General features: G+C 33.1%; 5 protein-coding genes and 2 non-coding genes across 7 annotated transcripts in view; 2 read left to right on the top strand and 5 right to left on the bottom strand.

Moving 5' to 3' along the window:
- Positions 1-3,975: 3,975 nt before the first annotated feature.
- LOC130809558 (small nucleolar RNA R71) lies at positions 3,976-4,083 on the bottom strand. The gene has a single exon (XR_009040860.1). It is a non-coding gene; the product is annotated as a small nucleolar RNA R71 (small nucleolar RNA).
- A 14,506-nt stretch (positions 4,084-18,589) lies between these two features.
- Positions 18,590-35,564, top strand: LOC130807849 (protein disulfide isomerase-like 5-4). The gene is made up of 15 exons (XM_057673212.1): positions 18,590-18,844; positions 21,570-21,660; positions 22,330-22,424; positions 25,658-25,715; positions 26,848-27,032; positions 28,029-28,086; positions 29,392-29,432; positions 29,595-29,669; positions 31,250-31,306; positions 32,977-33,043; positions 33,186-33,332; positions 33,583-33,807; positions 34,474-34,626; positions 34,925-35,002; positions 35,088-35,564. The coding sequence occupies exons 1-15, from the start codon at positions 18,804-18,806 to the stop codon at positions 35,163-35,165; spliced, it is 1,449 nt and encodes a 482-aa protein (XP_057529195.1). The 5' UTR covers positions 18,590-18,803; the 3' UTR covers positions 35,166-35,564.
- Positions 35,565-36,432: 868 nt separating this feature from the next.
- Positions 36,433-36,505, bottom strand: TRNAK-CUU (transfer RNA lysine (anticodon CUU)). Its single transcript has one exon. It is a non-coding gene; the product is annotated as a tRNA-Lys (tRNA).
- Positions 36,506-44,309: 7,804 nt separating this feature from the next.
- On the bottom strand, positions 44,310-47,669 carry LOC130808261 (probable WRKY transcription factor 31). Its single transcript, XM_057673743.1, has 6 exons — positions 47,572-47,669; positions 46,564-46,644; positions 46,012-46,183; positions 45,582-45,695; positions 44,455-44,962; positions 44,310-44,320 (listed from the first exon to the last, which is right to left on the bottom strand). The coding sequence occupies exons 1-6, from the start codon at positions 47,667-47,669 to the stop codon at positions 44,310-44,312; spliced, it is 984 nt and encodes a 327-aa protein (XP_057529726.1).
- Positions 47,670-51,788: 4,119 nt separating this feature from the next.
- Positions 51,789-54,334, top strand: LOC130808262 (uncharacterized). Its single transcript, XM_057673744.1, has 5 exons — positions 51,789-52,380; positions 52,573-53,026; positions 53,091-53,505; positions 53,597-53,995; positions 54,221-54,334. Exons 1-5 carry the CDS (start codon positions 51,789-51,791, stop codon positions 54,332-54,334), a joined length of 1,974 nt encoding a protein of 657 aa, XP_057529727.1.
- Positions 54,335-64,633: 10,299 nt separating this feature from the next.
- Positions 64,634-68,743, bottom strand: LOC130808263 (WRKY transcription factor 42-like). Its single transcript, XM_057673745.1, has 6 exons — positions 68,564-68,743; positions 67,335-67,448; positions 67,106-67,176; positions 66,127-66,271; positions 65,756-65,878; positions 64,634-65,164 (listed from the first exon to the last, which is right to left on the bottom strand). The coding sequence occupies exons 1-6, from the start codon at positions 68,741-68,743 to the stop codon at positions 64,634-64,636; spliced, it is 1,164 nt and encodes a 387-aa protein (XP_057529728.1).
- A 1,474-nt stretch (positions 68,744-70,217) lies between these two features.
- Positions 70,218-72,089, bottom strand: part of LOC130807234 (transcription factor DUO1-like) — a 2,521-nt gene continuing 649 nt past the window's right edge. The window contains exons 1-3 of the mRNA XM_057672376.1: positions 72,008-72,089; positions 71,271-71,499; positions 70,218-70,833 (exon numbers count right to left, since the gene is read on the bottom strand). The exon at positions 72,008-72,089 is cut by the window's right edge and continues 649 nt beyond it. Coding sequence (XP_057528359.1) covers positions 70,357-70,833; positions 71,271-71,499; positions 72,008-72,089 — 788 coding nt within the window. The 3' untranslated portion in view covers positions 70,218-70,356. The remainder of the gene's footprint in view (positions 70,834-71,270; positions 71,500-72,007) is intronic.

Consider the following 72,089-nt stretch of genomic DNA (forward strand, 5'->3'; position numbering starts at 1 on the left):
AGGGGGAAGAAGGCAAACCGGTGACTGGAAATAACTCAGTCACAAAGACTGGGAACAACACAGAGCAAGAAGGGGAAGAGAGAGAAACAGCCGCACCAAAAAAGGAAGGAAGTGAAAACCCTCCTAACCCACTCACTAACCCTATCCCACCCATTTATACTCCCTCCTCTCACAAACATTCCGGCCCATTCCCCAAGCTCATACCATTTACTAACCTAAATCACCCAATACCCACTAGTCTCCTTAGCCACAAAATAAATTCCCAATGGATATTTGATTGCGGGGCAACGGACACAATGACCTTTGACCCTCGATCTTTTGTCTACTCATCCCACAAATCGAAACCCATATTCAAACCGCAAATGGGGAGTATGTACCTGTTGACCAAGCTGGGCCGGTCAATGTTTTATCTTCTCTTCACCTTAAAATTTTTTTGTTAATTCCTAGCTTGTTACACAAATTATTATCTATAAGCCAGTTAACCAAAGAAATGAACTGTAGTGTGCTTCTTACCTCTAATGATTGTATTGTGCAGGATGCTCGGACAAGGACGATTGTTGGGCGCGGTATTAAACGAGATGGATTATACTATGTTGATGAGGCGAGTCACAATGGTAGTGCAATGCTTGCTCACGGATCTTCTGCTCACCGATTATGGACTTGGCATCGCCGTTTAGGTCACCTCTCTCTAGGTTATCTTAAACGACTTTTTCCTTCTCGTCATACTTGTACTGTGCCCCTAGATTGTGAAACTTGTGTACTGGCCAAGAGCCATAAACATTCTTATTCTCCTAGTAACACTCAAGCAAATAAACCTTTTGATTTAGTACACTCTGATGTATGGGGCCTGGCTCCTGATGTTAATTCTCATGGTTTTACCTATTTTGTGCTATTTGTTGATGATTGTACTCGGATGTGTTGGGTTTATTTTTTAAAGCCTAAAATCCTTCGATCTGACAATGGTGGTGAATATGTTTCCCTTGCTATGAAACAATTTTTGCTTGATCATGGGTTAGTTCACCAAACATCTTGCCTTGACACTCCTCAACAAAATGGGATTGCTGAATGGAAAAACTGTACCCTTCTTGAAATATCAAGAGCTCTTATGTTTGAAGCTCACATGCCTGCTCGTTTTTGGCCTGAAGCTATTGCTACTGCCACCTACCTAACTAATCGTCTTCCTACTAAATCTCTCCACTTCCAAACACCTCTTACCACTCTTAATACCTTTACCACCATACCACCATCTCACTCTTTACCTCCTCGCATCTTTGTATGTGTCGTGTATGTTCACCTTCCTTCTAGGATACGAACCAAATTTGAATCCCGGGCAATCAAATGTGTGTTTCTTGGGTACGGTGTGACTAAAAAGGGCTATCGTTGTTATGACCCCATTCAGCATAAACTTTATACCACCATGGACTGTGACTTCTTTGAACAGTCCTATTACTATACCCAGCACCGATCTTAGCTGGTTAATTCATCCTGTGGTTGACGGTCGAGATCCCAAAGAACATGTAGGTACTACCACAGACATTGCCATTGAACACATGGTTAACCCATCCCCTCAAACTACTCCAGTCCCAGAGCATCCAGTCGAACAAGAGGTAACAAAAAATCCTTCCTCTATTAATACAGATAATACTGTTGTGCCTAGTGTTGATGTTCCCAGGAGATATGAATTGCCTCCCCGAAGCACAAGAGGAGTGCCCCCCAGGAGATATGATCCAGAATTTGAATCCCCAGAAATCTCGATATCCCATTGATGTGTGTGATTTATATACTATTTTCTACCATGCCCCCATTGCATTTTCATAGCATTTCTCGCGTATTTTGCTCAATTTTCTATTGGTTTTTATGCTTGGTTGGAGCGTTTGTTTCCTATCTATTTTGTAGGTACAAAGCTCTAATTATGCTAGGAATCGACTCTTGGAGCGAGATTTGCAAGTTGGAAGGTCATAAGCTACTCAAATGGTCATTTTTGTGCTGACCAGGTCTCATACCCGGGTGGGTTTCCACATACCCGACCGGGTTTGCACTTGGCACTTAGAAGAATTTGAAGATGCCATTTGGAAGAAAAAGTTGCCACTCGCACCCGGATGGGTTTCCACATACCCGGCCGGGTGAGCCTCTCATACCCGGGTGGGTTTCCACATACCCGGCCGGGTGAGCCTCTTATATCCGGGTGGGTTTCCACATACCCGGCCGGGTGAGCCTCTCATACCCGGGTGAGTTTCCACATACCCGGCCGGGTGAGCCTCTAAACCCGGGTGGGTTTCTAGACACTCGGTCAGGCTTCCATTGAAGATCAAAATGCTCTGCTGCGTACCCGGGCGGGTTTCCTCTTACCCAACCGGGTTTACTCTTGAACTTAGAAAATTTTTGGTCTTGAAGATTTAGTTATGCTTCGCACCCGACCGGGTTTTCACATACCCGGCCGGGTCCTGCAGTTATTTTTGATAGTAACTTCCCATATCCTCCGATCTCTTTTTAGAAGGATATAAATAGCTTTTGAGGGGGAATTTTAGGACGATTTTTTTCCTCTGTTTGGAGGGTTTGGTATTGAAGGGATTTCTCATACTATTTGCCTTGGGGGATTGCTAATCAACACTTCGACATCGTAATTTTAATCATATTGAGGGTATTAATTTCAATTCTAATTTCTTGTTTTTGTTTATTATTGTTATCTTTGAATGCTTGTTTCTCCATTAACTTTGAATTTGATTTTCTCCATGAATTTCATTGTTGAATCTCTTGTTAGTTTTAATATGCTTAGTGAGTAGTTTTATTTCTAGGGTTTGGTGAAACTATGCAAAAGGTCATGATTCTTGTTTGATTTTAGGATTTAAACTTGGTTTGTTTAGGTGATTCAATTGATGGGTCTTAGATTGATTGCATGTTTGGCCAATTTGCAAATTTTATTCGCTCAATTCTATAAGCGAGAGTTGCGAGTTTGAGTGAACGATTTCCTTCTTTGAACAATTAAGCTTTAATCGCGATAGCTTGTTTTATTGTTTGATTGTCGAAGTTGTTTGCGAGAGCAATACCTTCCTTCGCCTATATTCATTCCTATCCCAATTGTTGTTCATGAATCATGATCGATGCATAGTGAATCCTTTTAGCCCTAGGTTTTTAATTATTGAATTTTATTCATTTCTTGTCTTTGCGTTTTACTTAGATAAACAAAAATCCAACTTTTGATCGTTAGTAATAGTGAACTTGGTTCAATTTGTGACTTTATTTGTCCTTCCACAGTGGTTCGACCCTACTTTCCCAACTACACTAGTTAGGTAAAATAGGAATTATTTTTGGTAGTAAAACGACCTATCAAAATTTGGCGCCGTTGCCGGGGAAGGGCAACAATTTTACTTTTTGAATTTAGCGTTTGCTTTTGCTAACCCACTCGAGGAACAACTGTTCTTCGAGCGTATTTACGTTTGTTTTAGTGTTTTTGTGCATGACCAGGAGTACCAACAAGCAACATTTGCTTTTTGATCCTGAAGTTGAGGCAACTGCTCGTAGAATACACGCAAGTGCAAAGAAAAGGAGGGTGGAGGCTCGTAAACAAGCTCAACAGGCCTCTCAATCTCTTGACATGGCGGCTCAGGCTCCCGAGAGAACTCTTAGGCAGTCTACACAGCCCAAGGCTAGCAACATTATCGCGGGGATTAGGATGCCGGCTACTAATGTTGGAAACTTTGACATCAAATCTCATGTTATGAACATGATCACGGGAAATCAGTTCTATGGTCTTGACAATGAAGAACCCGTTGATCATCTGCAGAAATTCCTTCAAGCATGTTCTTTACAAAAGATTACTGGGATGACTGACGACGAGCTCTACTTGTACCTCTTTCGTTTCTCTTTGGCAGGCAAGGCTCAGCGTTGGTATAACTCTCTTCCCAACACCATTACTACTTGGGCGCAATTGTCTGATGCTTTCCTAGTGAAGTATTATCCTGGTTATAAGACTCATGACTACAGAGTTAAGCTCTATAGTTTCTTACAAGATGCGGGGGAGACTTTTCATGATGCGTGGGAGAGATTCAAAGATTACCAATATATGTGCCCTCATCACGGTTTGAGATGGAATTTCTTATGCAATCATTTTATAATGGTCTTGATAATGAGACTAAGAGGATGGTAGATGGTGCGGCTGGCGGCTCTTTCATGAACAAACAAACTTCTGAGGCTATTTCACTCTTGGATACTCTTGCTGAAAATCAATGGAATAGCTCATCTAGGCGCGCAGCTCAAGCACCAAGGAAGGGGAAGCATGAAGTTGAAACTTATTCCCTTCTATCATCGCAAATCTCAGCTTTGAATGCGAAAATTGATGGGATGCGCATGAGTGCTAATACATCTATGCCCGTCAATGCTATGGCTACCTCTAGCCAAGGTGGAGTTGCTTGTGATTATTGCGGTGTGCATGGTCATTCTCTAATGGAGTGTTCTGTTAATCCCAATGGAGCTATGGGAGTGCCAGAGCAAGTCAATGCTTTTCAAGCTCGTCCTCCTTTCAACAACAATAGCTACTATCCTGGAATTCGAAATCATCCTAACTTGTCATATCGCAACAACAATGTGTTAAATCCTCAACAACAACATTTTCCACCACAAGCACCACAACAACAATATGGGCAACATCAGCAATATCAACCCAATCAAGGACCAAAACCTGGTTTCCAAAGGCCTCCTCAAGGCCATCAACAGCAGCAATTTCAGAACCAACAACCCCAATCCGAATTGGGGGAGTTGAAAACCATGATGGCTCAAATGGCCAAACAGCTTGAGCAACTCGGTACTCACAATAAAATGCTTGAAACTCAAGTCGCTCAATTAGCTGCATCTAGCTCCTCTAGACAAGCCGGAGCATTGCCCGGCCAACCTACTCAACCACATGGCAAGGAGACTGCCAATGCAATCACTACAAGGAGCGGGTTGAGTTATGATGAGCCACCCATGCCTCACAATGGAGAGTCAAATTCGAAAGATGTGGGCATTTCTGAAGTGGTTATTGATGAAGCATCTTCTGAGGCAGTGCACGAGAAGGAGAAAGCGAAAGAAGAGGCATTGCGAGTGCCTCCCATCACACTTCCTTTTCCCAACCGCCAAGTGAAGAACAAACTTGACAAGCAGTTCGGTAAGTTCTTGGAGGTGGTTAAGAATTTGCAGGTAACAGTTCCTTTTACTGAATTAATCACACAAGTGCCTGCTTATGCTAAATTCATGAAGGACATATTGACTAGGAAAAGAGCTTTTAGTGAGGTGGAAACAGTTGCTTTTACTGAACAATGTAGTGGTTTGCTACAAAATAAATCCCCTCCAAAACTGAAAGATCCTGGCAGTTTCTCCATCCCTTGTCACATTGGAACACTGTTTATTGATAAAGCTTTATGTGATTTAGGAGCTAGTGTCAGTGTGATGCCTTTTTCTGCTTGTTCTAAACTGAAAATGGGTGATCTAAAAGTTACTAATATTACTTTACAAATGGTTGACCGTTCTGTTAAATATCCTTTGGGTATTTTGGAGGACGTCCCTGTTAGGGTAGGTAAATTTTATATCCCTGTTGATTTTGTTGTTCTTGATATGGAGGAAGATCAACAAATTCCTATTATTTTAGGAAGACCTTTCCTTCATACGGCAGGAGCAGTAATTGATGTGAAAAATGGTAGACTTACACTTTCTGTGGGGGATGACAATGTAACTTTCAACTTGAGTAATGCTTTGAAAAGTGACATGCTTGAGGAAAAATGCTATGTTATTGATGTAGTTGATGTGATTTGTCATGATAACTTGCCCCTAACTCTTATGAAAGATTCTTCGGAGGCCGTTCTTTGTCTTGAATCTTCTACAGGTGATGCTAGCATTTGGAAGACTGAAATTGATGCTATTGAACAAGCTCTTTGTAATGAAGAGCTTAGTCACAACAAGAGCAAGAGAGTGTAGAGATTAGTTCGGCCTATATGCAAAGTTGAGGTAAAGAAGCCCGAACTAAAACCTCTCCCTTCCCATCTTAAGTATGTTTTTCTTGATGAGCAAGAGCTCCATCCTCTTATCGTCAGCACTAGACTCAATGATGCCCAACTTTCCCAACTTTTGGATGTTCTGAAAACTCATAAGAAGGCCATTGGGTATAGTGTTGATGATTTGAAGGGTATTAGTCCCGACTTTTGCATGCATAGGATTCATTTGGAAGAAGATACCAAGCCTTGTATTCAACCACAAAGGCGCTTAAATCCTAACATGCAAGAAGTCAAGAAAAGTGAGGTATTGAAACTACTTGACACATGCAATATTTTTCCTATTGCTGCATCTAAGTGGGTAAGTCCTGTGCAAGTGGTTCCAAAAAAAGGTGGGATGACTGTTGTTAAGAATGATAAAAATGAATTAATTCCCACTAGAACTGTCACTGGTTGGCGCATGTGTATTGATTACAGGAGACTGAAGTTAGCTACTCATAAGGATCATTTCCCTCTCCCATTCATTGATCAGATGCTTGAAAGGATGATGACGATGATGATGGGCAGCAGGATAATGACTTTGACCCAATGGGTTAGTGGGTTCTTGCCCCCCTCTCAAACTCTGTGGACAGTGCTTGATTTGGCTTTGGGGGGGGGAGTCTTGATTGTTGCTTTGGCTTACTCTCTTGTATATATTCTACTGCTTTTAGTGTAGTTATTTTGGTTGGAGTTGGTTGTTTCTCTCCTTTTGCAGGTTCTTTTGCAAGTCGCGCTTTGGATAACGTGATGATTTTCTGTACTTCAACTTGCATTAGGAAGTTAATTGGTGAGATCTTCCCAACTCTTTTCATAATTTAGCTTTGAGTGTTCGTATTGCTTTCTTAGGATTGTTGCATGGTTTGTACCACTCATTAGGAGTGGGAGTTTACATGTGACCAAAAATATTGTATTGCTTTCTTAGTTGTAATGTATTTCTTTCTCCCTCGATGCCCCTTTGGATCTTTTTGACAAAGTATGTTTCCCTGTGCCCTATGGTTGAAATTTTTAACACTTGTGATTGCTGAGACTGGTCATTGTAGACTTTTGGGTTCTTTTTCCGATTCCTTGGTATTATTGAAACTTGTGTTTTTGAGCATTATTATCTATTGTTTGGAACAAGGAAGAGTTTACCTTGTAAGGATTTGGACTTTGATTTCTATCTCACTATTTTCTTCTTGAGTGATTAGTTCTTGGTGTATCACTGATCTCCATCTTGGCTTGGTACTGGTCTTGTTAGCTATGTAATTGCATGATGAGCATGATAGAAGGCCCTCATTTGCTAGAAGCCGTGCAACATTGTTTTCAAAGACATAATTTGCCATTTGATCCTTTATTTTAAGCCCTACATTTTCTTTCATAACTAACCGCATTATAAACCTTTTTGACCCTATTTGATCAACCCAAGTCTAGCTTGGGGGAGCATTTGGTTGGTTAGTGGGCGATATATATTCTGTCATTTGGCTCACATTTACTTGCATGGGGTACTTGAGTTAGGTTGATTGTTTCCTCATTGTTGGAGTGTGCTTCTTTAGTTTGTCATATATCATCATCTTCTTCATTGTTCATATTCATGCAGTAAAAAAAAAAAAAGAGAGAGAGAAACTCTCTTGGTTTGTCATATATTACCACCTTTTCATTATTCATATTCATGCAGTTCAAAAAAAAAAAAAAAAAAGAGAATGGTGTGGCTGTGAGTTTATGAATAAAATGGTTTAGCAATTGGGAGTGGTTTACTATAAAAAATAAATAAATAAATAAAATAAAAATAAAAATAAAAATTTTGTCTCACATCTTTTAATTTGTTGTACTTTTTCGCCTTTACAAGTTGTAAATCTCTAATAATTTGATGATGATATGACGGTGCTTTCCATTAGTTGGGTTGGTTCGGTAGTTATGAGTTGAAGTTATTTGGAGTTGTTTTTAGCCTCATCTTTAGGCTACGTTACTTTTTAGATTATGCTCCCTTAAAATAGACTTCCAGCTCGCATACTTTCAAATTTTATCCTACCTTTGACCCAAACCCCATTACAAGCTCAATAAAGACCTTCTTGATAATCATGCAGTTATATGTGCTTCCTCGATTTAATATCTTGCCAAGATTTGAGAGTTTGTGCCGCATTACGAGTCGACTTTTATAGGTCGAGTGATATTATTTCCCTTTTAAACACATGAGTGTTGTTGAGATGGGAGGGTGCCTTATTAGCATTTTAGGCTACAAAAATTGATTCATATGCACATCTTTTGCATATTTATGGGCGGAGAGCGATCGAGTACATTTTATACTCGCCACAGATAGAGGAGTGTCATCCGTGAGAACTCTTTCCTTGATTCCTCGTTATTCCTTAGTGATAAGGCTTCAATTCGCTTGTATGATATTTTACTCTCGGATAGGTATTGAATTATTTGAATGCTTTGATTGAGAGGATGTGATCACAAGTGTTTTGCGATGTTGCTTTTATAGGGTGAAGCATACTTTTATTCTTAGAACCTTGTCTTGTTTGCTTGAGGACAAGCAAAGGTTCGGCTCGGGGGAGTTTGATGTGTGTGTTTTATATACCATTTTCTACCATGCCCCCATTGCATTTTCATAGCATTTCTCGCGTATTTTGCTCAATTTTCTATTGGTTTTTATGCTTGGTTGGAGCGTTTGTTTCCTATCTATTTTATAGGTACAAAGCTCTAATTATGCTAGGAATCGACTCTTGGAGCGAGATTTGCAAGTTGGAAGGTCATAAGCTACTCAAAGGGTCATTTTTGTGCTGACTAGGTCTCATACCCGAGTGGGTTTCCACATACCCGACCGGGTTTGCACTTGGCACTTAGAAGAATTAGAAGATGCCATTTGGAAGAAAAAGTTGCCACTCGCACCCGGGTGGGTTTCCACATACCTGGCCGGGTGAGCCTCTCATACCCGGGTGGGTTTCCACATACCCGGCCGGGTGAACCTCTAAACCCGAGTGGGTTTCTAGACACTCGGTCAGGCTTCCATTGAAGATCAAAATGCTCTGCTGCGTACCCGGGCGGGTTTCCTCTTACCCAACCGGGTTTACTCTTGAACTTAGAAAATTTTTGGTCTTGAAGATTTAGTTATGCTTCGCACCCGACCGGGTTTTCACATACCCGGCCGGGTCCTGCAGTTATTTTTGATAGTAACTTCCCATATCCTCCGATCTCTTTTTAGAAGGATATAAATAGCTTTTGAGGGGGAATTTTAGGACGATTTTTTTCCTCTGTTTGGAGGGTTTGGTATTGAAGGGATTTCTCATACTATTTGCCTTGGGGGATTGCTAATCAACACTTCGACATTGTAATTTTAATCATATTGAGGGTATTAATTTCAATTCTAATTTCTTGTTTTTGTTTATTATTGTTATCTTTGAATGCTTGTTTCTCCATTAACTTTGAATTTGATTTTCTCCATGAATTTCATTGTTGAATCTCTTGTTAGTTTTAATATGCTTAGTGAGTAGTTTTATTTCTAGGGTTTGGTGAAACTATGCAAAAGGTCATGATTCTTGTTTGATTTTAGGATTTAAACTTGGTTTGTTTAGGTGATTCAATTGATGGGTCTTAGATTGATTGCATGTTTGGCCAATTTGCAAATTTTATTCGCTCAATTCTATAAGCGAGAGTTGCGAGTTTGAGTGAACGATTTCCTTCTTTGAACAATTAAGCTTTAATCGCGATAGCTTGTTTTATTGTTTGATTGTCGAAGTTGTTTGCGAGAGCAATACCTTCCTTCGCCTATATTCATTCCTATCCCAATTGTTGTTCATGAATCATGATCGATGCATAGTGAATCCTTTTAGCCCTAGGTTTTTAATTATTGAATTTTATTCATTTCTTGTCTTTGTGTTCTACTTAGATAAACAAAAATCCAACTTTTGATCGTTAGTAATAGTGAACTTGGTTCAATTTGTGACTTTATTTGTCCTTCCACAGTGGTTCGACCCTACTTTCCCAACTATACTAGTTAGGTGAAATAGGAATTATTTTTGGTAGTAAAACGACCTATCACCCATGCGAAGAGGAAACAATAAACAGTTATCACAGACAGCTATTGCCTTCAACACTGCTCTCTATTCTAGCATCATTCCAAGAACTACTGAGGAAGCCTTATGTGATCAGAAGTGGAAAAAGGCTAAGGACGACGAGATCCAAGCTCTCTAGAAAAATGAAACATAAGAGAAGTGTACGATACCGAACGGAAATAAAATTGTTGGGTGTAAGTGGGTATCCTCTGTGAAGTACCATGCTGACGAAACTATCGAAAGGTATAAAGCACGCCTTGTCGCGAAAGGGTATACTCAAACGTATGGAATAGATTACTCGGAAACTTTCTCTCCTGTAGCCAAAATTGATACTATCCGAGTTCTCTTCTCTATAGCAGCAAATAAGGATTGGCCACTATATCAGTTTGATGTGAAAAATGCCTTTTTGCATGGAAAGATCAAGGAACAGTTTTATATGAAGCCACCACCGGGTTTCTCTGAGGAATATAACCAAGGTGAAGGGTGCAAACTAAAGAAAGCACTATATGGTTTGAAACAATCCCCGAGAGCGTGGTTTGGGAGATTTACTGCAGCTATGAGGAGGTTCGGCTATAGACAAAGTAACTCAGATCATACCTTGTTTCTCAAGAAAAATGGAGAAAAAATCACATGCCTGGTTATTTATGTTGATGATATGGGAATTACAGGGAACAATGCTCAGGAAATTGATAGACTCAAGAAACAATTATTTCAAGAATTTGAGATGAAAGATTTGGGAGAGTTGAAATACTTTCTTGGAATTGAGGTTTTAAGATCCAGGAGAGGAATATTTATCAACCAAAGGAAGTATGTCTTGGATCTCTTATCTAAAGCAGGAATGATAGATTGTAAACCAGCAGAGACCCCGATGATAACTAATCATGGCCTTCAAATTATGGAAGGGGCTGAAATGGCAGATCAAGAACGTGATCGAAGAATGGTGGGAAAACTGATTTATTTGTCTCACACAAGACCTGATATTGCATATGCTGTGGGAGTTGTGAGTAAATTCATGCATCGACCCCAAGCGGATCATATGGCGGCAGTCTTGAGGATCTTGAGGTACTTGAAAGGGACATCTAGCAAGGGAATATTGTATACAAAGAATGAGAGTCTTGATCTTGTTGGCTACATAGATGCAGACTGGGCTGGTGATCGAGATGATAGGAAATCCACTTCAGGATACTTCACCCTTGTAAGGGGTAATCTGGTTACATGGAAGAGTAAGAAATAGAAGCTAGTCGCCCTATCAAGTGCTGAAGCAGAGTTTAGAGGAATAGCAAAGGAGGTCACGGAAATTCTGTGGATCAGGAAGATCTTGAGTGAGCTAAGCTGTCACCAAACACAAGCGAGTCTCCTATACTGTGACAATAAAGCAACAATCAGTATTTCCGAAAATCCAGTTCAGCATGATCGCACGAAACACATGAAAATTGACAGACACTTCATCAAGGAAAAACTGGAAAATAAGATCATCAGTCTTCCTTTTGTTAGATCAAAAGACCAATTAGTTGATATTCTCACAAAGGCTGTTGCATCGGAAGTCTTCAACAATACGTTATGCAAGTTAGGCATCGGTGACCTCACGACCTAACTTGAGGGGGAGTGTAGGAAAGTGAATAATTGCATATATTTAGATTATTCTTAATATTCTATTTTCTCCATTTTTAGTGCATAGAATATTTAGATTATTTAGTTTCCGTTTTTATCAACAAGTATTCATGTATATGTTGAGGATGATTAAGTCTTAATGATATGTAAAAAATTACAAACCCTAAATTTCTGCTGTCTAAATTCTTCATTAACATGGTTAAAAAGCTAGTGCTTTGTTGGGATTCATATATGTATAAGTGTTTAGGCCTTCAATCAGATTATCATATGAAATATATGAGCCACGAATTCAATGGTCACTGACTCACTTGAATAAGCAAAGAGCCTTTCGCAAATTACTTTTGTTGAGACATACTCCCCCTATTTATCTTAATAGTTTTATTTGAGCGGGCATATTTTGCCAATGTAATAGTTTTATTATTAATATTTCTAATTGTGTATGATTAAAAAATATAAAGAGTTGATATTCATGATCTTTGCATTGAAACGAATCAAACAAAATCTCACTAAACTATGTTATAATTTATAAATTAAGAATAAAATACAAGTTAAAAGTGCTTGATCAACAATGTCCGAATTATATGTCTCAAAGAAGACATTAAGCACTATTGAATATGGTAAGACGATCAATGATGATTAAATTTAGTCGACCTTCATTGTGAAACCATGTGTAACATCCAATAGCTAGATTCAATTTTTAAAATATATTTTAAACGAAAATTGTGAACCAAGTTTAATCATAGAAGAGTTAACACTAGATTTATTTTTTAAAAAGTAAATGTAAGGTTAATATAATTTAATAACTAAACAATTTTCTATTACAAGTTTACAACTTAGTAAGTCTTCAAAAATCTACATTAAATCATTTGAGATACTTAAACAACTCAAACTTAAATGTTTAGGCTGAGACTGATATAACTATTTTCTAAGCAAACCTCATTTTATAGTGTCCAAGCGATTATTAACCTGCAAAATAAAATTATAAGAAAGACAAAAAAAAAATTTTAAAATTAGGAAATAGAGTAGTTTCAAGTTCATACTGCAATATCATTTTATATGAAAATAGTTTTAGAAATATAATATTATAAAGTCCATTTAATTAATCTAAATTTGATATTGAGCAATTATTAATTTGAGGGAACGAGAACGCCAGTAACCCAGGGTTGTATCTGTGGTTTTATTTCAATAAGAGGTCGACACTTAGGAATCATGGCTAATAGAGTAGTCTCACGAAAGCCTAGTGTGCACACCTCTCCTTCTTAGATCACAATAAAAAGAAGAATGACCAAACATCGTTTATATAAAGTATCAGAATAGAAAACATGTCAACAATTATACTAATCGACAACCTGTTCAACACTTCTATACTTGGATCGCTACGAGTAAAAGGGCTTCGTTTCCATCATATTCCACTTTAATGATTTAATATATTTAAGTTCATTATTTTTGCAAATTACAACCTCAATATTTACATTTTGCGAATTACAGCCACCAAAGTATCAAAGTTTATAACATGCAGGCCAAAATACAGAATTTCGACCATTATCATAGTCTGAATTTCATGTTAAATAGTCAAAATTATGTGATTTGCCCTGAACGCTATAGACTTTGATACTTTGGTGGTTATAATTCGCAAAAAATAAACATTAAGGCTACAATTCGCAAAAAAAATAAACATTAAGACTGTAATTCGCAAAAGTCCAAAAGTTTAAAGCTGTAATTCGCAAATTATTCTATTAAATAATTAGTTTTTATATCATTGTTAACGAATATTATTGTGAATATTAAATACTACTAATTGCTTTAGTTTAAGAGTTATTAGTTTTATTTAGATTTATTGTTATAACTGTTATTTATCATTGTTGTTAACGGATATTATAGGATAATTAAAAATAAAAACTAAAATTAAATGTCGATTTGTAAATGCATATGTAATACAATATTAATCAATATTATTTTACTGAACTTAAATAAATTACATTAAGCTCATATTAAATAAATGTAAGCTCATTTATTAAATAATATAAGTACTAATAACTTTGGTTTAAGATTGATTAGTTTTATTTTTAAATTTTGCAAGATAAATACATAAAATGTAGGGTCAGTTTAGGTGAGTGTTATTCTTCATCTCATTAAATTGACACTAAAAGAACACTTTCTCCAATTTGACTAAAAGTATCAAGTATTAACAAATTCTACTCCCTATTTTCCCTATATTGCCGCAACACATAATTGCATAAATTTAAAAATAACAAAAATAATTAAGTTATATAGCTATAATTCAATATGAGAGAAAATTCTACTCCTTATACTTCCCTATATTGTCCATAGGCAAAATGTTAAAAAATTACCTAACATAAACCCCATTTTGCAAATAACTACCTTAAATAAAAATTTTTGCAAAAAACTACCTTACATAATACAATTTTTTGCAGAAGACTACCTTATAACGGATTTCGGCGTTTGATCGGTAGATTTAACTGTTGACCAGCACGTGCCAGGCACGTGGTTCCTTTATTATCCTAACTCTTCTTCATTTCACTTCACAGCATTCGAAATTCCTTTTCAATCCTGCCATTTTCAGCCATTCTTTCATTGCTGTAGCTTCTCATTTCGCTCCCATCCACCTCGTAACTTACATAAAGTTTTATGGTATGCCAGGACACAAAATGTGGCCAACAACCACTTTAGCCAAACCACTTCCTCCACCATATCGAAAGATGCCTGGAAGGCCTAACAAGAGGAAAAGAAAGAAGGAAGTTGATGAAGGTAAAGGAGGTAAGAAGGCTGTATGTGCTGTTAAAGAATTCAAGCAACGGAGATGTGGTAATTGCAGTGACCTAGGTCACTACAAAAAGGGATGCAAGAATCCACCTAAACCACCACCAACAAAGACCCAGTCAAAGGGTGGAAGGCCTAAAATGGGATCTTCTTCTACTCAACAATCTACAACGAATGATATGCCTAGCTCCAGTGGTCAACAACAAACGCAAAATGCTGCATCTATTTCATGTCTAATGGATCAAAATAGTCAAATATAGACTTGTACTATGATGAATTGTATTTTAGCAAATGAAAGCTGTGTTCAATTAATTAATTAAGTTGCTGTGTCAAATATAGCAAATGTACTATGTTGAACTAAGAATGTAATGTTGCTGTACCCTGTTTGTTTACTTAAGTTGATTCATTCAATTAGTTAATTAAGTGCAACAGATGCAGATGCTGTGAATACATATGTAATGGATGAACTAGATGTAATCAAAACAGTAATTGAATTGATCATGTACTATGTGTTTGAATCAATTCCTACTGAAGTTGAGTATGTGCAGCAATGTATTATTCAAGTGCTTTGTATGTGCAGCAATATTTTGTAAGTGGAGCAAATCAGAGTTGTGTGGAGTATGCAACAAATAAATGTTTTTGATCATTCTTCATTCTTCATGTGGAGCAAAAGAATTGAACTGATCAGTAATTGTTGTGGTTTGAATCAGTTCAGTAATTGAAGTTGAGTATGCAGCAAATCAGTAATTTAATTGTTTTGAGTATGTGCATTGTGTTGTGCATTGCGTTGTGCAGCATGTACATCAAACACCTGCAAAGACAATACCAAACACAGCACCAAACACAGCAAACATAGGTCCTAAACTTACACAGCACCACATCATGCACAACATCATACACACCAAACACATCATACACAGCAAGCATAAAACAATACCTGCAAAGAAAATTAAATGGAAAAAATAAAAAGTTAATTCATTCATTCATCATCATCATGTTACAATATCCAAATCAATGTTACAATTACGCTTAACTAGGTTCTAAACTTCAATTAGTACCCTTGATTTTTACAAGAAACACCTACAGAAAACAAAACAAAAACCCTAATACAAAGCTTTTAATCTGATTTCCATGCTCCCTCTCATTCATCCATTTCTTCTTAATCATTTTAATTTCTGAAAATGCTTGTTCCTTTTCATGTTCCAAGCAAGAAACCCTTGATGTCAAAATCTTGATTTCGGTTGCCAATGGTCGCTTTTCCTCCACAAGCTTGTTAGTGAGTTTTCTTTGCCAAACAGCCATTTCAGGTTTATCAACCCATTTAAACTTTTTGCAACCCCTCGATTTTGTATCAAGATCATAAAAAACGCAAGTATTAAACCTTCTTCCAGGATTTTCCTTGGTCCATGAAACCCTCCTTGCAAAGGGAACTCCACACCCACATTTTTCAATTGAAGAATTTTTGCTTGAAGAACAAGAAGACATAACTGATTAATTGGAAGAAAACGATGATCTTTGAATGAATTAGGGATTCGAATGCAAGGTGAATGAAAGAAAGACGAAAGAGAAAAATTTAGGGTTTATCGCTGCAAATGGGAGGAAGAAGGAAAGGAATTTCGAATGCTGTGAAGTGAAATAAAGAACAGTTAGGTTAATAAAGGAACCACGTGCCTGGCACGTGCTGGTCAACAGTTAAATCTACCGGTCAAACGCCAAAATCCGTTATAAAGTAGTCTTTTGCCAAAAATTGTATTATGTAAGGTAGTTTTTTGCAAAATTTTTTATTTAAGGTAGTTATTTGCAAAATGGGGTTTATGTTAGGTAGTTTTTTAACATTTTGCCTTGTCCATAATATATAGGATTTAGTGATATGTAATTATTACTATAATCTATAGTGACATTTATGAGAAATGTCACTAGATTTTATGTCGCGAAAATTTTTAATATGATTTTTTATTATGCTGCTAAAGGGTATAATAAATGTCACTAAATTCACTATATATACTATTAGAAATTTAAAGTAGTGACATTTTAATTAAATATGGCTAAATGTATCACACTAATAGCAAATTATGTCGTAGTAAAAGAATTTTGACAATATTATAGGAGTATTTTTTAAACTATTTTCTTCTCTTACAAAACCATTACTTCTTTGTCTCTTGAAATTTCTACTTGAGGGCTTGCACGTTTGCACACAAAACAAAAGAAAATTTAAAAAGCTGAGTGTATACCTCTATATAGGTGAAATTATGTTCTTTAGTGTAGAATAATAGTAATTATTATTATTATTATTATTATTATTATTATTATAAGTTATAATAATATAGGTGAGAGAATTAAATTGTATAGGTTTTATTAGAGTTTTGTAAGTAAAGTTATGTCTAAAAGAGATGATGTAACAAACATATTAGACTGATTCCAATAATACGTATGTCAAAATACAAATAGAGTATCTTTTTAAACTTTATATAACATTAAAAACTTTTTATGTACTCATTTCTATAATCTTTCTTTTTTCATCAATTCAATTTTATTAGGGTATAACAAATTCTCCCTTCTAAATTTTGAAGATTTTTGGTGGACTATAATAATTTTAAAAGGTTTAGTTTCAAAATATCAAAAATAACACAATATTTTCTTAGTCCCATTAGATTTACCACACTATATTTAAAAGAATACTTTATCGAATTTGACTAAATGTATCCACTCAAATACTATTGCTACATACACATAATTGCATAGATGTTAAAACTTCAAAATAGAATAAATAAATTGAATGGATATGATTTAGGTGTTGAACATTTAGAGTATATAGACCTAGATTTGTATATACTACATACTTAGTATAGTAGTGGGACTAAATAAATATATTATAAGTCCAAATTAAATGCCTCAAAGAATTTGATGAATCATTACTTTGATTTATAAGCTTTGCTTGGTGAAACATTACGTTGGTTCGTAAGCTTTGCTTGGTGAAACATTACTTTGATTCATAAGCTTTGCTTGGTGAAACACTTTTGTTTCAAAATGAGGTATTCTTTGATGCATAGTTCTATAAATAGAGGTTGCATGTCTAGGGACATTCCATCCCAATTTCATATGATTTATGATTTCTCTCTTAAGAATACTCTTATTCTTGTTCTTCCTTTCATGAGATAATATTGAGAGAGTAATTAACTCTTAATATCATCAAAGTTCATAATTCACTACAACACTTGTATTTACTATTGCAATTTCCTTGTGCTAGGATTTTGTTGTGTAGATTGTATCTCATTGTGAATTTCATTTATCATCCCAAGCACCTTTGTGGGAGAAATATCACAATAGGAAAGTGCATGAACGCCTTTTACTCATATCAAGTTTCCGATCGACTTCTCTGATTGTCGCAACCTTATCTTCATGGTGTCCATTTGGTGATTTACAAAGCAAGGAGTTCCATTGCCATCCACACAAGGGAAATACAAATCGGTTTGTTTTATTTGTATTTGCATTATATTTCCAATATTAGGGTGACAAAAAATATATGAATAAGAAGATCAAAAGATACCAAAGACATCATCCAATATAGAATTATTATAAAATAAAAAAATTAATTATTAATTAAATTAAAAATATTGACAAATATGTGGATGAAAGGAGGAAAGAAAAAAGTTTGGTCTAAACCACAAATCAAATTGGACTAAATTGTAGTTGTTGTATTTGGTTGATGTACGGCCTAAACGACCTGATCCGATTATTTTCAAAATAATTAGGTTTATGATTTGGTCTTGATTTTTTTATTTTTATACCTGATCAAAAACTGTATTATGATCTAAAAAAGTTAATTTATGATTTGTTAAAATATATCCCTACTTAGATTGAGATGTAGTATTTTTATGATAATATAAACTTGAGTTATGTTGATACAATCAACTAACTACTAATTATTATATTTGGTGATTGTAGCTGCGAAATATTTATTTAATCAATTATAACAAAAAAATCGTAAACCTAATCAGACTAAAATGTAATAAAATGATATAATCTGATTGAATCTAAAGATGTAAAAAGTCCAATATAATTACTCACATTTTAGTGTCAAATCAAATCAAATTCGATCTTGTGCGCTGGGTGACTACTTGTACCTACTCGTGGCTAAGAATCGAGAGAGCTCTAATCCCCCATATGAAACACGCCGGCTACTAAATTGTGCTGTTGAACCCGGGAAGATAATTATAGAGCGAGTGAGAGACAAAAAGACGTGCGTTTGACACTCGTTAATTTCATCACAGAAGAGGACTGAGATCTCCATTTCTCTCTCCGTCTTCTACAGATCCATTTTTCTCTTTTATCTTCTCTCTAAATCCCTCAATTTTTCTGAATTTTTCGTACTAACGCCATGATTTCCTCTAGCAAGCTTAAATCCGTCGATTTTTATCGGTTAGATTTCTTCTCCTACTCCTGCATTTCAATTTTTATTATGATATTTTGTCCTCTGACTATTCTGGATTGTCAATTTGATAAATTTATTGTACGATTACTATTCTAAAACTGTTACCGGATTCAGCATTTTTGCAATGTGTTTGATTTTGATTTTCATCAATCGATTTGGTTCGTGCTTTGGATGTTTAACGATTAGTAGATTAGATGAATTTTATGATTGATATTGTGAAAATGTACTATGATTATTTTAGTACGTACCACATTTTTTTTCATTGTAGAGGAGAATATGAGCTAAATCTTTCGAGTATATGAATCAAAGATATATTGTTTGAATTATTTTGATCATATACAATTGCTCTGTGATACTCCATTTTGTGATCTGATTGGAATTTGACTCTGTGAAATTCACTGGATTTTGACTATTGGATTTATACCACTACCTAATCAATGTATCAATTGACTTTTCATGGATTTTCTGTTTCCTTCAATTAATGTACCTTCTTTTTACTTGTTTGATGAAAAAACAATCTGGTGATTTCATTCTTCATTTACTGATATGACTGAAGCGGCATATGCTTCTTTTGCTTCACTAAATAGCCATCTTATCTAGTCCTTTTAATAATCAATATAATGAAGTATATATGACGGGAAGGATTGATTTTTTCAAGTGATTTGACATTTGGAGGGCTTTTGAATAAGCCAATTAGAGTACTGAAACTATTGTTCTGTAGGTAACTTATGTTACGGAGAGCATAGGGGTTACTGATAATTGCGAATTAGGCTTTGGTGCCTATCACTGATACTTCATATGAAGAAAATGGGTTAATTATGGTTGATAAATATGAACTTTAGGGTTAATTATTTTTCTCCGTACCATGAAGAATGAAAAAGGGAAGAGGAAGAAATAACTATTCCTTAGTGGAGTATCTAAAAAGCTTAAAATGGTGTCCCTGAGGCTATGCAGTGGGCATGAACACCATTTGTTCTAGCATTCTAGGTGTTGTCATTTCAGCGAGAAATTATTAGGAGTTTGAGGCACTTCAGGCTTAAGCACACTAGTGATGGTCACATAAAATTACTTGTCTATTTATGGTTGGTAACATATAGTAAAAATGAAGTAACAGTCGCAATCGCGGTAACGTAAAGGTTATGCGGTAACGGAAGGGATGCAATTATAATAGCGCCTAATTTTCGGTCGAATCATAAGATGTCTCTTGATACTGGCCCAAGACACGGTTTTTTAACACCTTTACAATGCGGTTATTAGTTCGTTTATTTTGAAAACCTTTACAACGTGGGTGATGCGATGCGACCTTATTTTTACTAGTGATGTTCAAAACCAGATTCGGAAATTCATGATCCGGTTCTATTTGAAAAAAATCGGATTATTGGATTTTTTTTAATTTTTATATTTTTTTGTAAAAAAATTATGCTTTTTACATATTATTATTATATTATTATTTAAGCTCATTTCAATTTCATTCTTTAATCAAACTTATTTTTAATGTTGGAAAAAAAATCATTTTGGGAATATGATTGGATTTTTAAAAGTCTAAATTAATTTACAATAGACTAGTTATGCAACTTAATTGTAGTTGAGAATTGTAAATAGTAGTATATTGACTATATTCAATAATCTAAACAAAATTATATATATATATATATATATATATATATATATATATATATATATATATATATATATATATATATATATATATATATATATATATATATATATATATATGGTCAAGTTCCACTGAGAACCAAGCTTATATGAGAACCGTGAGAACCAATCTCTCTGATAAAAATGTGTTACTTTTTCACAGAAAAGGTGTTATTTTTGGACAAAATATGTTACTTTTGTTTTTTAAAAAAATTTGGTACTTATTAGCAAAAATGTGTTACTTACAAATGCAAAGTGACACTTTTTTCAAAAAGTAACACCTTTTTATGTTAAAAGTAACACTTTTCTGTGAGTTTTTTTCAGAATTTTTTTCTTAAAGTAACATTTTTTTGCCTAAAAGTAACACGTTTTCAGTAAAAAATAACGCTTTTTTGTCAGGCAGATTGGTTCTCACAGTTCTCATATATGGATGGTTTCCACTTGAACTTCTTCATATATATATATATATATATATATATATATATATATTATATATATATATATATATATATATATATATATATATATATATATATATATATATATATACAAATTAATAGTTTGGCAAATTATTTGTTTTTGCTTCCCTGTTCTGTATGAATTTTGAGACCTTTTACTTTTTATGTTAGTTTATTTTAGGCTTAAATTTAAAGTGAGAAGAAAAATTACCTGATATGAATTGAGGTTTTGTTTAATTCTGGTGAAGTTGCTCAATTTCTTCATTCATTATTAAATTTTTTTTAATAGCACTGGGGCACCCTTTTACTAGAAATCTCATGGTGTATGTGAAACTGAAAGTTTCTTTGAATATGATAAATCATAAATCATCATAAATCATGGTTAAAATTTCCTAAGGGGAAATATTGACCAGTTTCTTATATATACATTTCAGTTGTATGTAGCTTTTTGCCGTATGGTAGAGATTTGAATACTTCTATATAGATGGATATATTTATTTATTTGTGGCAATAGCCACTCTACTGGCATTCATCTCTGATATTGCGTTGTATTTGGTGCCACCATTTATGCTGTTGTATTATCTTTTGGTTTCTGCAGAAAAATTCCTAGAGATTTGACGGAGGCATCATTGTCAGGTGCAGGATTATCAATTGTCGCTGCTTTCTGCATGATTTTTTTGTTTGGTATGGTAGGTAATTGGTAGTTTATGTCTGGTATTTTCAGCTTATGTAATTTTTGTTTTGTCATGCATACTTACATCTTCTCAGACAATGTCATCCTTTATTCATCCTAATTCTGTTCCCTTTTAACTTTTTTCTATTTACCTTTTTCCTATTTACCCTTTTTGGGGGAGCAGTGCTTGTGGCCTGCAGTGTTGAAATCCTTTTTACTTTTTGAATTGAAGCTTCAGGTCCTAATGTTGTGACTTCATTGTCAAGCTCTCACATGAGCAACTACTAGTCTGAGATTTTATAACTAATAGTTTTGTGGATTGCTTTAGCTTATTTGGGGACTTGAATGATTCTTGAATGAGCTCAGCTTCAAATTTTAATGAACATTTTCCATGATTTTTGTTTGATCAAGACAAGGAGTAAATTGATTAGTGCTTTGAAAGTAACTTATGACTAAGCATCATTTTAATTGACTTCTAGAATATTCTATTTACACTTGAGGCCAATTATTCTTCTGTGGCACTGTAGTTTCTGTTTGCTGCACTTCTGTCGTACATTCTATTTTTTTATTATTGAAAACATTGTAATAGTTATCATTTTCTCTTTTCTAAACTTCTTTGAGGTAAAAAAATTCATATTTGATTGCTGTTTGGTGTATATTTTGAATTAAAGTGCTCTATATTCAGGAGCTTAGCAGTTACTTGTCCCTCAATACCTCAACTGCTGTGGTAGTTGATAAGAGTCCTGATGGGGAGTTCTTGCGCATTGATTTCAATATGAGGTACGATATGGCCGTACTGGTACTAATTAACCAAATTAGTTTGCTTTGCGTTTATTTAGTTCTCTCCTCTATGACCGGCATGTGGCTTAATATTGGAGTGGCAATGACTCCAAATATTTCTGAGGCCAACGCAATTCAGCATTTTAATTTAGTAAAAATATATCAAATTGATGTATTCAAAGCTTTTGGAAATATTGTTTACATATGCATTATACTGGGTACATGTATGTATTTTCATGTCTTGCTGTTATTTGTCATGGTTTCATTTCATTTTGTTAGTGTTTGTGGTGTGAATGACTTTCCCGCAAGAAGGCACTTGAAAGGGAAGACGAGAAAGAAGCGTATGGGTATATGTAAGTTTCATCGGAAGAAAGAAAATGCCCATTTCCCATTGGAAAAATTACCTAGAATAATTCAAGTTTTTACTGATTTCTTAGAACCAAGCTTATATGATAAATGTGAGAACCAATTTGCCTGATAAAAATGTGTTACTTTTTCACAGAAATGGTGTTACTTTTGGACAAAAAAATGTTACTTTTATTTTAAAAAAAAGTTGGTACTTTTTAGCAAAAAAGGTTACTTTTCAGGAAAAAAATATTTTTCAAAAAAATAAACATAATACAAAGTAACACGTTATTTCCGAAAAGTAACACCTTTTATGTAAAAAGTAACACCTTTTTGTGAGTTTTTTTTCAGAATTTTTTTCTTAAAATAACATTTTTTTGCCTAAAAGTATCATCTTTTTTTTATAAAAAAAGTAACACTTTTTTTGCCTAAAAGTAACATTTTTAGATAAATTAAATTGGATAAAAAAAGCAAGCTTTCCTTCAACTTTCATCTTAATTCTTGCATCCAATAACAAAAAAATTTCACAAATCAATTAAGTGATTCAAATCACATCTTCTTCATCTATTCCCAATTGAAAAACTCATCAATAAGCTCCGAATTTAGATTTAACTTGAAATAATGTAAACAAAGAAAGCTTTAAGCAAATATCTAATTGTAATTAAGAGGGTGGTTCATGGGGTGATGGCTGAGTAGAGTTGGCAGCTGAGGTTGGTAAGGGATCTAGGTCACCCGACAGGTTGTCTGGGCTCGCTGGCAGAGAGATGGGCTGAGCTGATGGTTGGCCGTGCGGAGGGAAGGTACGTTGGCAGAGGGACAAACAGCTTTCTGGTTTGGAGCATGCAAGGCATAACAAAGTTAGACCTTGGCTGAGATAGAGTTTGGTGTCGGTATGAGGGAGGGGAGTGGGATGGGTGGGTGGTTTATAATTTTTTGTTTTTTCTAATTTAATTTTAGTTTTTTTTTTGGCCAAACATCTGGTTTTACAATTACAAGTACCAAGTTATCTGGGTGCATCATAAGCCCTAAAGTTTGTATTATTTATGGTTAATCAAAAGGTAGGATTATTGTGGGAAAATCAACGAAAGATTAGATCATTGTAGGTAATTTTTTTTCTCATAGGGACAAAATTTTTTTGTTCTCAGGTTTCAAATTATAATGGATTGCTTATTGATTGCTCACTAAATCTTGTCCTTATTATCTTTTTGAAGCTTTAGATATGGTCAATTGGGAACATTCATTATTATCACAAGGGAAGTTATATACATTTGATCCCCAAACATCAGAGGAAACCTAGGCCAATCACTTAATGACATTCAGGGATAAAAAATGGCTTGTTGCAACTTGTATTAACACAAAGTAAATCATCAAGTTTCCGAGGTGTAATAATTTATTTAATTTAAAACAATCCTTAGTTATAAAAGCACGAGGTGCATCGAAGCCCAAAAGGTTCTAAGAGTCTAAGCGCGTAGTGCAAGGCGAAGGTACGACATTTTTGTAGGTGAGGGACATTGTTTCTCTAAGAAGCTTAAAAATCAATTAAAAAACTTATATAATACTTAAAACAACATGACATTCATATTATAATAGCAAGAAGCAGTTAAACATTCTTTATTATTATTGCAATAAACACTACTTTAGCACATAACTATCATAATGAGAATATGAAGAATACTCAAAAGTTTTTTTCTTCTTCTTCTTCACCCACTTTTTTGCTTTGTGTTCCTTTTATGGATGGAATTATATCTCGAACTTTATGTTTAAGTGATTTTGGGTTTGAAGTTTTATTTCTTTTTCAGAAAAACAAACTTAAGTTAAATACCTAACCATACGAGGAGGTGCACAAGGCGCGAAACGCATTGAGGCGCATACCCTCTTGTAGTGGGCTTTGTCTCTTCGAGTTGAGGCATTTTCAGCGGAGCCTGGGCTTAAGGTGCACTAGTCCCAAAACGAGGCACACTTTTTAAAACTAAATTCAATCTCGATTAGGCCTAAACTTTATAGTTTTTTTTGGCTTTGATTGTAAGGGATTGTAGCAAGATGACTCTCACGTGCTCTTCTGATATAATTGAAGTTAGAGATGATATTTGCTGTCAAGTGCTATTCAAAAAAATTTATTTGTTATCCAAGAGTAAGATTGCTTACATGTGACCTCCAAAACTCAATGGGAGTGGGGATCCACTCATTGGATATCTGAAGTAATGGAATGTTTTAAAAGAAATTTACCTCTTGTATCAGCATAACAGTTAAATCACCCCAAGCTGCTATTTTGATCTGCTCTTTGGCAGACATTACCTAGTGCTATAGGAGTATTTACTAGTAAAATCTGCTTTTTGAAGTTGAATGCACTTTTCTACTTAACAAAAGTACCCTTTATTTTGTGGAGATAGATTGTACCCTTCACGAAGTTATGTATTGGGTGTTGGATGTACTGTAATTTGTGATTTTGTCCATAAATTTTTCTGGTGCATCAAACATGTATTAGAACAAATTTTTCGTCACTTTTGAAAGAGCCTTAAAGAATTCCCTCATTTTAAGCATTCTGGTCAATGACTGTAGTAGTTGTGGATCATGGTCTAAAAAGCAGTTTCTGCTTCATATGTGATGATAACCATTACTTTTCTCTTCACTGTGAATGGTGCATCTTTTTGGAGATTCTCCTATTTATTTCATCACAGTCTCATTGTTTGTGTTAGTCACTTAGTATTAATCGGATAGAGTCTATCAGACTCTCACATCCCATAACATGCTGTTAATTTATCACATCAGCCTCATAACTAATTTAATAACTTAATTAGTCTGGTCTACCCTCATCCAATTATCTTTTCTATTTTGTCTTAAGGTTTTTTTATAGCAATATTAACACGTTTCATGAAATTCATGTGTAGCTTTCCAGCACTTTCTTGTGAATTCGCTTCAGTGGATGTGAGTGATGTATTGGGAACGGTAAGATATTTACTTGTTACTTTATGTTACTAAGATTCTTTATGCAACCATATGAATGCAGCCATGATGTATAATGTTTGTGCAGGGTTTGCCTGTTGCCAATTTTTCTTTTAAATCTATTAACATGTTCATCTTTTGGTGGGAAATGTTCCTTTTTTGTTCAGGATGGACGGTGCCCAAGTTTGTATTGGTTTATAACTAATTTTCTCTATTTTAATTTTTTGTTTTGGAAAAAACCCTTCAATGTAGTTTTATGCCGGTTTCCTCTTGTAAGCAACTCTCTTTGTATATCGGTTATAGTTAGAATATAGAGCAGCAAGTCGACTGTTCATGAAATGTTCACTATTGCTATGAATATTGTAGTAAACCAAAAAAGATCGACTGATGCCATTGCTGTTGGTGCTGCTTATCTGTCTGAGTTAGGAGATGGCTGTTGTGTGATAGATCAATGGTCTGGTGGTTTCCGTCTCCTTGCCAGGGTATGATTTAGATTGACTATATTTGACCTCCCATGTTCCATCATCGATGGAAACCTATTTCAAGGCATTCAAGCAACGTTGATTTACTGGTGGTCTCTATCAATTGCACCAATGCCATTAAGTGGCTCCCACCTTTGGGAGGCGGGGTTGAGAAGACGGATTTACCCAATTTTACCCTTGTTATACCCTTGTTTGTGATAATAAAGAGGTTGTTTTGATTGACCATTGTTAGTAAACATCATCTACAACTTCACATAAACATAAAGTGCACATGATTTAATGAGTCATTTTAATATAGTCCATTGTAATCCAAAACCAAAGAACTATAAATCTTTATTCGTACTCGTATCGAAATAAGGGATGTGATCTTATCTTTAATAAATTCAAATATTGCCGTAAGCCCGAAACTATGCTGTTTTTCTAGGAATGGTTCCCTCTCTTTTCAGGGCCTTCTTGTCCTCTATTTTTAGTTTGTTTTGATTTAGTGGATAGATGCTGTCTCTGGAAACTCTTTTGTGTCCAATTTTTGACTTTTTGTATTCTAATGCGATTGCTTTCTATGTGTTTCTTTTTCTTTGTTTTTTCCTTTTCTCGCTCAACCTTTTTATTGCATTTTTGGATCTTTTGAATTTTCATTTTTTTAATACTTGCAGAACAGGTTGAATATCACAAAAACAATCCGCAAATTTTCGATAGATTCACATTTGAGACCAACTGGTCCTGAATTTCTATCTGGACCCACTACAAATCTCGTTAAGCATGATGATGATGGCGAGGAAGACTATGGTGAAGGTTCTCTTGTCCTAAGTGGGCAAAATTTTGATAGAGTCGCGCAGGAGTGAGTTTCAATCCAAATATTATGAATTTATATTTGTTCTTTTGTTGGTTGTTTTCTCGCTGATTCTTATAGGAATTTGCTTTGTGCGAGGTTTTAAAGTGAGGCAAAGCAAATAAGAGCTTTCTAAGTTCTATGCCTTTTTTGTGTTTGGCTCTAGTCTTCTGTTCCCAATGAGTAGGATTAGCACAAAGACTTCTGTACTGATTATCGCAAAGTTAAAAAAATTGCATTAACATCTACCTTCGTTACATCCTTTTCATTCTACTTTCTGCCCACCTTTCATGAACACCACCTCAATCAAACTCTCCACCCGCCACTCACCGCTACCTACCAGAAAACCGTCTACTTTCTGCAGGTCTCACCATTTTAGGATCCAGCTTGCCAGAGTAGAGATAAGCAGTAGTTTTGGCACTAATCTGCTCGCAGCGGACTGCTGGTAGCTGGAAAAGCCACATTCTTTTACTCCAACCTCTCAATGTTTAAAAAACTAACAGTTACACGGAAGTTTGTGTTTCAATAAATATCATGCTGTTCAATAGTAGAACTAGAAGTAGGTGGGTGGAAATGTTAAATGCTGGCACATGGCAGTGGAGTTGGTTAGGAATTTTGTGGGTTGCTGTTAATTAGGAAGGAGACTGGCCCAGGAATGTACATACGATTGCAGTATTTTGGGGATTGAGAAACACTGGATCGACAATTTTATTCTATTTCCTTAATTTCAACTTTAACTGCTACCGATTGGCTGTTTAGTTCTTCCCCTTATTAACAATGTAATGTAAGGATTGTAGAGGCTTTAATTTCCTTTTTCTTCCTGATCTTTTTGCTTCCTTTCTTTTTACCTTGATGGCTCTTAAAGTCTTATATGATTGATTCTGCATTGGTTTTTGGATTAGTAGTTATATTAAAGGTTTATGTCTAGTATAGTTTTTGTTTGATTAATAGCAATAGCATATAATATAACTTTCATTTGATTGACATCCAGTTTTCCTTTTGCAGGCATGATATTTTGGTCGTCAACTTTTATGCTCCTTGGTGTTACTGGAGCAAAAAACTGGTACACCCTCCATATAACAATAAGTGTCATTAATTAAAACCACCTTTTGTTTTTTTTGTCTCGAAATGGTCATTGTTCTACTATATTAACTTGTGTTAATTTTGCTCTTCCTGAACAAAAAGGCATTACTTAGTTCAAATTCTTTATTATCTTAAAATTGAATCCTTTTCATGAAAGGCACTTCGTTCAATTAATGTTAATTGCCAAGGATGTTATTGTCTGTTTAGATGAATTGACTGACATTGGTGTTTGGGGATTCTGTATAATTTTGTATACTTAATAGATATCATAAACTTTAAAAGCTGAGATATTATAAGTCACGGTCTTGAAAAATTTTGTCTATAATAATATCAATAAGATAGGGTTGGGTCATTAGTGAAACACTTGCTGAAAGATGATGCTACACAGGTTGAGTTCCTAGTTTATTTGTAACTTTCGGATTGAGTTGTAAAGTTACTTTTTGAAAAATATGATGATGAATCGTTAAATCATAGGAAAAATTAATGAGAGATGGTACAAAATAAAAATTAGAAATTAAGAATAAATTTTTAGAATCGAATCGTTAAATCGTAGGATCGTAAAAACGTGTTATGATTCGAATCACTCACTTGTTTTTGGATCGTAAAATCGTAGAATTGTAGATCAGAATCGTGATTTTAATAACAATGGATGGTGTTAAGTGGAGGCTCGAGGCTAGATCTTCAATTTAGCTGCCTCCCCTTAGAAGTCTTCAACTGTAACAAATAAGCAGCCAATACATGTATTACTTAAGACATGGTCCTGACTCCTGTTAGTCAAAGTATACAATTCCAGATTCCTTGTACTGAATTGATTAAGATTGGTAGATGGCCTAAAATTCAAATCTAAAAGAAATTAATTTGAAATTTTTGAGACATGTCAATTTGCTTCCGTGATTCATGCTACTGAAGTGAAAACAATGGTATTGATCCTCTTGGAGCTCTTAATTTTAAATTCATATTTTAGATGTTGGTTACTGACAAACTAATATCATGAGACACTATTATGCCTCTTGATGGACTTTCACCCCATAAATTCCAAGTTTTAATTAGAGTCACTGCTATATACTTTTCAAACCATCTTTCTGTCTTGCCTTTCACCTGTCTCACAGAACTGAAGAATTACTCAACATTTACGTGTTCTAAGTGATCTGAAAAAAAAACCAAGTGGAAGAATTTAAGTTACGCCACTATAGTGTCTGTTGCTTATTAAATCTGCACAATTCTTATGTTATCCTGTATTTCACTTCTTGCATATTCATATTTGAAATGTGCTTTTTTCTTGCAGAGACCTGCATGGGAAAAGACAGCAATGATCATCAGAGAGAGGTAGGCAGTAGGCAGTTGGCAGTAGGCTACATTGATTTGCTTTATCTTGGGGCATGATAACTCATGATTGGTTGATGCCATAGTCCAGAGGAAGTTTTAGTCATTTTTTGATTGGTTATGAATTTAGGTGACTTTGGTCTAATTTTGTCGTTAATGTTTCAGACATGATCCAGAAGCTGATGGCCGTGTTGTTTTGGGGAATGTAGACTGCACTGTTCAAGTTGATTTGTGTAGGAGGTATATTTCTGTATCATTTTTTCTTTTTTGGATATTATTTTGTGTTTTGGTGGTGAATAAAAAGTCAAAATGCTAAAGTTTTTTTCTATATGTGAGAAGATTAGCAAAAGCTATATATACTATTGTTATTTGTCTGATTATAAGATGATTTGTCTAGAGTATCTGCTTGCTTATATCCGAAAGCAATTGGCAGTTGGATTCATGTTTTGAAGTTCTCAAACATCTTGGCGATTTAAAAAGTGTGTTTTTGGCTGCTGACAGCCGATTGATTTAAATTTTTTTGAAAAATTTCAATTGTCTGAATTTTTCATGAAGTAGACAATAAACTACATACCAACTTATTGTGGATTTTCTTTATAGCATCAAGGACACTTTTGAGTTATCATATCATTATATGTGTGCTTTGGGGAAGTGCATTATACTCAATACCAAAGTGGGATAAAGTGTTCCTTGTTCTGGACATTCATCTTGAATAGAATTTTGTCCGTTATCATTAATTTGAAATTCTATAGTTTCTTTTTCTAGAATGGAAGTTGATCTGTGTAGTAGTTATTACTAAATGGGTGTGAAGTTGTGATATGGATCATTTATGTACATCTATAGGTTATGAAGTTGAATAAGTTCAAAAAAAAAAGGAACTGGCATAGAATCGCATGACTTTGTTTAAAAATTTTTAGTTTGTGTGGGCCTCCTTGAAGCCTAGGTCCACTTCTCCATGTATACTGTCTCATTGCTCACCATAGCTGAAGACAGCCAGGGAGCAAGAGAGAATAAAGCTGTCAAGGCCTCAGCCTCAGGCTTCCCAAGCAACAATGTTGACATGACATGAGGTACCAGAGGAGTGACAAACATGATGGGCATGAAGAGAGAAAAAGGAGCAAGGGGCAATACTGGTGATAGCAATGGGAGAGAATGGATGATGTACTTTCGAGATGAGATGGGAGAAGACAATGGTCTACAGGAAAGGTGAAATAGTTGTGGTTGGGAAGTTAAGAGTTGGTGATAAGTTGGGAAGTTATGACTGTTTGTTTGTGATGCAAATTTTTGTACAGTTATGCGGCTTTACACCCATGCCCTGCGTGCTTCTATCCTCATCATGTAGCCTCTTTGAATCAGAAAATTGCATTGAATCTATTTTCTTCCAGTTATGAAATTATCTTAGATTTTGCGGAACGATCAACTTGTATTGCTATTTAACATGGATACATAGGAATCCAAGCTTCCTGATGCTTGAAGGAAACCACAAGATGAGTCATTCAGAATCAGAATATTTGTTTTTGGAAGTCAAGAAGTTTTAATTTTTTTGAGTTGACATGGATTTTGCTGTTTTACTTTGGAGCTGTTTGGATTTTGGGGATGTGATCTGCAAAACTTCTTGACAATAAGATTCATTGCCTCTATATTTGGATGATTTGAGATTCCGTTCTGATTTTCGTTTTGAAAAGCTTCCATAATTCACGATGCCAGATTTGTATCTTAATTTTTCTATATTTTTGCTTTTGCTTGATGTTAACTTTTAGTTATGTACTGGAGCATGAATACTTTCTTAATGGATGATTTGACGTAATTGATATTTTCAGGCATCATATACAAGGCTATCCATCTATCCGAGTTTTTCGTAAAGGAAGTGATGTAAAGTAAGTCAAATCTAGTTCTCACCGTTCTTCATTTTTATTATCTTGGTTGTAGTAACAAAAGTGCCAGTCAAGAGGTGAAGTTTTATTCTATTTTCCTGGTTTATTATGTGTTTTTTTTATATATCTGTTCTTATGCCAACGTGCACCACTTATTAGTCATTTCATTTATCACTATAATAATTGGTCTTTACTTGTGTGAATGATAATAGGATTTTTCAAACCGTACCATAATCATTGCATTGCCCGCATGCCAAATTGCCTGTAGTCCTACTTATTTGCTTGTCAATTTTTGGAACACTATCGTTTTGTAAGTTTGAGGTGTTACTGGAAATGGCTGTCATGATCACCGCTTTCTATATCCACCATCCACCCTCCCAAAAGAACAAAAGAAAATGATCGATAGAATCAATCCTAAATAGATATGTCTAGCATGCTGCTCTGTATTAAATCCTGCCTCGCTTGCGTTTAGGTGCAGGTCAGCTGTGTTTATCTTTTCAATAATAAAGGCAAGCAAGGTTGTTTTAAAAGGGAATTTGAATGCATTGCTTGTGCACAGAGAAAAGGAACTATAGGATAGTTCATTTAGACCTTTATTTCACTACTGAAATTGAAAGTTGAAAATATTGCTTATAAGACTCAGATCTATCTTTTTTGAAAATGGACAGTCAACAGATAATAACTAGTCATATTTATTTATGATTGGAGAGAATTTTGTTGATATTAGTCATGACGTCTTTGAGACAATTGTTCTTTTTTTTAAACCACACACTAGTCACAAACTAAGGTATAAAATATCCTGACATTATTAGTTGATGTTATATTAGCTGCTGGTATAGTGTGAAATTGATCCATTTTCTGTGCTATAAGGTTGGTGTCTCTCTTGGAAGCTAATTTAATTTGTTAGTGACTAATTTCTTCTTGAAGTTGGCATTAGTATTGCATCTGGACTAGAACTCTTTGGTAGTGAGTTGACCCTTTTGAATCCCTTGGGATATGTAAGCTTAAGGCTTCTCTGTGTTCCTATGTCAGGGTATATCCTTGTTGGTCAATGCTCTCCTTGCAGTCTTGAATCCCCTTTATTATTGTCCTTGCGACCTATAAATTATTGAAACCTACTGGAGTAAAAATTTATTATCTCAACTTAGGAATATCTTGGGCTCTTCATTTCACTTCGTGTATGTTGGATCCTTGACACTGCAACAAGGTTCTGACACAAAAACATTTGATTTTGAGCCAAAATCGTTGGATTTTTGTAAATTAGCATATTCTCAATAACGAAGGTTATAATATTATTGAATGTAAGAAAAATTGAATGAGTTTCTATCAAGAGTTCCACCCATTTATTTCTTTATTTATTGGCTACTTCCATTTCTTGGAATGTTTTCACTATGGTACATCACTTACAAACGGCTCCCAATAGACTCAAATTATACATGCATCAGTGAAAAATCATTTCCTTTGCATAGCTGTTGGATCCAGACTAGGTTTTGTTATTATGGTGATCTCGATTAAATGAATTTTTCATCTTTTCTTGTATATACATATTTCTGTTAATTTGTTACAAAAGTTATCCTGCATATATTATTTTATTAGGAATGACCTCTACTATATTTTTTTGCTGAGTTCATATATTGGAATTTACCTCATTTTTGTTAAAATTGATCAAACAGGGATGACCATGGACATCATGAACATGAATCTTACTATGGGGACCGTGACACTGATAGTCTTGTCAAGGTAATTGGTTATCAAATTGAGAATCCTTCTTTTTCTGAGTTTGATACTTGTTGCCTGCTCATTGCATTTATTTCTTACTCGTTTCTCCATATGTGGATGGAGTTTTTAGATGTGGTGATTTAAAGGCGTCTCTGTTTTGTAGTTTGTAGAGTCTCTGGTTTCACCAATTGCATTGGAGAACAAGGCTCTCGCCCTTGAAGATAAGTCTGGCAATAAGACTGAGCATATAAAGAGGCCAGCGCCATCTGCAGGTGGATGTAGAATTGAAGGATTTGTCCGTGTTAAGAAGGTAATCAAAGCCTATTTTAGATTCATTGGACCAAATGCTTACCCAGAGACTACAAACACACAATGCAAAGCGTTGAATCATGTGACTACTGTCTCAGTCCACATCACTTGTATTGTGTGAATCTTTAATACTTTATCTGTGCCCTGTTGTCTTTAATTTTTTCGACCACATTTACCATATGATACTATTTCTCTTGGGTATACTTTTTACTTGTTCTGCTTGTTAAGTATGTTGATGTTATTCCTTTCAGGTTCCTGGAAATCTTATTGTATCCGCTCGTTCTGGATCACATTCATTTGATGCATCTAAGATGAACATGTCTCATATTATTAGTCATCTTTCATTTGGCAAGAGAATTACGCCCAAGGTGATGAGTGATGTCAAAAGGATCATACCATATCTTGGTGCAAGTCATGATCGATTAAGTGGTCGATCATATATCACTCTAGACGACTCGACAGATGCAAATGTTACTGTGAGTTTCCAGCTATTCTTTGTTTTATTCATCTGTAACTTATTTTTATTAAAGTTTGGGGCTGGAAGTTCAATGCCGAATTAGCCCATGGTTTCCAGGCTCCATTAATCCAACTGTAAGAATACTTGGCTTCAAATTTAAAAAATTAAAAAAAATGAACAGTTAATTTAGGTTTGCTCCAGGAAAGGCATTAGTCATAGCTGCATAGTACATTCCAGAACTGAGTTTTATGTACGTTTGATGTTTGAACTACTGGAAATGAGGAATGTATTTAGTGAAAATATCTCTACTAAACAATATAATTCTGGGTTGTGTGCTGGATGTAGAAAATTGTATAGGTGAGTGATCTGTGGACATTACTTGCTTTCATGATAAAATACTCCTGTGTGACTGGATGGGATAAAAGATCTTTTAAAAATAATACTTCTATGTATTTGCTGAAGCCTGCAAGGGAACACATTCCATTCCATTACCCCAATGCCGTTAAGTGGCTCTCACCTAGGGTGAGGTTTGTTAACGATAAAACTAACCAAGTAGTTATTTCTGATTGACCCTTGATAGCAAACATCATGTGCAACTTCACGTAAAAAAGAACTGAACATGATTTTAAGTGGCATTTTTGAGCACACATGAATATCTGATTCAGTGAATTTTGGATCACTGCAGATTGAGCATTATCTTCAAGTGGTAAAAACTGAAGTGAAAACATCAAATGATCGCACATTGGTTGAGGAGCATGAATATACTGCACACAGTAGTTTGGTTCAGAGTCATGACATCCCAGTCGCCAAATTTCACTTTGAGCTCTCTCCTATGCAGGTATGTATTATGAATGTACAGCACGCCTAAACTTGGTAAAAGAGGAAGTTTACATGTTTGCAAAAGATGTTATTTCTAGTTGACCCTTTATTGCAACTTTTACATAAACAAGAAGCAAATATCGCTTTAATGAGCTATTTTACTTGATTTATCCTGTTATTATTCAAGACCAAAGAACTATACATTTTTGGCTTTTGTTGGAAAATGAAAATGCACACCATTTACTGCAAAAACACAAATATTAAAATATTCCTGTGACTTAAACCTGTCATCTTTAACCTCTACTTTTCTTGTCCAGGTGCTCATCACAGAAAATCCCAGATCTTTTTCGCACTTCATTACCAATGTTTGTGCTATCATTGGTGGTGTCTTCACGGTTGATATCTGTACTCATTTCTTTCCTCGTTAATGCGATATTGGCTTGTCATCACTTTTACGAGAGGATAATTCTGTTTTTCCAGGTTGCTGGGATCTTGGACTCTATTCTGCACAACACACTTCGGCTGGTGAAGAAAGTTGAGTTGGGAAAAAACTTTTGATGGAAAGCAACACATCTTATGGTCTTGCTTCCCAATGCAGGAGGAAGAGGGCTCTATAGTCTAGTGTTGTATGTTCACAATTTTCCACAGGCCCTGATATTCAACTATAGAAATTTCAATTGTGCAGTAGGGTGCGGACAGTATATAGAGAAAGATTGACAACATCTGTTCGATTCTCTTTTATTTCTTTTTAGAGATACTTTTATAATTTCTCATTAGACATATTGACATACAGATAGACATACAGTAGCTTCTTCCTTCATTCTCTTCTGAATTCGACAAGTGTTGCATTGTTACCACAATTGGTAATGAAGAATAAATCAACAATGCATGCGGATTGTAGTGATACTCAACTTCTCCTTTTGTTTGGTCTATGAGATCTGACTTGCTTGTCTTTCATTAGGGTTTAGGAGTAACGATGCAAATGATCTGATGTGCTCCTAAATTGCCTGTATCAACACATATTATGGCCTATCAAAAATTGCTTGAATATAGTGAAATAAAATAAATAATTAAATTGATCTTACAGTTTGATTTTTGGATATGTAAATAGGAGCAATGAAATCTTAAATTACCATCAAACCCATTAGATCTACTATTTTCAAATTGATTTGCGGCTTTATACCTCCTCAGAAAGTGACTTGTGGAAGATTTTTCTATGTGTTTTGATTACAAAATTTCAAAAAGTGACTGAGTATCTACGAACAAACATTATGAAATTTATAAAATATATATGATAAAATTCTATACATTTGGACAATTTTAGCAATATGAATATATTTTAACTTCTTTATATCTATAAAAAATTATGTTTAATACATTTCTCTCTATGTATGAAATATCTTCAATGTAACCAACAATATGAAATAGAGGGAGTAATTAATTAACATAGGTCTACAATCATTCATTAAAGTTAGTTTATACTCCCTCTCGTTTTTTTACTTGTCTCATTTCTTTATTGGGTAAGTTCACTTTACCTGTTTTATTTTTATTTTAAGACCTATATTTATAGGTGGTTTCCTCATTTTCTTAATATTAAAAATATCTAATATTGCACATGGGTCCACTATTTTAGGTGGTCCCTTCCAATTTTTAATATCAAAAACACCCAATATTGCACATGAGTCTACTATTTTAGGTGGTCCCTTTATTTTTAATATTTGTGCCCAAACCAAATGGAACAACTAAATGGAATTGGAGGGAGTAATATTTAAAACAAAATTTGCAATATTTAAAAAAAAAGAAAGAAACAAAAAACAAAATCACTCGCCCACCGTGGGGCTCGAACCCACGACCACAAGGTTAAGAGCCTTGCGCTCTACCAACTGAGCTAGACGGGCACTATTATTAAGCTGGTAATACTTTTATTATATAGAGAAAATTATAATAAACTACCTTATCTAAAATTTTTTGCAAAAAACTACCTTATATAATACATTTCTTTGCAAAACACTACCTTATAACGGTTTTTAGCGTTTGACCGTTTAAATTAACCGTTGACTATCACGTGATAGTCACGTGACCTTATAAACCTTTCCTTCTTCTTCATTTCAGCCTTTTCCAGGCATCCGAATTCCCCAAATTCTGCTGGAATTTCACCTGAGAAATTGTTGTTGTATAATTGAAGCCAAACAAGCTTATTCAAGAATTTCAGCTCAGATAAATCACCTTCTAATCTGTTATTACAAGCATCAAATTGCTCCAAATTTGTCAAATTTCTGAACCCAAATGTTAATTTTCCGGTAAGATTGTTTCTCCAGATTTTAAGGTAATTTAGATTTTTTAAATTTGAAATTTCTAATGGATCAGGGACCTGCTGCTTTGTGCTGAGTTGCTTCCTTGGTCATGCAAAGTTCTCCTCGAGGCTTGCCTAGACTAATGCATCCCTTATGCACCATACACTTGTTTTTCGTCGCACCCTCTTCACGGCACTCCGAAGACCTCCACACGAGGGTGATTTGGTGCTTGATCTAACATCTTCATTCTCCGTTGCTGTCTTCTTCAATCTACTTCCATTGTTGCTGCCGAATGTATTAAATGGTTTTTGATTATTTTGGTATGAGATACTTGCCGATTTTATACCGAGAAGTAGCCGTAGAGGAGTACCGGTACTAAAACGTTTCTTTGTTGTTTCTTATTGTTCTTACTTTCTCAGCCTATTTCTTGATGTTTCTAATTTTTTAATTTTTGTGTAAAAATGTTCATAAAATGGCAATATAAATTCTTGTTTGATGTTAGATTTTTTCTGTTCCTCAGTCCTCTTATGTTTAATTAGTAATTTTAATCTAAATTGTTAAAGTTATATTTCTGATGTTATATTTTGTGTAAAGATGTTCATAAAATTGGTCCTTTATTGTTGAAAGCACTAACGTTTGGTTTGCAGGGGTGAGTCTTAGAAATGGAAAAGTATTTAGAACCTTTTTGGATCTAATAAGAATCCTAGATCCATTAGATTCGAAGTGTTTGGGTATGGGTTTAAAAATTTTAGAACCTCAGGGTTAGGATTCAGGTTTGGATCTATTTAAAATAAATGGGTCTAGATCGAGTTCTAGCTGGACGCAGCCCAAACCCCTCCCATGACCATCTCTAGCAACCCTAAATGCCCTAAGAACCGGCCCTGGTGTAATCAACCTTACTCAATTGATCTGTTTTGCTATATGACCAAATTATTTAGTTTAGCGTTATTACTTCTAGTTAAGATGTCACTGGTCATCCACAGTATAGTATATATTTTTCGTCAATTTTCATGTTTTGATTTAGTTGTTCATTGTTGAATTCTTAAAAGTTGTAATGGTTTGTATGAATAATTAATTAATAATACAAGATAAAAAGAAATTGGTACTTTTTAGAAAAATTCCAATGAAAAAAACTTTATATTTATGAGTTATAGAAACTATTAGTCAAAGCAAAAATGATTCAATTCTAAAAAGACTAAAACTAAATGATCTGACATAAAATTAACTCATTGATACTACAAAATACAAAGCTATTACATAACCACGAGAATTTCCACTTGTGCCACGATTTCAAGTGTAATAGAACTGATGATTTGTAGTATCTTTGACAAGTGAAATATATATTATGATAATTTAAGTAACAACTTGAATCATATTTAACTTTTTGAGATTAGTGTGTGGTCTAATTTGATGCTTTTGAACCATCTTTTTGTAGGAATTTGCTTGTTTCTTGCTCTTATTATTGACAGACTACATTATTATATGAACGAGATTAAGCGATTGAGGGAGAAATTAGAAGATTACGAGCACCAATACGCACGAAAAGCAGGCATGCTGCAGAATTAGTGCCACATTTTACAATAACTTCATCATGCTTATTGCAAAGTTATGATAAAATCTCTACAAGTTATTGTAAAATCTCTACTTTAATTTCAAAAACCTTTAATTTGAGGGAAAAAAAAAAAAGAAAATACTCATTAAAAGTACAGACTTATTAACTTGTGTGACATGAGCTCACAGGATTAATATGTAAAAGTTGTATATATGCAAAATTGGAATTGCACCAAAAATATTATTTCAAAATTAATTCATGATAAAATTGATAATTATCAGTTCTTGAGTTGATGACGCTTATTGCAATGTTATGAAAATTATGTAAATTTTTTTTTAGAAATCACTAGCTTTAATTTCAAAAGATATAAAAAAAATGATAATTATGTGAATTATGTCATATTTCTTTAAGAGCACAATAACAGTAAACTGTGATTTTGTATAGAAGCGTTTTTGGTTGTCAAAAGGCTTAATTAATTCTTCTATTCTGAGTATTTACATGTATTATATAATTACATTCTTAATCTAATTTAGGAATGAAATAAGGGCTGAATAATATACTGCCTAAAATACAATATGCTGATCTCTAAAGAATATTTCTGATTTTATTTGATTTCCTACTGATTTCCTACACTCCCCCTCAAGTTAGGTCGTAGGATTCAGCGAGACCTAACTTGCATATGGTGCTGTTGAAAGTTTCTGTAGAAACAGCTTTGGTGAGAATATCTGCAAGTTGTGCTTTAGAACGAACGAATTGTGGATCGATAACATCTTTCTCAAGTTTTTCTTTGATGAAGTGTCGATCAATCTCCACGTGCTTTGTTCGATCATGTTGTATTACTAGAGATGATGATGGCTGCTTGATTATCACAGAATATTTTACATGGTCTTTTCTGTGGAAAGGTTAATTCCCCAAGAAGTCTCCTGATCCATAGAATTTCAGTGATACCTTTTGCGATTCCCCGGAACTCTGCTTCTGCACTAGACAGTGCTACTACCTTTTGTTTCTTACTCTTCCAAGTGACAAGATTTCCTCCAACTAGGGTAAAGTATCCTGAAGTTGATTTTCTGTCGTCTCTATCACCAGCCCAATCTGCATCGGTATAAGCTAGGAGATCCAAATTATCATTCTTTCGAAACAGAAGTCCCCTACTGTTGGTTTTCTTCAGATATCTCAGTATTCGCATAACAGCAGTCATATGATGAACTTGTGGTTTGTGCATGAATCTGCTAACTACGCCTACTGCATATGCGATATCAGGTCTAGTATGTGAGAGATAAATGAGTTTTCCTACCAATCTCCTGTAACGGTCATGATCTGTAGACTTTTCTCCTTCAATTATCTGTAACCCATGGTTTGTTGTAATGGGTGTATCTGCAGGTTTACAATCAAGCATGCCGGTTTCTGCCAAGAGATCTAGAATGTATTTTCTTTGGCTAATGAAGATTCCCCTTTTTGATCGTAAAACTTCAATGCCAAGAAAGTATTTTAGGTTTCCCAAGTCTTTCATATCAAATTCTCCTGACAGTCTTTCTTTCAATATCTGTATCTCATCTGTATCATCACTTGTGATCACCATATCATCCACATAGATGATTAGACATGTAATCCGATCTTTTCTTTTCTTAAGAAACAATGTGTGATCTGAATTACTTTGTGTATACCCAAACTTCTTCATAGCAGATGTAAACTTCCCAAACCATGCACGAGGAGATTGTTTGAGACCATATAGTGCTTTCTTGAGTCTACACCCCTCTTTTATGTTGTATGTTTCTGAGAATCCTGGAGGAGGTTTCATGTACACTTCTTCTTCTAGTTCACCATGTAAGAAAGCATTTTTTACATCAAATTGGTGTAAGGGCCAATTTTTATTTGCTGCTATCGAAAAAAGGACCCGGATGGTATCAATTTTGGCTACTGGTGAGAAAGTCTCAGAGTAGTCAACACCGTATGTTTGAGTATATCCCTTTGCCACAAGCCGTGCTTTGTAACGCTCAATAGTTCCATCTGCATGATATTTGATAGTAAACACCCATTTGCACCCTACTGCCTTTTTCCCTTTGGGTAGCTCACATTTTTCTCAAGTCTCATTCTTGAGAAGTGCAGATATTTCCTCCTCCATTGCCTTCTTCCACTTAGGATCTTGAAGAGCCTCTTCCACATTTCTGGGTATCTTATTGGAGTACAGAGATGTGTTAAAGGCTAATGCTATCTGAGCTAAAGATTCAACATTGTTTTTGTCTGTGGGATATCGAGATCGTTTTGCTTCATATTCTGGATCATACCTCTTTGGAGGAACACCCCTTGTTATTCTCGGAGGTAATTCATACCTGTTAGACATCTCAACATTCTGATCATTGTTAGTTTCAACACCGGATTCTGTATCTTCATTACCAACTATCATATTATCAGAAGTATTACCCATTACCTCAGGTGATTCAGAAGAATCAGGATGCTCAGGAGCAGGAGCAGGAGTGGACTGGAGAGTAAGATTTTCAAGAGTTTTAGAGGCAGTGTCGGTGGTGTAACCTACTTGCTCTTTTGGATCTATCCTACTAAGACTTATGAGCCAGCTTAGATCCTCACTACGGTTCTCCCCCTGAGATCGAAGCGGGGCAAAATAATACGAATCCTCAATGAACTCACAATCTAAAGTCACATACATCCGGTGAGAAATGGGATCAAAGCATCGATATCCCTTTTGTGTAGTGCCATATCCCAAGAAAACACATTTGACAGCCCGGGGTTCAAGTTTGCTACGACTCCGTACGGGTAAATGAACATACACAACACACCCAAAAACCCGAGGAAGAAGAGAATGAGAAGATGGGACTTCATGATGTGTTTTAAGAGTATTAAGGGGAGTCTGGAAGTTTAGAGCTTTAGTGGGAAGACGATTGGTGAGGTAGTTGGCGGTGGCAAGGGCTTCTGGCCAATAAGATGCAGGAACCCGAGATTCAAGCATGAGAGCCCGAGTAATCTCAAGAAGGGTTCTATTTTTCCGCTCAGCCACACCATTTTGTTGGGGAGTATCAGGACATGTAGTTTGGTGTATAAGGCCATGATCATTAGCAAACTGTTTCATGTTTAGATTAACATATTCCCCCCCCCCCCCCCCCCCCCCCCCCCCATTATCTGATCTAAGGATTTGAGGGTGAGTATGGAACTGAGTAACAATCATGTTATAGAAGGTAACAAACACATCAAAGACTTCAGATTTGTGTTTTAAAAAATAAAGCCAACTCATGCGAGTGCAGTCATCAATAAAGATAACAAAGTATGAGAAACCCTGAGAGTTAAAACCAGGAGCGGGGCCCCACACATCAGAATGTAACAGCATAAAAGGTTCAGGAGTCTGGGATAAGCTAGGAAAATAGGAATTTTTATGACTTTTAGCTAACACACAGGATTCACAGTCCAAAGAATTATTACAACTATGAAGAGATGGAAAAAGACGTTTCAAATAACCCACTGAAGGATGTCCAAGACGTCTATGCCACATTCGTAGTTGGTGATCAGAAGATCGACGAGCAAGCGATGTATGACCTTTGTGACCAGCCTCATCCACATAGTATAATCCTCCTCTCTCAGTACCACGCCCAATGATCGCTCCTGTTTGAACATCCTGCACAGTACAACCAGTAGAGGTCATGAGAACAGTACAATGTAATTCCTTGGTTAACTGACTAATAGACAGAAGTTTATGTGTTAATTTCGGAATTAAAAGACAATTATTAAGTTGTAGAGAAGGGGAAATGGCAACCGATCCAGCTTTAGTAACATTAACAAAATCACCACTTGCAGTTTGAATTTTATGACGAGAGGTCTGTTTTTGAGATATGAGATCACTTAGGTCATAGGTCATTGTATCAGTTGCCCCACAATCAAAAATCCACGTAAAATTATTCCCTTTTTCACAAAATAAACCTTTGGAATTGGGTTTATTATGTGGGCCGTTTAAATGAATGGGCTTGGGTAAGGATAAAGGTTTAGGTTTACACTCCCTATAAAAAGGAGTATTTAAGGCAAGTTTCTCCTCCCATTTTCTCTCTCTTCCTTCGTCCTTCTCTTTGCTTCTGGTTTCTTCTTCACTACTCGAGTCCCTTCTAGACTCTTCCTTGCTTTCATGATTTCTGGGCTGTTCACTGCAATTGTTCTTACCACTTGTATTACCTGTCGGATCTTGGACATTAATGGTGTTCTCAGTTGGTGTTTGCCGGTGACTGGAGAGATCAGTGGCTAGATTAGCCTTGCCGCCGGTACGAGAAGCCGTGGCCTTGGTGGCGGCTCTTCGAAGCTTGTGTTCTTCCCACCATTCCGGGTACCCAATCAGCTTGAAACACCCCTCTTTTGTATGCTTTGAACCGCCACAATGGGTGCACTTGAGGTATGTCCGATCTCCATTATCACGCCGGAGTGAAGCTTCTGACCGGCCTCTGATTGCAAGCCCCTTACCAATCTCTGAAGGATTTCCTCCTTATGATGAGGTGGTACTCATGATACCACGTCGTGCTAATTCTCGACGAATCATAGCATACGCCATTTCGATAGTTGGTAAAGGGTCTTGATTTAGTATTTGTCTCCTTTCTGCATCTAGACTGTCATTTATGCCGGCCAAAAACTGATAAAGCCGTTGTCTCTGGATGAATGAATTGAATGTTGTGATATCTGCAGAACATTTCATCGGATTTGGCATCCGTCGATCGATTTCTTTCCAGAGTGTGTTAAGCTTGTCGTAATACATTTCGATTGTGTCATTTTCTTGTTTAAGGTTTGCTGCTTTACTACTAAGGTCAAAAATTTGCAATTCATCCCTTCCACTGTTTAAGAGTGTTTCGATCCCTTTCCAGAGTTCCCACGCCGTAGTGTAATCAAGAAATTGATTTACTAGATCTGAATCGATATTGGATATAATCCAAGATAAAACTACTGAGTCCCTTTGTTTCCATTGTATGTAATTTGAGGCTGTGGGCTCGGGAGGTACGTTGATGATGTGACTGAGACGTCCTCTGCCCTCGATAGCGATTTGAATAAGTTTACACCATTTGGTGTAATTGTGATATGTTAGTTTTTCTGCGACCCGTAAGTCAATTGTTTGTGGTTCGTTTGTGGAATTGGTTTGTTTGTTTAATTGCTGGAAATATTGGAACATTTGTTCCATTTGAGCAACTGAAATGAGCTGCTGGTTTGTGTTTTGGTTTTCGTCTGCCATTGTAGGTAAGAAGGTAGATGATGAGTCCTTCAAAGGTTTATGGGTTTTCTGGATCTGAACCCTAAGGCTCTGATACCATGTGATTTTGTATAGAAGCGTTTTTGGTTGTCAAAAGGCTTAATTAATTCTTCTATTCTGAGTATTTACATGTATTATATAATTACATTCTTAATCTAATTTAGGAATGAAATAAGGGCTGAATAATATACTGCCTAAAATACAATATGCTGATCTCTAAAGAATATTTCTGATTTTATTTGATTTCCTACTGATTTCCTACATAAACGAATATAAAAGTCATGAGCGCAACCTTTTTTTTTCTGTAAACAACAAATAAAATGGATTGAATGTAAAAAAAGCGCTCAAACAGATCATTAAAAACCAATTATGTCAAACGGTCAAAACACAAAACAACAAAACGCAAGTTTACTTCTCTTCTCGTTGCTAATACGAGATATATAAAAAGCAATATCAATAACTCAAAAATATACAAATTTAGCCCGCAAAACAATAAACTTGGAATGAAGATAATTATACAATAATGAATAAAATTTAAAGAGAATGAATAATAAAATAAAACAAAAATAAGGATAAAATATAAAAATTAATCACATATCCAATATTCTCTCTAATTACTACTTGTATCAAATTTTATCTGTCATATCAAAAAGAAAATTGAACTATAACTATAAAATTCGGAAAAATTTAGAAAAACCATAAGTATTAATTATGAATTACTTAACTATAAAATTGAACACGTTATTGTTAGTATTCTCAGCTAATTCTCACCCATAGCATTCTCACTAATATCCCCCATACTATCTTCTTTTTTACCTTCAAAATGTGCCTTAATTGTCGAGGCAATGCTTGATGCTAATACGGAGATTAAATTGGGATCTGATTCCAAAGCCATCTTAATAACACTTATTAGGTCAACAATAGGCAAATTACTATTACCTTGGGGACTTTGGCCTAAGAGTTGCATAAATTTCATCAAGCTCATACTATCTTGTGTTGTCGATTGCGAGTTTACTTGTTTAGTGAAGTCTAATGTAATAGTAGGATGTGGAGTCGATGCCGAGATTGTGGCTACGCTTGGTAGGCCGGGAGTGTGTGAGAATATGGTTGGGGCAAAAAATTGATCGATTGAACTTGGCGCGTTTTCGCCACTAAATAGCATTGAGATTGCAGATGATATTGTATTAGCCATGGGTTGAGCAGCGGCAGGTAACTGATGGTTGTGATGTCCCTCATACGTTGTCATAAGAATGCTTTTGTCTTCTTGACATCTTTGTATCTATTAATTTTACAATGAGATTAAATGATAAGTTGCTTTAATTTTAAAATACAATTAATGTCACTATATTATTTTTAAAAAAGATTAAAATTTACCTACTATATTATTTTAAAAAAGACCGAAATTTACAATCAAATTAAATGATAAGTTATTGTTACGTTTGTATATCATTAGTTGACATGTAATTTGAGTATTTAGATGTTAGTGTGCTGTACTATAAATTTTATATAAAAGGGTGCATTTTCTTCTAATTGCTTTTATAATTTCTTCTAGGGCATATCTAGGCTCATAAATAAAGATAATAAGCGATAAGTTTTTTAAATTAGTATGAAGACTTTGGGGAAAAAGCTAGCCTGAAACCCAATTTTTACGGGTTCGAGTATTAGATAAATATATCATAATAATGTGTATTTGTCACCATTGGTGTGTCCATCAATTTATTATCTAATAGCATATGTTAAAATGTAAGAAAATAAATAATTTCTTTTTATTAAAACTAAACATGTAAAGGTTTATACATATTTTAAGTGTGGATCCGTATATTAAGAGAAAAATTCCAACATAAAACTAAATTACTTATAAAAATTTAAAGATATCAGATAGAAAAAACTTAGCGTGCCTGTTTACGAACGGGGCAAGAAGTTCCCATGCTACAACGATAGTATGCTCGTGGATATGGATTTCCTTTTGCTATTTTTTGACCATATTTCCTCCAATGGCATCCATCACTTATCTGCAATATTGATTAAATTTATATCGATCAAAATTAACATCAAATAAAACATAATTAGTTGAAATAATACTACAATTAATCAAATATATATATATATATATATATATATATATATATATATATATATATATATATATATATATATATATATATATATATATATATTAGATTTTGTATACATAAATGAAAATTTTGTTGCAGTATTTTAATGCAAGAAAGATTAGTAGTTATGAAGTTTAATTACTTAACATCACTATAAACTTTCATTATTATTTATAGAATCAACGCATGCAATAATGAGATTTGAAAAAAATACCATATTTTCTTTTGTGGAAACTCGAATGCACACTCGAGCTTTTTTCTTGATTTCTTGATGAGGCTCTTCAGCATTTATGACCGTTTGCATACCAGTTGATATATAATTCTTGTTCCCTATATTTATTTCATGATCCTCTCTAATGTAGATTTTATTTGTTTGCTCATCATCTCTGAGAATATAAGTTAATAAATATAAATTAAGTGTAATTCTTCAATGCTTGGCTTCCAAAGGAAATTATATCAATTATGCAATTTTAAATTTTAGTTTTACACAATGAATTATGGGTCATTAGTTTTTTAGTAATAAATAAATTATTGAAAATTATAAGAAACTACCTAATCTATACATTTTTTGTAAAAACCTACCTTATGTAAAATTTTTTACAAAAAACTACCTTATATAATACATTTCTTTGCAAAACACTACCTTATAACGGTTTTTAGCCTATGACCGTTTAATTTAACCCTTAACCGTCACGTGATATTCACGTGATTCTTTTAACCCACCTTCTTCTTCATTTGATGAAGCTTCCATGGCTGATTATCCGACAAATCAAGATTATCGAGCTCAGGCAAAGACCCGAGAGCAGAAGAAATTGATCCGAAAAGCTGATTATGAGACAGATTCAAGCTGTTAATGTTATGAATTTATTTCAGAGTTATATTACATTAAATGTTAAAAAGATTGAATCTTTGATGTTCTATAAGTGGAATTAGCAAATGGGTTTTTAGAATTTTGATTTATTTACTCTAAATTCTTCTTTTTTCCTCATTTTTTAATGTGGAGTATGTTTTATAAATTTTTTAAAGGATAGATTACAATGGATGTTTTAAAGATTTAATCTTTAATGTTCTGTAAGAGGAATAAACAATTGGTTTATTCTAGAATTTTAATTTTATTTACTCTAAATTCTTCTTCGGGAAGGGATAATATGGAGTATATTTTATAGATTTATTGAAATATACATTACAATGGCTGATTAAAAATTTATGAACTTTTGGTGTTTTGTGAGAGAAGTTAGCAAATGGGTTATTTTATGTTTAATTAGTTAAAATTAAGGGTTTGAATTTTAATTTTATTAAAAATCAAAATTCTGCTTATCAAGGAAGAATATTGGAAAAAAATGGGGGAGAGAAATACTGGGTTTTGCAAATGAAGAAGCTTATCAGCTATGGAAGCTTCATCAAATGAAGAAGAAGGTGGGTTTAAAGAATCACGTGACTGTCACGTGACGGTCAAGGGATAAATTAAACGGTCAAAGGCAAAAAACCGTTAATAAGGTAGTGTTTTGCAAAGAACTGTATTATATAAGGTAGGTCTTTGCAAAAAATTTTACATAAGGTAGTTTTTTATAAAAAGGTATAGATTAGATAGTTTTTTATAATTTTGTCTTCCAAATATATATTTTAGTAATAGCAATTGACTTTAAAAAAAAATTAATAATTTTAAGAGAAGTTAAAAGTTGCTTGCCTTTGAATTATTTAAATACCACTAATAATATCCAACAAAGTTAAGAGTTGCTTCCACTAAAAAAAAAAAAAGTTAAGAGTTCCTTGCCTTAGAGCCGATAACGGTCTCATTTGCTGATTCATTTTCTCGTTGTCGGTAGAGTTGTCTGGAACGTCTTTAAAGCCCTGGGAAGTTTTTGCATACATACTTATGTACAATGAATAACAAAAATGTAAAATGTGCTTCTCCTTTTTAAAAATATAATTTAAATAAATTTGACAATAAGTTATTATAAAATAAGAGAAATAACTTGATTAATAAGAGTAATGCGCCCATTATATTTATAGAATATAAAAATCTATAAAAGATAAGAAAAACAAGAAAATTGCAACTTAGCTTAGAAATGAATTAAATAATAACAATAGCTCGATAATTTAAATTATGTGGTTAGGAATACTTGCTATTGATGGTGATATGTTTATTGGAGAAATGTCACTATTAGTAATAAGTACTTCCTCCGTTCTGATATTGTTGCTACATTTGCATAGGCACGGGAATTAAGAAAAGTGATTGACCTACACTGTAGCTGATTGTTTACTTTATAGAATATGGTATTTTATTATTGTTAATTGAAAAAGAAAAAAGAAAAATAGGTTGTTAGGTTACTTTATAGAGTATAGTATAGTATTTTATTATAGAGTATAGAGTATAGAGTAGAATAAAAATAGGAGTAGGTAGAACTTTAAATGATTGTTTTATTACTAAAAACAAAAATGTAGCAAGTAATAAGAAATTGCTAAAAATAGAAAATATAGCGGGTATTATGGAACGGAGGAAGTATAATGGAACAAAGAAGTATTTGTTTGATAAACTTTACTTATGTGGATACGAGTCCTTAAAAGTGTGGCCATGAGCTATTACTCCTTGTGCTACCTAGTTATTGGGTTCTTCATCATTTAATATAAAAAATTAATTTTACAACCATTTAATAAATTAATTAAATATAAATAAAAAAGTATGGCATTATAATAATTCTCACTTATCTTTAAAATCTATTTTCAAATTAAACATAGTTATTTTGATTGACACTTGATAGCTAGTAATGCAAACATCATTTACATCTTTAAATAATATAGAAATGTAAATTATTTAATGAGCTATTTTAATTTTACTCTATCAAAATTCAATCAAAACATGAATATGTCATCCTAAATTATTGCGTCAAAAACCAAATAATCAATTTATATGATGTATTTAGGCATGTAGTAGGATAATTTGTATATTTAACACTACAAAAAACTCTTCATTTAGCGATGGAAAAATGGCGACATGAACAGCTGGTCGCCAATGGCGACGACAAGGCGAGGGAAAAAGAGGTCGCAAAAGCAAAAAGCAAGTTGGCGACGACTTAGCGAGGAACACGTGGGTCGCAAAGCAAAAAGAGCAATGGCGATGGCCCTTAGAGCGTCGCCCATTGGTCGCCAAATAAAACATTTGGATTTTATTTTTTTCCAGATTCTGGGCGACGGGTTCCCGGGTCGCCTGGGCGTCGCCTATTTTCTCTTTCTTGTTTGTTTTTTAGTTTATAACTTGGCCACGGGTATGTTACGTAGCCATTTGGTCGCCCTATTTTTGAATTTGAATTCAACAATGGCGATGGTTGGTTTGTTTATCGCTTTTTCATCGCCGTTTTGTCGCTGTTATTCTATAAATAACCCACTGATTGTTGTCCATCGTAGTATATTTTCGAAGCTTTGTAAGCTAAATAATTTGTAGTATATTTTCGAAGCTTTGGAAACTAAAAAATATGTAGTATATTTTCGAAGCTTTGGAAGCTAAAAAATTTGAAAAGGTTAGTGAGTTTTTTGTTTTTTTTACATGAGTTAATTTTATTTATTTTTATTATTTATATTTAGTTTCTATTGTCATTAATTTTATTATTTAAATTGTACATATTTTATTTTCTTTGTTATTTTTTTGAGTTTTTATATTTTTTATTATTTTATATTTTATTTTAATTGACATTAGTTTGCTTTATTAGTTTTTATTAGAATAATTATATTATTATTATCATATATATATATATTTTTGTTGTCATTAATTTGAAAAGGTTAGTGAGTTTTTTGTTTTTTTTATATGAGTTAATTTTATTTATTTTTATTATTTATATTTAGTTTCTATTGTCATTAATTTTATTATTTAATTTGTACATATTTTATTTTCTTTGTTATTTTTTTGAGTTTTTATATTTTTTATTATTTTATATTTTATTTTAATTGACATTAGTTTGCTTTATTAGTTTTTATTAGAATAATTATATTATTATTATCATATATATATATATATATATATATATTTTTATTGTCATTAATTTGAAAAGGTTAGTGAGTTTTTTGTTTTTTTTATTTGAGTTAATTTTATTTATTTTTATTATTTATATTTAGTTTCTATTGTCATTAATTTTATTATTTAATTTGTACATATTTTATTTTCTTTGTTATTTTTTTGAGTTTTTATTTTTTTATTATTTTATATTTTATTTTAATTGAGATTAGTTTGCTTTATTAGTTTTTATTAGAATAATTATATTATTATTATCACATATATATATATTTTTATTGTCATTAATTTGAAAAGGTTAGTGAGTTTTTTGTTTTTTTTATATGAGTTAATTTTATTTATTTTTATTATTTATATTTAGTTTCTATTGTCATTAATTTTATTATTTAATTTGTACATATTTTATTTTCTTTGTTATTTTCTTGAGTTTTTATATTTTTTATTATTTTATATTTTATTTTAATTGACATTAGTTTGCTTTATTAGTTTTTATTAGAATAATTATATTATTATTATTATATATATATATTTTTATTGTCATTAATTTGAAAAGGTTAGTGAGTTTTTTGTTTTTTTTATATGAGTTAATTTTATTTATTTTTATTATTTATATTTAGTTTTTATTGTCATTAATTTTATTATTTAATTTGTACATATTTTATTTTCTTTGTTATTTTCTTGAGTTTTTATATTTTTTATTATTTTTTATTTTATTTTAATTGACATTAGTTTGCTTTATTAGTTTTTATTAAAATAATTAAATTATTATTATCATATATATATTTTTATTGTCATTAACTTACTTTTTTGATAAGTTGAATGATTATGCTATTATATTATATTTAGGTGTTAAAAATGAGTTATAGGCAAGAAAGAAGTTGGATGTACAACCGACGAAAAAATGGAAAGTTTAGTTTAAGATTTATGAGAGGGTTGGAAGAGTTTTTAGATTTTGCTCGTACACAAAGCATGAGTTCTGAGATTAGATGTCCTTGTAAAAAGTGTAAAAATTGTTGCTTTAAGGAAGTAGATGAAATAAGGGAACATCTAATGAGAAGGGGGTTTGTTGAAAATTACTATGAGTGGGAATATCATCAGAACACAGAGATAGGAACAACATCTGATGTTGCAGCGGAAGTCGGAGAGCAATCGTCAAACAATCCAAATCCATACGCACAAATGGTGCATGATGCAGCAGCAAGTGTGTTTCCAGGCAATTACATTACTTTTTTCCCTCACAGTATAATGTAGAGTAAGTAGATAATGAACCACCGGTACACGTTGACGAAAATCCAAACCCACAGTGTCAACAATTTTTTGAAATGTTAAATTCTGTAAATAGTCCTCTGTATGAAGGTTGTAAAAATCACACGAAGATGTCTATTATTGGTCGACTTACAAACCTGAAGACAGACAATCGTCTCACTGAGAGGTGTTACGACGATATTTGTGGTATTGTCAACGAAGTGTTACCAGAAGAGAATACGATGGTAAAAAACTTCTACGAAACGAAAAAACAAATAGCTGCTCTTGGATTACCTATTGAGAAGATAGATTGTTGTCCTAACGGATGTTTGATATATTGGGGGAATAATGCGAATGCAACTTGCTGTTACATTTGTGAAACTTCTAGATGGAGAAGAAACAGTAAGGGTGATAAGGTTTCGCGGAAACAATTTCATTATTTTCCCTTAGGGCCCAGATTACAAAGATTGTATGCTTCAGAGGCAACAGCTAAGCATATGAGGTGGCATGCAGAACACCGCACTAAGGATGGAGAGATGATACATCCGTCCGATGCTGAAGCGTGGTTGACATTTAACGACATTCATCCAGACTTTGCATTGGAGACTCGAAACGTGCGGCTTGGTCTGTGTACAGATGGTTTTAACCCATTTGGAAGTTCGGGTCAACAGTATTCATCGTGGCCTGTCATTTTAACACCATACAATCTTCCGCCATGGATGTGCATGAAGAAGCCGTATATGTTCTTGACCGTGATTGTTCCTGGGCCAAGTAATCCAAAGCACAACATTGACTTATATCTTCAACCTCTAATACGAGAGTTGAATATGTTGTGGGAGGAGGGTATTTGTACATATGATGTGTCAGGAAAGGAGAATTTTCAACTACGAGCAGCTTTAATGTGGACGATCAATGACTTTCCGGCTTATTCGATGTTGTCCGGGTGGAGTACTGCGGGCCGATATGCTTGCCCTTACTGCATGGATGATTCCCAAGCTTTCTACCTTACGCATAACAAGAAGGTGTGTTGGTTTGACTGTCATAGAAGGTTTTTGGATAAAAGTCATCCGTATAGGAGAAATAGAACAAATTTCAGAGCAGGCATTGTTGAGAAGAGAGACCCACCTTTCATTCGGACAGGATTTGAATTGCTTGATGAATTGGACCAGTTTGGTTTTTTGAAAGTCAATGAAGAAGATGCACCGGAGCATAATAAAGAGGTTAGTATATACTCTGCTGGATGGAAGAAGAGGAGCATATTCTGGGATTTGCCATATTGGAAAACTAACACGATTCGCCATAATTTAGATGTTATGCACATAGAAAAAAAATGTTTTTGATAACATTTTCAACACTTTGTTGTGTGTGCCAAGTAAAACAAAGGATCACATCAAGGGTAGACACGATCTGCGTGAACTTGGTATACGTTCAGAATTGCATCCTATAGGTACGTGTACACTCAAACATTTATATAATTAATAATTAATATTAATTCATGTAACATCTTATTTTGATTATATACAGGTACGTCTATTCCTAAAGCTTCCTATACATTAAATGAACAACAAATACGTGCCTTGCTTCAATGGTTGAAGAGTATTAGATTTCCCGATGGTTATGTCTCCAATATGGCAAGGAATATTGACATGGCCAAGCATCAATTGTTTGGCATGAAAAGTCACGATTGTCATGTTTTCATGCAACGTTTAATTCCAATTGCATTCAGAGAATTGTTACCGGTGAAGGTTTGGGAAGCGCTTACGAAGTTGAGCTTATATTTTAGAAGTTTGACTACCACAAAGCTATGTGTGGAGGATTTGAGGAAAATGGAAGCAGATATTCCGGTTATCATCTGCAAACTAGAGACTATCTTTCCGCCCACATTCTTTGATAGCATGGAACACCTTCCGATCCATTTGGCATATGAGGCTAGAATTGCTGGACCGGTCCAATACAGATGGATGTATCCATTTGAGAGGTATATAAATCATATGTAATTAATTTATTCATTATTCTACCGGTGAACTAATTTTTCCGTACAGGTACCTTAGACATTTGAAACTGAATGTCAGAAATAAAGCTCATGTTGAAGCGTCGATATGCAACGCATATTTAACCGAGGAAGCATCGCATTTTGTTTCCCATTATTTTGAGCCACATGTGCGATGCAGGGTCAGAGACCTTCCTAGGAACGACGATGGAAGTTACAACAATATTGTAACTGGTGTATTCACAATCTTCAGTCATCCAATAAGATTTCATGGAAAAGGAGTAGCATATATTTTGGATGAAAGAGATTACGAGATTGCACATAGATACGTGCTCATGAATTGTCCAGAGGTGGATGTATTTATATCTGAGTTTAAAAGTTCAATTCAAAGACATCAACTGAATTGGTCAAGTCAGAGGATTGAAGCGTTTGTTCAAGAGAATTTCGCTAATGCCTTCAGAACTGCAGTATGTTGTTCATCTATTACGTTAGTTATTATGTATGTATGTCAGTATTACGTTAATTAAATTCATAAAGTTATTTCCATTTATCTGACAGGCAAGACAAGGATCATTCGATAACCGAGTGAACAGTGACATTTTGAAGCAGATTGCTGAAGGACCACTAAAATATGCTCGGAGTTACAATGTCTGTTACACAAACGGATACAGATTCCATATCGTACGTCATGCATCAAATAAATTAGCAGACAATAGTGAAGTGTGCGTCAAAGCTGGTGACAACAGTCGTGACGAAGAAGATTTTTACGGGCAATTGCTTGAAATCGTAGAGGTTGAGTACCCGGGGATACCAATCAAAAGAGTAACGTTGTTCAAATGTCATTGGTATGACCCAACTACTACTGGAAATAGCCGCGGAACAAATATTCATAAACGATATAAGTTAGTTGACATACATCAAGGTCGCTCGTATTGTTTATATGATCTGTTTGTGTTGGCAAGTCAAGCATGTCAAGTGTATTATCTTCCATATCCGAGTACACGACAAAATTTAAAAGATTGGAGAGCGGTTTGCAAAGTCAAACAAAATAAATTTGACAAAGAAGTAGAACAGGAATCCAAAGATGCTGCTTTCCAAGAAGAAAATAGGGACCGCATTGAAATTGAAGAAGATGTTTCCCAAACACCGCTTCTTGATCCATCTGGCGAAATTGTTCAACAGGTGCATGATAATGATGAAGATACTGAAGAAAATGTGGATCTTGTATTGTCAGAAGACGAACAATCCGAAGATGAAGATGTTGAAAACGACGACTATTTTAGTGATGAAGATTAATTTAATTTTTATATGTAATTATTTAATATTTTGTAATATTTGATACAATTTAAATATAATCCTTTGAATTATTAAAATTTTGTAGTAATAATAATAATAACAACAACAAAATAATCAATATATATCAACAATAATCATAATAACAATACTAATAATTAACAAAAATTGTAATAATAATAATAACAATAATAATTATAATAATAATACTCATTTTAACAATAATAATAATATTTATAACAATAATAGTAGTAATATTAATAATAATAATAATAATAATAATAATAATAATAATAATAATAATAATAATAATAATAATAATAATAATAATAATAATAATAATAATACTAATAATGATAATACTAATAATAATAATAAAATTAATAATAATAATAATATTAATAATAATAATAATAATAATAATAGTAATAAATAATAATGACAACGGTAATAAATTTGTAGTTAGAGCCGTATTTTTCGATGACCAACAGCAAAAGTCAAAAAGACTAGTCATATCAGATCAGGCAGCGACCAACTAGCGACCACCAAACTCGTCGCTACACTGTAAAAGTCAAAGAGATTAGTCATGTCAGAGCAGGCAGCGACCAACTAGCGACCATAAATCCCGTCGCAATAACACGAAAATACTGCGCGAAACTTTTTATCCACTGCAGCACGCAAAAACATCTGAAAAGTAAACTTGTTGAGTCTTGTCATCACAGTGGCGACGCGAGAGCGATGGAAATTTCCGTCGCCATGTGCACGTACAAATTTGAAAATCTGAAAAGCTTGCTCTGTTGGGTCTTGTCAACCTTTGGCGACGAGATGGCTACAAACATTGCGGTCGCCAGTCTCAGAAGACCAGCAATATATACTTCCATTTTTCCATGCGCCATGCATTTTCTTCTTCATTCCTTCATCTTCTTCATTCCTTCATCGTTTCCTCACCAGTTTTTGTTCCTCCATTGATCATTTGCTTTTGTTCAACTCTGAAAACTCATCTTCTTATTGTAGGCAAAATGAGCAATAACGACCTTAATGATTGGGCTAGCAACTATTTAATGAATAATTTGTCGAGTAGCAACGACAATAATGACGACAATAACGAAGACAACAGTAACTGAGTTGACGTGAGTAATGAAGATACTCCAAGTGATTCCGTTCAAAATATGGATGAGGACGATGGAGACGATCCTCGTCCGAATCTTCCATGGCTACCCGTCATAAACAAGTAAATCTTTTAATTATCTTATTATCATTAATATTTATTCAATATTAAAATTTCAATATTTACTAATTTTCTTAATTATTGTAAGATTTAATCCGATATCCGGAAATACGATTGCATCCAAAATAAGGGCTACCTTCAATCATAGGCAAGATGTCGAAGGTAGTACTTGGAAGGGTGTGACAAAACACACCAAAGATTTTTATTTTAATGAATTTAAGGTAAAATTATTATTTTGTTCTTTATTTTTAGACTTTCTTATGTATAAATTATTTTAAGTAATTTATTTGATGAAATATTTATTTATTTAGAAACAATACAAATGGGACCTTCGTCTCGAACATTTTGTTCGAAGGTCGTGGGAAGAAAAAGCGGCAAAGCGCTATTCGGATATGTTTTTCAAATGGCGTAAGACGTTGAAAAGCAAGCCCGAATTTAAACCTCCTTCCATCGATAATGAGACCTGGGCGCGATGGAAGGCGGATTGGGAACGCCCAGATAATAAAGCCGTTTCGGCTAGAAATTCCTCCAACAGACGTGGAGGAAAAGACAGAGCTGAAGCCACTCATATAGGTGGCTCAATCCCGCACGCCAAAACAATGCGGGATTTGGTAAGTATTTTGTCAATTAAGTATTATTATATTGAATTTTTTTCTTATCTTTTCTTAGTTTTAAGTCGTTTTTTTTTAATTATTTAAGGAACAATCACAAGGTCAAAGACCCACGCCCTACGAAATATTTACACGAACGCATGGGGTCTTTGACAATGACACAGGAGATTGTTCCCAATGGACAAATAGCAAGTCACAAAAAGTTAATGTAATAATTATTAAACTTGTTGATTTATTTATTTTTAGTATCAATTAATATTTAGTTTATTAGTAATTGATTTATTTTTTTTTTATTGTAGGTTGAATATCGTTCTTTGATGGAGGAGCATCCAACTCGCGACCCAAGTAAAGTTTGGTTGGATGCAATAAAAAACGTAGAAAGCGGGTCAAATAAAAAATACAAAAAAAGCAAAGAGGTTTTTGGGGTTAGTTCCGCCTCTCAGATTATTTATCCTCCCGAGCCAACGGATATTCCGTCTTCTCAGCCTGCACCACCTGATTATGTAGCCATTATACAACAAAGGTTTGCGGACTTAGAAGCCCGGCAAATGGAGTTTAATAATCAATTATGGGAAGTGATTCGAAGAGGAAATGCTCAGACAGCCTATGAGAATCATCAAAGGATGACTGAACAATTAGCACGAGAACGAGAACAATTTACGAAATTCCTTGAATCGCATTTCAATTTAAATCAACCCCCTCCTCCACCTCCTCAATGAATGATTAAAAATATTTGTAATTTTTGTGACTTTATAAATAAACTTTAGATTTATATATAATATTTTGAGTTTTTTCATTTTAATATTTTTGTTTTATGTGTTTATATTTTTATTTTATAATTATGAATAATATAAAATATATAAACTAATATATATAATAATATTCATTTTAACAATAATAATAATATTTATAACAATAACAGTAGTAGTAATAATAATAATAATAATAATAATAATAATAATAATAATAATAATATTAATAAAAATAATAATAATACTAATAATGATAATAATAATAATAATAATAATAATAATAATAATAATAATAATAATAATAATAATAATAAATTCCAGCACGCAAAGGTAATTAATGCCAGCGACGGCCTAGCGACGGACACGTGGTCGCTAAGCTGTAAAGTCAAACAGATTAGTCTTATCAATGCAGACAGCAGTGGCGACGGCCCTGTTGGTCGCCAGTTGGTCGCCCATGTCAGAGCTCCATTGGCGACAACATGTTTCCTCGCCCTTTCGTCGCTAGCTTATTACATTTTGGGCGATGGAAATATTCGTCGCTCTCTTGTCGCCTTGGAAACCGGCGAGGAAAGGGCGTCCACCTTGGGATTAGCGACGAAGTGAATAGCGACCACCGTATAAGCCGTCGCCCGCTCGTCGCCAACCCTACTTTTTGACCATTTAGCTATGAATGGCGACGAAAACGTCTGTCGCCAATTTGTTAGTTTTTTGTAGTGTAAGTTGATCAAGTGTAATAATGGATTGCTCAATCGAGCATAATAGAAGGTTAATAGAAATATGTTCTTTGGATAGTCGCCTCATATTTTTATCTAATTTATATCTATAATTCGTACATAAAAATTTAAAAAAGAAATACAAAAAAAATTACCTCTTCCTTGTTGACTGTCTCGGATTTGTTTTGATCAAGTTTACATCTTTTAATTTCTGCCCTTTCAAAGGCTCGGCATGTGTTGATTGTTCATTAATTATATTTTTCAAATTTTGATTCTCAACGCTTTTTCGTCCTATCTCCTCTTTTAGAAGTATAACCTATATATTTTTTCAGCAAAATTTAATGCATTATTTTTATTTTAGTTACACTTTAAGTAACTCTGGACAATAAAAAAATCAATAAAATATTTTTGTTATCCAATATATAATGAAAATACAAAAAGATACTTAATTACCTCATCAGTATGATTATTCTCATATTGTCTCTTCAAATTTTCTCCTCCACTATTATTAGTAGCAGATTTCTCCATATAATCAATACTTGGAGCAACTCGAAGCTCTAATTTAGTCTATCATCACATACAATATACAACTCATCAGTAGAGAACTATTATCAAAAAGTATTACTATATAGAATATGAAGTATTACTACGTCATTTTTATTTATTTTAAGGTTTAGAAAAACTCATCCATTATCAAAAGATGTCGGATACTTTGTCTTCTTGGCCTTTGATGACGTATCCCTGCGGTTGCTTGACGTACACTTCTTCTTCGAGTTCTCCATTTAGAAATGCTGATTTGATGTCGAGCTGAAAGACTGGTAGCTGATGTTGTGCTGCTAATGCCAGGACTGTTCTGATTGTCTCCATGCAGACAACTGGTGCATATGTTTCGTTGAAGTCGATTCCTGGTTGTTGCGTATATCCCTTTGCTACGAGCCTTGCTTTGTACTTGTTGATGGCGCCATCATCATTATGTTTCACCTTGTAGACCCACTTGAGTCCGATGACTTCCTTGTCTTGTGGTTTGTCTACAAGTTTCCATGTGTGATTCTTCTCGATCATTTTGATTTCTTCGTTCATAGCCTCAATCCATGTTTCTTCTTGTGCTGCTTCTTGAAATATTTGTGGCTCACTACAGAAGAGAGCCATCATTGCTTGGTCACAATGGTAATCTTGCAGCCATGATGGCAATTGTCGATCTCGTGTTGATCTTCGGGCTTCTTGATGTTGAGGAGTTGAACGTGATGTTTGGCTTCTTGAGCTTGGGGATGATCTTGTACTTTCAGGTGTACTTTGGACTCGGAGATAATGGGTTTGTTGGTTGCTCTGCTCCGTCTTCTTCACTTGGATCTCTTAGGAGAGTATCTCCTTCGCGAGCTTCAATTTCTTTTTCTTCCACGTCCATTCGGTTGATTCGTCGAAAATTACGTCTCTAGAGATGATTAATTGTTTAGATTCAGGCTTGTAAAGACGATATCCTTTTGTTTCGTGACTGTATCCAATGAATATGCATTTTTCTCCCTTCTTATCGAGTTTTTCCCGATTCTCCTTCGGAATGTGGGCATAAGCTACACATCCAAACACTTTGAGGTGTTCTACTCTTGGTTTTCTCTTGTGCCAAGCTTCATATGGCGTTAAATCCTTAACTGCTTTTGTGGGAGATCTATTGAGGATATATACTGCCGTGTGAACAGCTTCGGCCCAGTATCTTTTGGGTAGATGTTTACCCTGCATCATGCTGCGGGCCATCTCTACTATAGTGCGGTTTTTCCTTTCTGCGACACCATTTTGTTGAGGTGTACGCCTTGCTGTAAGTTCTCTTTTAATTCCATGTTTCTTACAGAAGTTGTTGAATTCGTTGCTTGTAAATTCTCCGCCACGATCCGTTCTAAGAATCTTAAGAGAATTCCCACTTTGATTTTCTGTGAGGGCTTTGAATTGCATGAAGTGGGAAAAAAGCTTCTGATTTTTTCTCCAAGAAATATACCCACATCATGCGGGAGTAGTCATCTACGAACAAAAGAAAACATCTTTTTCCGCCAAGAGACGGATTCTTGGTGGGACCCCATATATCTGCATGAACAAGCTCTAGAGGAGCCTTGGCTAGATGCGGTAGAAAATGGCAATCTGTGCATCTTGCCATATATACAGCCTTCGCAAATTTTTCTTTCATTTTTTATCGATGGTAGTCCAATTACCATTTCTTTTTGTTTTAATAGTTTTAGACTGTCAAAATTTAGATGCCCAAATCTCAAATGCCATAAGGTGGATTCATCATTTATTGAGCTTAAAGCCAATTTTTCTTCAAATGGCAATTTTATTGGGAATATTTTGTTATGAGCCATTTCAACAGTTGTTATTATCAAACCCTTATTTTTATCATAGATTTGACATTTATTATTCTCAAATTTAACCACATATCCTTTTTTAATTAATTGGCCTACACTTAATAAATTTTGTGCAAGTTTGGGAATATAAAAAACTTCATGAATTAATTTTGATGAGCCATTTTTTGTTTTAACGACGATTGTCCCTTTTCCTGCGACTTCTTCTTTTTTACCGTCGCCAAGTGTAATGTGTGTTTAACATTTTCGTCAAAAGTGACAAAATAATATTTATTGCCAGTCATGTGATTTGAACAATCAATATCAATATACCATATGTCACTTACTTTAGAGGTGAGTGTGTTTTTTACACCTCTTACATTTATACCGAAAATCATTAGTATTGTGGTTAGTTTTCTTACATAATTTACAATAAAGGTCAGTTTGATTATTTAATCGACTCCTTTGATTTTTAAAATTTCCTCTCCCCTTGCTACAATTAGTTGATGATTGTCCTTTTTCATAATTTTTACAATGACTATTTTTATTTTCACCATTAGAAAATTTTAACTTAGCTTGAAAAGCTTGTTCTAGTGGTTCTTCGTTAAATCTTTTTAATCTATCTTCATGTGCAAGTAGTGATCTCATTAGTTCGGGTATACTTAATTGAGATAAATTTTTCTTGTTAACTTCTTCTATTATTGTGGCAATAATGTTATATTTTTGTGATAGACTCCTTAATATTTTTCGAATCACATTTTCATCTTCTATTTTACCACCATTTGATCTTATTTGATAAATTATATTAGTGACTCGGTCAAAAAATGAATGTATTGTTTCATTTTCTGCCATTAATAAATTATCAAATTCTCTCCATAATGATTGGAGTTTAAAAAGAATTACCTCTTCAGAACCTCTGTATTTTGTTTCCAGGATCCTCCAAACCTCCGTAGCTGTTTTTGCGGGCATAATCGTTGTAAGTATTGCCTTGTCGACTCCACGATATAATAGGGATAGTGCATAGTTATCCCTTATCCTATTTTGTTTATATTGTTTTATTTTTGTTTCATCCCAAGATGACTCTTTAGTGTCATCTTTGGGTGTTTGCTCGTAAACTTCTTGTACTAATTCCCATAAATCTTGAAAGATAAATATTGACCTCATTTGCATAGCCTATTGTTCATATTTTTCTCCCTTAAATGTAGGAACCCAATTAACTTGGGGGTAATTAATGGTTGAGGTCATTTTTTATTTTGTGGTTAGAGGTTTATTTTATTGTGGAGTATGTTGGTTAATGTGTTTAGGTTGTTTGGAGGTCTTGGTTTTAATTAGCTCTTGATACCAAATGTAGGAAAATTTAGATGGTAAAACTGTGAATGGATTTATTTGGAGAGAAAGATGAGTGAATATGTAAAATGGATATTGTTCTTCATTACCAAAAAATTGATTACATGGTATTTATAGTGTTGAGTTTTGTTATAAGTTTACTAAAATATCTTAGATATTTTTATTTTTTAATTACTTTTTCTAGGATCTTCTATTATATTATCTTAGATATTTTTATTTTTTAATTTTTTAATTTAGATATTTTTATATTTAATTAAAATTCTAGATTTTTCTAGATTATTTTAATAGATAGTGGGGAGAAAAACTTGTAATGGAAGCTTTTAAAATCAAACAAATATCAAACTAGATTATGATTAGACTCTATCTTGGAATTAAACTGAAGCCTCTGATGCGGCGGCACGTACGTACACAGATGATTGCGGTCGATCCTTCATAATATAGAAAAATTAATCAACTTCAAAATTGAATTAGTGAAGATGAAATTAGGTTTATTAAGTGAAAAAAAAAGAGAGAAGAAATTGGGGACGAAAATGAATTGATGATTCTGGGTTTGGAATTGGATGTTGGGTGTCACTCAGAGTGATGAAAGAAAGACAATCCCCAAATTAGAACGTGAGATTTGGGTCGAAGAGTGGCGGATTTAAATTTTAGGGTTTGCTGAGGTGAAGTTTGAAGAACAATCGATATTAATGAAAAAAAAAGTTAACGAAAATACAAATGTTCTTTTGATGATTATGACATACAAATGTTAATTTGATGGTGGAAAAAACTTTTGAAAAATACTAGCACTCTCATTTCAACAAAATAAGATTTACCACATAGAATTTCTCATAAAAAAATTGCATTGACTACTATTATTTTCCTTTTCATGAGATATCGTCTCTTTTTAAAACAAGAAGTCCATATTTTTATTTTTTGTTCCATTTATTTTATACACTCTATCCAATGCATTTATTTAATTCTTATTAAATCTAATTGCATAATTAAAAATTTTAAAAAGTTGATAATCAAACAAGATCCTACATAACTATGTTTTAAATTATAGATTAATAATAAAATACAATTTAGAGTGATAGATGAATAATGTCCAAAAGTAAATAGGATACCTAAAATGAATAGTTTAAAGTATTAATTAGACTATAACCTATATAGTGCGTCTCTCGGAAGGACCATGTTTCACAGCAATTTATGTATTGACTAAAATCCACTTTAATAATATGAAACAAATAGCTATATATCACATAGAATTTGATACAAACCAAATCATCATGAACAATAGCAAAAAAAACTAATAATTAAGTATTAAAAACAGTTACATACATTGATATGATCATGATCACCATAATTGTGTTGGATAGTAGTAATATCGTCGATTTTTAATATTTCTTCCGACAAAAAATCATAGCCGCTGTGATGATTATCATCATCATCATCATCATGATTTGTAACTGTATGATGATATTCCATATCTGTTGAATTTAATGATGATCTTAACGATTCAGACGAATAATAATAAAAATATTAGAAAAATGGAAGCGAAATAAATAGAAAAGAAAAGAGAGAGGAGACAATGGAATATATAATGTTGAATTTAAGTACGAAAGTAAATTAAGAGAGAAAAAAGAGTCCCAAAAAGAAGGTGAAGTCAAATTACATGTCTAAAAATAGCTAAAAACATGTAATTCAGTTAAAGTGAAAGTAAAACTGGTAAGAAAGTGAATGTTATTGGTTGTTAGTTACCATAAGACTCGTTCAGAAATGAAGTCAAGTACCAAATGAGTTCCTCATTAATCGCTCTCTTATTATCACTTATATCTTAATTAACACTCCCTCCACACCAATATAATTGTCCCATTTGCTTGGGCACGGTTATTAAGGATAGTATGGGTCCATTAATTGGATAAGTAGTAAAGGGTAATTAGTGAAGAGTAAGTAGTGAAAGGTAATTGGGTAAGTAAGGTATATGGGGGTATATTCGTAATTACTTGTGTGAATTAAGGATATTTAGGTAAAAAAAAAAATTAAAAAAAATAGAAATGTGACAATTGATATGGTTTTGCGAAATAAGGAAATGTGACAATTAAAATGGCGTGGAGGGAGTATTTTATTTAGTTGCACCCAAGCCCATTTTAAGCATTTCTTATTTTGCAATTACGGCTAGTATATAAAAAAACATAGCCATGTGGGATCTTGTTTTATTGATCGTCTCGATATATATTTTCATAATATCAAATTTTTATAATTATTAGTTGTGCATAACTCGAGATATAATCGATTGAGCGTAACTGGAAAGATGGTCGTTTGATCGGGTTTCGAGTTGGATCAGTTTCGAGCTATTTTGGGGTTAGTTTGAAAATGCATCTTTCTAGTTAATGCTTGGTACATTAGGATCGAGAAATTTTGTTCTCCAGTTTTACGAATACAGTTATACATGAGATTGTACTAATAAAGTACAATAGCTTGCAAACTCGTGCAATAGTGATCGACACATGAGGTAATATTATATTTTTTTTCATCCTCAATATTATGTCTGGTTGTTGGTATTATATGTTTTACACATCGCATATTTGTTTTATTCCAATTGTTTTTTCACAAAATCAATTCATACCTAATACCACTTGAAAAGGTAATTTGTTTGAGGATGATACATCTTATATCATGGAAAAGACATAGTACATATTATTAGATAGATTACGAGCACCAGCATCCACGAAATGACATAGTTAATGATGCTTATTGTAATGTTATGTTAACAAGCCATACATCATAAGTTGCTGTAAATAATTTCAACTTTAATTTCAAAAACCTTAAATTTACAAATATGAATAGAGATCTTTCAATACTATAGTTTGATATAAAAATTTGAACATACTCAATAAACGTACATATGTATTAATTTGTGAGCTCATGTCTCACAAGATTTAAATGTAAAAGTTGTATGTATACGAAATTGGTGCTCCACCAAAATTTTTTTATTTCAAATATAACTCATGATATAACCGATGATTATAATTTATATTATATAACTTATTGTAATGTTGGATTTAATCGTAGTGGCAAATTCAAGACTCAAATTCAGTGAAAACGATAGCAAAAATGAGGATAAAATATAAAAATTAATCACATAACTAATATTTTCTCTAATATTATTTATGTCAATTTTTATATGTCATATCAAAAGGAAAACTGAACTAAACTACAAAATCATATCAAAAAGATATTTAAACTACAACCAAAAAATCCAAAAAAAAAAAAATAAAACTATAAGTATTAACTATGCATTATATTTAATTGTAAAATTAGACACGTTATTGTTAGTATTCTCAGCTAATTCTCACCCATAGCATTCTCACTAATATCCCCCATACTATCTTCTTTTTTACCTTCAAAATGTGCCTTAATTGTCGAGGCAATGCTTGATGCTAATACGGAGATTAAATTGGGATCTGATTCCAAAGCCATCTTAATAACACTTATTAGGTCAACAATAGGCAAATTAGTATTACCTTGGGGACTTTGGCCTAAGAGTTGTTGCATAAATTTCATCAAGCCCATACTATCTTGTGTTGTCGATTGCGAGTTTACTTGTTTAGTGAAGTCTAATATAATAGTAGGATATGGAGTCGATGCTGAGATTGTGGCTACGCCTGGTAGGCCGGGAAGAGCATCATTGGGTGACAATATGGTTGGGGTAAGAAATTGATCGAATGAACTTGACGTGTTTTCGCCAGTTAATAGCATTGAGATTGCAGATGATATTGTATTAGCCATGGGTTGAGCAACGGTAGGTAACGGATGGTTGTGTTGTCCCTCGTACGTTGTCATGAGAATGCTTTCGTCTTCTGGACATCTTTGTACCTATTAATATTACAATGAGATGCTTTAATTTTAAAATAATATTAATGTTACAAATAAAGTAAAATTTACCTACTATATTATTTTTAAAAAAATACCAAAATTTACAATCAAATTAAATGATAAGTTATCATTAAGTTTGTATATCATTAGTTGACATGTAATTTGAGTATTTGTTGTGCTTCAAGTTTTGTCTAAAAGGGAGAATTTTCATCCAGTTGATTTATGTCATAAGCATAATTTCTTCAATGGCATATCTGGCCTCATAAATAAAGATAATAAGCGATAAGTTTCCAAATTAGTATGAAGACTTTTGGAAAAAAGCCTAAAACCAATTTATACGAGTTTAAGTTATAGATAACAGCATTATAATAATGTGTATTAGTCAACATTGGTGCGTCCAACAATTTTTTATCTGATGGAATATGTTTAAAAATTAAAAAAAAAATCATTATTTTTTATTAAAGCTAAATATGTAAAAGTTTATACATATTTTATGCATTTTATGGGTCCTAAACAAGTAGCCTATTAAGGAATATCCAACGTAAAATTAAATTATATATAAAAATTTAAAGTGATCAGATTAGAAAAAACTTTGCGTGCCTGTTTATGAACGGGGCAAGAAGTTCCCATGGTACAACGATAGTATGCTCGTGGATATGGATTTCCTTTTGCCATTTTTTGACCATATTTCCTCCAATGGCATCCATCAGTTATCTGCAATATTGATTAAATTTATAGCGATCAAAATTTACATCAAATAAAACATAATTAGTGGAAATAATACTACAATTTATCAAAAACACATATTAGAGTATATATATATAACAGATAGTTTAGCTGCAGTATTTTAATTCAAGAAAGAATATTATTATTTATTAAGTTTAATTATTTAACTTCACTATAAATTTACAATATTTATTTATATATTAAACGTATGCAATAATAAGATTTGAAAAAAATACCATATTTTCTTTTGAGGAAACCCGAAAGCACACTCGAGCTTTTTTCTTGATTTTTTGATGAGGCTCTTCAGCATTTATGACTGTTTGCATACCAGTTGTTCCGTGATCCTCTTTAATGGAGATTTTATTTGTGTCCTCATTATCTCTGTAAATCAAGTCAATAAATATAAATTAAGAGTAATTCTTCATTGTTGGCTTTCAAAGAAAATTATTATACTTATCAATTATGCAAATATATATTCTAGAAATAAACATTTTAGAAATAGAAAATAACTTTTGAAAAATATGGGTCGTTGGTTTAATTTTTTAAAAAATCCAAATATATATTTTAGAAATAGCAAATAACTTTTAGAAAAGTAATATTTTAACAGAAGCTAAGTATTAATTATACTTAAATGTAATGACCTTGAAAATAATATATTAATATTAAAATATTAAAATTTAATAAAATAATATTTGTTTGATTATATTTATAATAGTGATTAATTTTAAAACTTCGTTATTATACAATTATTCATGAATTAGAGTTACTTAATTAAATACCAGTAATTATATTAACCAAAGCACAGTTAAGAGTTCCTTGCCTTGGAGCCAATAATGGTCTCTTTTGCTGATTTAGTGTTTCTTCATTAGCAGAGTCGTCTGGAACGTCTTTAAATTCCTGATAATTTATATATATATATATATATGTTGATGACGACCATAATGGAAATTCAAGAGACAACATATTAAAAAAATTAAACAAAGAATAAGAGTCGACTGAATAATGGACTGCTCGATCGAGCATAAAAGAAATATGTTAGTTCTTTGGATAGCCGCCTCATATTTTTATCTAATATAAGTCTATAATTACTGCATACATATTTTAAAAAGAAATAAGAAAATTACCATTTCAATGTTGACATTTTCGGATTTATTTTGATCGAGTTGAAATCTTTTAATTTCCGCCCTTTCAGAGGTTTCACATGTGTTGACTAACTGATTAACTAAATTCTTCAAATTTTGATTCTCGACTCTTTGTCGTGCTATCTCCTCTTTCAGAAGTACAACCTACATATTTTTTCAACGAAATTAAATGCATTATTTTCATTTTAATTATTTTAACTAAACACTAGACATTATTTATATAAAGATTAAAGAGAAAAAATCATTAAAAATATTTTTGTTTATCCAATATATAATGAAAATAAAAAAAAATACTTAATTACCTCATCAGTATGATTATTCTCATATTGTCTCTTCAAATTTTCTCCTCCACTATTATTAGTAGCAGATTTCTCCATATAATCAATACTTGGAGCAACTCGAAGCTCTAATTTAGTCTATCATCACATAAAATATACAACTCATCAGTAGAGAACTATTATCAAAAGTATTACTATATAGAATATGAAGTATTACTACGTCATTTTTATTTATTTTAAGGTTTAGAAAAACTCATCAATTATCAAAAGATGTCGGTTCGGATAATGTAGGTTTGATAAACCTACAAAAATATATTTTCGGGTCGATTAACTTTTAATTTCGGTTCGAATTTTTGGATCGGATCACATTTAAACAACTCTAAATGAGTCACATACCCTACAATAGAAAAAAGGTTTAATAGCCATGACTATTCATGTTAAATGTTTAGCTCATAACCTATTATAAAGATACAAATTTTTATCTTTAATTAGGCTTATTTAGTTTAATGTTTTGCCATTGTAACTCATTTATTACTCCAATACTAAACGGTTCAATATATATATATATATATATATATATATATATATATATATATATATAACAAATTACAACTAATTTCCTAAGTCATGACTATAATTCATTATAATACTCTTTTTGTTTTTATATGTTATTCTCAAATATAATTTACGAATTTTAATGATAAACTTTGACTATAATTTTTCATCGTTTTATTTGAAAAAAATATTCATCTGAGATCTTGATAAATTCGTCTTAATATATATAATCCCTCATTTCTTTATTTCTTTTCGTTTACTTATTGCACAATTTTTAAAGCAAATTTAAACCTTAATATCTCTAAAAATATAAATAAAAAATTATGAAAAATATATAATAAAAAATGTATACATTAAGACGAATTTAACGAGATCTCATATGGATATGTTTTATCTTCTATATGTGTTTTAAAAACATCAAATAAATTTCTCTTTTTAAAGTAGAATATATATATATAAAATGGAAAGAACATTAGAGAACGAAAGAAGTACTTTCAAAATATATCAATTTTTTTAGAGATTTTGAAAACTAACAATTAAAATTATTTGACTTTTAAATTTATATTGAAATCAATCAAAAATAAAATGCGGATAACAAATGAAAACAAAAGAAGTATGAAACAAAAAAGCTACATAAATCATCATGAACGATAACAAAAATAAAAAACAATAATTAAGTATTAAAAACAGTTGCATACATTGATATGATCATCATCATCATAATCGTGTTGGAAAGTAGTAATATTATTATCTTGTTTTGATATTTCTTCAGACGAACAATTAGAGAGCGAAAAGAAATCTATTTGTTTAGGTATGTTATGATTATTATTATTATTATTATCATGATCATCATTTGTAATTGTATGATGATATTCCATATCTGTTGTATTTAATGATCTTCAAAATTAAGACAATGACTAATAATAAAAAAAAATAAGAAAAAATGGAAGAGATGAAAGAACAGAAAACAAAGACGGTGTTGAATTTAATCACGCAAGTAAAATAAATAAGCAAAACAGAGAGAAAAAAGAGTCCAAAAAAAAGAAAGTAAAGTAAAATCAGAGAAAAAAGTACAATTAATTGGTTATTAGTTACCATAAGACTCGGTCAAAACGAAATCAAGTACCAAATGAGTTCCTAATTATAGGGTTTGTTTTATTTGCTTTTATCATAATTAAATGGTCTATTTTATTTGTATTTCTAGGGTTTACGCAGTTATGTAAGTACAATATAAAATCTCTGGGCCGGTCCTGCCTGCAGTTAGAAAATTGCTAAAAGAGTATGGTTTGTCTGCGCCGCTTTACAATCAAAAATACCTAATTAATAATCGTAATTTGTAACTCACCAAAAAAAGACAAAAAGAATAATTATAATAAAATAAATTAAAATAACAAAACTCTCACCTTATCAAATTCTATCACATAAGGGTGATTTGTTATCTTCACAAATAACCGTTATTTGAGCGACAGCTCATAGGCTAGCTCATTATTTTAAGCGCGCAAATAATATTTACTATATTTAAAATTTTTAATTACAAATTTTAAAAATAATATTTTTAATTAGACTTTAAAATTTAATTAAAAATTTAAAATTTAAGAAAAGAGAAGTAAAAAGGGCAAATTAAAGAGTGAGATAATGGAAAATAAATGTATATATTTATAATTAATCGATTATGAAAGTGTTAGATGTGGTGTCCGCTATGTTGTGCAAGAACATAGAATGAATAACAATCTTCTAAGTTAAATGATCTGACATAAAATTAACTCATTGATACTAACCACGAGAATTTCCACTTGTGCCACGATTTCAAGTGTAATAGAACTGATGATTTGTAGTATCTTTGACAAGTGAAATATATATTATGATAATTTTACAATAACTTGATCATGCTTATTGCAAAGTTATGATAACAATTGATCATATCCCCTAATGTCTTTACCGATTGAATTAAGCAGATATATCCAACCAATTGAAGAAGTAGTACACATGAAATAATTCGTAAAACCCACATTTGTGACACTAAAAATCCATGTGTCCGTATCTATTCATAAGTTCAATGAAGTCATAAATATGACCCTTTGACTTTGTTGAGGCGGCCAAACTCCAAACTCATATACGTAGCTTCTCCTAATGTCATTACCATGATTTCGTGAACAAAGCACCAACATTCTAGAGTCCTTCTACTCTAGAAACTGGAGAATTTGAGGGACTATTACGTGCAAGACACATTGGCATTTTGAGTGATCTTATTAGAAGGTTGTTAAGATAGCACGAACAAACTTCCAATCAACTAGCATTAACCACCCATAATGACAAAACTAATTTCATAACATATTCAAGTCAAAAGCGTTGTTTGGGTACATTAGAAAAGCTTAAACTACCAAATTAAAGCTATAAAAATAATTCATTAAGTGAGAACATCAGTAAAATGTTGCTTAATACTAAATCCTAATCATCTACTTAGTTAATAACTAGAAGGGCTTGTATAAGGCTATATGAACTGATGATCAAACATGTCTGATGGGAAGTCATCCCATAAGCAATTTGTAATACCAAGATTATCAGTCTTCAAACTTGCTGTTGTTGTTTCACCACTTAGGTCACCTCCATAAGAACATAGGGGAAAGTGGGTCCCATCATTAACAAATGCTGCTGGTCTATATGAGGATTCAAAGGGGTAAAAAAAGCTGTAATCAAGACTATCTATGATTTCCTGTGTTTCTGGTACAAACATAAGATCTGTTTGGTTGTAGGGAATGGAAGGGAAACATATTTCTTCTTCTGATAAAAACAAGTTTGGGTAATTAGTATCGGTGTACTCCTGGTTTAAGGGAATTGGTTGGAGGCAATCAGTAACATTGTTGGGTTCAATAGATGGATAATTGTTGTCTGTTGAACCTGGATATGATATGATCTGAGATTGAACATTTGTGGATGTTTCTCCCACCGTTGAACAATTCTTGGGCACCTAAAAACAAACCAAAATTAATTACTATGATTGAACTAGTTGATACCATGAACATCGAAATTGTGATGGCACTAGACTTAAAATTAGTCTTTGGCTCTAATATATAGAAATTGTGATCTAAGTAACTTGTAAGACGCATCAATATCTTAAATTATGAATTAAGTTTTTAGAAGTTTTAGATTAAAACTAGGGTTTTCTCTTCATTTTTCTTCTTTTTCTTTTACTGAGAGGATTCGATTCGATCTATTCATGATAAAAATAATTACGTACACTTATAAATAATAGGTCCAGAAAAATACTAAATGAACATATCAAAGGAAAAAGTATAAATTTTGAATATTTATCATTTCTTCTTGCTTAATATAAATAATCAAGAAATAAACCCAATATATTTGAAACAATTAATGGTTGAAACAGAAAAAAAAAAAAAAAAATACCCGAGAATAATTAGCAGTATGAATAGCAGAAGATTTGCGCTTTTTAGTACGCGGATTATTTTCAGACACCAAAAGCCTTGCTAATCTTTTTTGCCTGCTACTCCAAAAATTCTTGACGTCATTATCTGTTCTTCCTGGTAAATATGTAGCAATTCTTGCCCATTTATTCCCTATTTCTACCTGCATTTCTATCACCACTTTTTCTTCCTCTTTCGAAAATTTGCACCCACTTTTTTATTTCCGCCGCAAAATCAAATCATATTAATTAAAAAAATCCGAGTAATTAACCAATCAAGAAACTAAACAGATGTTATGTACACAATCAACAACATACTTTTTCGGTTCCAAAATAATTCAAATTGTTAAATTTTTATCCATTTTAATGTATCAATTAATGTATCAATTAGTTCAATTCCGTTCCTGTAGCCTCTCCTTCTCTCTCTGTGCTCTCTTGTTTCATTATTTATGTATCTTAACTGTTTTTATTGCTTTTATAATATGTTACTGTATTTTCAAAAAAAAATTAATTTAATTTTTAATATCTTTTTATTAATATGTATCAAACAAACTTTCAATTAACTATATTTTAAATTACAGATTAAAAATATTCACAAATTTAGAAGTGTGGAAATACCTAAACGTCATTCGTCATCCGTTTCATTATAACTATTACTGATCTAACATTGTTCAACACAATATGTTACAAAAAATTGTGAATGATAGAGTATATAACTTACTTTTTCAGATTGGGTCGGAGTTTATTAACCCAACGAAGACGACAAGACTTGCCAGTTCGTTGAAGAAGGCCTTTGGATCGAA

This window comes from Amaranthus tricolor, chromosome 3 (assembly GCF_026212465.1).
Source record: "Amaranthus tricolor cultivar Red isolate AtriRed21 chromosome 3, ASM2621246v1, whole genome shotgun sequence".
NCBI lineage: Eukaryota > Viridiplantae > Streptophyta > Magnoliopsida > Caryophyllales > Amaranthaceae > Amaranthus > Amaranthus tricolor.

Excerpts from the sequence above, each read along its gene's own strand:
- LOC130808263 (XM_057673745.1), bottom strand. The coding sequence starts at position 68,743 with ATGGAATATCATCATACAATTACAAATGATGATCATGATAATAATAAT. Across the intron at positions 65,879-66,126 it reads TTTCCTCAAAAGAAAATATG|ATAACTGATGGATGCCATTG; the intron begins GTATTTTTTTCA and ends TCAATATTGCAG. Across the intron at positions 65,165-65,755 it reads TTCATAAACAGGCACGCAAA|GTACAAAGATGTCCAGAAGA; the intron begins GTTTTTTCTAAT and ends TAATATTAATAG.
- LOC130808262 (XM_057673744.1), top strand. The coding sequence starts at position 51,789 with ATGTTCTTGACCGTGATTGTTCCTGGGCCAAGTAATCCAAAGCACAAC. Across the intron at positions 53,506-53,596 it reads CTAATGCCTTCAGAACTGCA|GCAAGACAAGGATCATTCGA; the intron begins GTATGTTGTTCA and ends TTTATCTGACAG. Across the intron at positions 53,996-54,220 it reads TATATGATCTGTTTGTGTTG|GTGCATGATAATGATGAAGA; the intron begins GCAAGTCAAGCA and ends ATTGTTCAACAG.
- LOC130808261 (XM_057673743.1), bottom strand. The coding sequence starts at position 47,669 with ATGTATGCAAAAACTTCCCAGGGCTTTAAAGACGTTCCAGACAACTCT. Across the intron at positions 46,184-46,563 it reads GAGCTCGATAATCTTGATTT|AGATGATGAGCAAACAAATA; the intron begins GTCGGATAATCA and ends TTATATTCTCAG. Across the intron at positions 45,696-46,011 it reads TTTCCACAAAAGAAAATATG|ATAAGTGATGGATGCCATTG; the intron begins GTATTTTTTTCA and ends TCAATATTGCAG.
- LOC130807849 (XM_057673212.1), top strand. The coding sequence starts at position 18,804 with ATGATTTCCTCTAGCAAGCTTAAATCCGTCGATTTTTATCG. Across the intron at positions 25,716-26,847 it reads TGAGTGATGTATTGGGAACG|AACAGGTTGAATATCACAAA; the intron begins GTAAGATATTTA and ends TAATACTTGCAG. Across the intron at positions 29,433-29,594 it reads GCAATGATCATCAGAGAGAG|ACATGATCCAGAAGCTGATG; the intron begins GTAGGCAGTAGG and ends TTAATGTTTCAG.